This window comes from Hypanus sabinus, unplaced genomic scaffold, assembly GCF_030144855.1.
Source record: "Hypanus sabinus isolate sHypSab1 unplaced genomic scaffold, sHypSab1.hap1 scaffold_756, whole genome shotgun sequence".
Taxonomy (NCBI): Eukaryota; Metazoa; Chordata; class Chondrichthyes; order Myliobatiformes; family Dasyatidae; genus Hypanus; species Hypanus sabinus.
Window position 1 is genome coordinate 90,204 of NW_026781607.1, and position 72,089 is coordinate 162,292.

Genomic DNA, 72,089 nt, shown 5'->3' on the forward strand with positions numbered 1-72,089 from the left:
TAGCACATTTCAAAACAACACACGTTGACCAAAGTGCTGTACAGGTCAGAGCAAATATCTAATATCGTTAATACAAGAAACACAGACATATCCAACAAGGCAAACAGCTTATGGGCACAAAAGAAACAACAAAATGGCCGAGGCACAAGCCAAAAATCAGCCACATCAGAAGGAGTCAAACGCTAGTGAATAAAAGTAAGCCTTGAGCCTGGAATTAAAAGAGTCGATGAAGGGGGCAGATATGATAGGTAGGGGAATGCTGTTCCAAAGTCTAGGGGCTGCAACAAAGGCGCGTGACCCCTGATCTTAAGTTTCGATCGCGGGACAGCCAAGAGCTCCAAGTCGAGGACAACCCTTCTCACATTTAGGGTGATTCTTCGCCCAGGCGCTTCAAACGGTCATTACTACACGCGCGGAACTCTGTAGATCAGTTGGAACAACAGTGGGATTCAACATTTTTGGCATCTGGACAACTGCTGTGAGTGAAGTTACCAGGTACTCGCAATTTTACCAGATGTTTGGACGCGAGGCGATGCTGTACCGTAACCTCTGTTTCTGGACTGGCGGGTAGGGTTTTCACAATAAAAGAGGTCTGATGTTTTTCTCTGATATCTGGAAGGAACTGAAAATGACCCATGAACTAGCGGAGGTCGCGGTTACCAAGCAATATTGATGGAATCGAAAGAATTACGATCAGACGGTTAGGTTTTCCCAGCTCATGTCTGGAGACGGAGTCCTCTTGGCTAACCTGGGATGCGTCAGTTGGTTGATCGTTGCACGGGTGGGTCCTGTGGAGGGAGAGTCAGATGCTAAACCTATTAGTTTCCCGGGTGTACCACAGAATGGGAATGGGCCTGTTAAGATTCTCTATCGGAAACGCCTTCAGACTCCTTGACAAGAGGTGCGTTTTGAGCCTGAGACTGACATCGTCCCAACACTCAGTAATAGGACTCTTTGGCGACGTGGGAAATCGAAGGGCAAGCAGCGAAAAGATCTGGGCAGGACCGAACTACTGAATGTGTTACCCATTCAGAGGATGGGCAAAAGGGTATGCTGCCTTTTGCAAACTCCGTGAATACAGTTGAAGAGATTCCCAACTCCACCAACTTTAATGCCGGTGAAATGGCGGGATCTAGCAGTGGCAGATAAGTTTTCGGTTCGAAAATTACGGGAGACTGGACTTGAGAATAACTGGAGCTGAAGCTGAGATGAGCCAAACGACAAGGGGTCCTGAGTTGTCTGGAGGCGATAGTAACAGATAGAGAGACACAACCCGTGTAGACAGAAAAAAAAACTGGGATGCGACCGAAGAACTAGATGATGAGTCTGGAGTTCCCCAGATAGTTTGGACAAGGTCGCACCGGAAAGCTGTGTGTTGTGCTAATCTTCATATTGAGGTATGTAACTGCCATTTTCACCTGGATCAGAAGGACTGCCACAGCGAAATTCCTTTCAAACTCGGGCTTATTCATGAAAGGGGATCAATTATCTAAAAGTCATGGGAAAATGACTCTGTTTAGCTTGTGGGGAGTGTAACTCCCTAGTAAAGGTTTCACAGCTAACGTTGTAGGTCTTTTGTAGAAACAGTGTTTGGGTTTTCAGAGATGAACGATACTGAGGAATGTGAGCCATCCAATCAGTAGGGAAGGCTGGGGATGGATTTTTTTTATTTTTATTTTTATTTTATTTATTATTATTATTTTTGTGCCTGACACCGGTGTGAGCCTTTGGCTTTGATCATCGTGAGATGAAGAGGAAACAGCGGGTCGTAGATTCGATCCCGTGATGACCATGGATCGATGGAGCAAAGTGCGGGAGACTACTCACAATCGACGCATATGACTTATGGGCGAGCTGAGCTCCAACGTTTGCGTTTTTGTCATTTTAATTATAATTAGTCTTTTGTTTTGCTTTTATCGGATTTAGAAATATTTTATTTAAGTTGATATTTATTTTATACATCCTTTAATTATTTACAATGTGTGGTCTGTAACTTCCTAGCAATGAGCTCTAAGTGACACAGGATTCACAAAATCCAGAGCCTGGCCGGGAGAGATATCTTAATCTCGACCGGTTTGGTGGGAACGGAGTGTGCAAACCTCAGACGTACGCGCCTGGAGAACAACAGTTGTTTCGGTGCTGTGTTGGGTGCCTGGCATCGAGGACTAGCGACCAGGTTTTAGAGACGCCCGGGAAGAAAAGGGTCCTTGCGGATTCTCTAATATTTCCGTGTGGGTATTTCCGATAATCAGGCGACCCGAAGGGAACTCAAAATTCTTGGTTGGTACGACAGTAACGAAGCCCAATTTCCCTCGGGGTCAATAAAGTATGTCTGTCTGTCTGTATTCCGTGTGGTGAATCAGAGTTTTACAGATTGGTAATAATGTCACGTGGCTTGACAACTTAATGCCCGGAATAATGCAGGCCAACACATTAAAAGTTTTCATAACCGCACAATTAACATAGGAGGAAAGCTTAAGGAATTTGTGGGCTTCCAAAGCACGAAGATCAAATCCCGCCCGTTTTTCTATATTGTGACTGATTTCTGCCATCTGTACTCTGTAATCCAGCTTGACCTTTCATTCCGTAGTACCTCACATTTTCCCGGATGGAACTCCATTTCCCATTTCTTAGCCCAGTTTTGCAACGTGCCAGTGTCTGGTTATAACCTAGGAACACGTTCTACGCTATTCGTAACACCACCAACCTTCCTATTATTTATTGATTTATTATTTGTTTAATTAAGCATACTGCGGAAACAGCTCTTTCAGGCACAGTGAGTCACGGCACCCAGCAACCCCGATTTAATTCTAGCCTCGTCGCTCGGTAATCTGTAATGACCAGGTAATCTACTCTATTTAAATTTGGCCGGGGAATGGAGACCCAGAGTGCACACAGACTCCTTCCAGAGGAAGCCGTCATTGAATGAAGAATTCCAATGCCCCGAGCTGGAGCAGCTAAGCCACGTGGTTCCCCATCCTGCTACTAAGTAACCCAGCTATCCACTTCCTCTTCAAAGTCATTTACAAAAATCACAAATAGCAGGGCTCCATAACACATTTGTTGGAAATGCTCCATCTATAACCAGTAGGTGCCTCATGGGCAGAATAATTACAAATCGAATCAGCCATGCTTTGATACATCCCAGGCCTTGGGACATTCTGAATGGGTCTGTGACGGGGCTCTTGTCAGGCTCCTCAGACAATTGCATATACCCAGCATCCACAGCTGAAATTGCTTTGCCACCTCCTCAAAGAAAATCAAGTTGTCCGTAAGGCACGACTTACCCACAGAAAGCCATAGAATTGCCCTAATTTTCTTTCAGCGACAACTCAACAATTCAGTCCCGAAGAATTATCTCCAATAATTTAGGCTCCATTAATGCATGTGTCGCTGTTTCAGAATTTCGACTATCATTCCTATTGCCTATTGGTCACGTGTACGCTTAGATTTTACCCGCTTCAGATGAACTGGATTGACTCTACGGAACGACAAATCAGGAGTAAACCCTTGAATGAAGGACGTCAGTTGAGCGTCATATCGAGCAAGTAATGTCTGAATACAAATCCTTGCATGTCTCAGGCTTTATTTCAAGCAACAATATTATCGTGCGAATGGAGGGCTGACGCCAGAGAGACATTTTAGTAAGAACAGGCAGTATGCTGGAGGAGCTCAGCAGAACCTTTGAAAACAGTAATTAGTCGTTTCGGGTCGACACCCTTCATCGGGACTCTGATTTTGTGTGTGTGTTGTTTTGTATTACGAGCATCAGCAGATATTATCGAGTTTGATTTGTAACCCAGCTGATCACATTGTTTACCTTCACCAAAGTATAAACAGAAAATAGGAAGCATCGAGGCAACTGAATGGTAGCGACTTACAGGAATTATTTTTAACGTTTCATCGTTTCAAAATCGGATTCTATAGGTACTTCACCGCATTCTTTAGTTCCTCACGGAATTTGCTCTGAGTCAGGGCGTAAATGCAAGTATTGGTGCAGGAACTGAGAACCTGAAGCATTGCTGCTGTATATACTGTGATGTAACGGGGATCTGTGACAGAATAAACAAAACTCTTTGAACTCCGTTCGTAGATATAAAACACCACCTGCGTCAACCACAACGATATGAAACTACCGGTTATGCTGAAGAGCAAAACGATGGATTTCCGTCGGTTCTCCATCACCCGGTCATTTTCTTTCTCTCCACTCTTTTGTCCCCGGAGCCCCCTACGAGCTCGACTGGCCGCTAGAATCCGCCTGACAGTCAGAATATTGAACAGCAAAATCAGAAAGAATGGTACACAAGGGGTTAAAATGCGGTGAAACATCGTAAACACCGCCCATGAAAGAGATGTATAGAAGCTCGGTTTCGTAACACAGTACCAGGGAACACCATCAACTATTACAGAAGGCTCATATGTGAAGTACCAAGGGACACTCTCCAAACAGGCCAGCACACTCACTGTCCCGATAAACACAGCCGCCGATCTCTCGGTGCAATATTTTGCTTTCAGCTTCTGACAGCAAATTGCCACAAACCGATCGATTGTGAAGGCGACAGTCAGCCAGACGGAAATCGCAGTGCTCGCAAAAACCAGCCATTCACGGAGGCTGCACAAAGGAGTGATGGCCAGGAATGAATCGGGAAAATAACTCCAAGCTGTCCACCTCAGCAGCGGATCAGAGATAACGACCAGGAGATCGGCCGCGGCCATTCCCACCAGGTAGCGAGTGACACAGTTGGAGAGACCGCACTTTCCCCGCGACAGAATGACAATCGCCACCAAGTTCGCTGGAAGAGAAACAGAGAACAGCAAGTTGAGAAGATACTGAGCAGAGGCGAATATTAACGACTGAAATGTGAAGTGACAGCTCAAAGCTAAAGCTGAGTACCGAACTCCTCAGAGTCATTAATGGATGGAACGTTCTCGAACCGCGCCTTCCGCGTCTCGTGCGTATGACGTGAACAAATCTGCGTGCTGCTGGTGGGATTCTTCCATATGACAATCATCAATTACCATGGCGCTCCCCGTCCGCGACAGAACAGCCGAAGGACGGAACAAAAAACAGGAAGTGCTGGAAACATTCATCTGGACAAAACGGAACATGTGGAGAAAACAAAGTGTCTCGCCTCAGAACTGTTCTCAGGGAGGCCTACGACACGTGTGGTAACGTTTCCCTTTCTATCTAAGCAGCTTGGGGCTCAGTGCTTCCAGCATTTCTTGTGTTTATTTTCAATCCCAGCATTTACCAACTGACTGACTTTACAACAGAACATTGACTGATTCCAGCAAACACCGCGCAATGTGAGACCATCTCACAGACAGACATGAAACATCCACTCAATCCATTTGTAGGACGCTGAAATTCCACATCCAACAGTAAATTCGGTGCCGTAGTCCGATGTCTGCAACAGTGTTTGATGTCAATATGATAGAATACATTTCAGGGTGGTGATAACATTAACACGTTGGTTGTGACAATGGACTCTGCAACGACGACATGGTGTTGTTCGCCAACTGCTTCACATTCAGTCACTGCGGACACATTTATCAAAAATACACACGTTTCATGCTGCAACATGGAACTACTCACATTTACTCAATTGTCACTACCAGTTCTGGTTTGATTGTTACACCTAATTCAGACAACCGCTGACATACAAATGCAGACATTCAATTAGTAAACTCTCCACGTGCTGTAACAACGCAATATTTGCAAAGGAAATGTTGCTGTTAAAAACCAAAAGCACAGAGACCCGAACATCACATTATTGATCACAAATAGCTGGAGAACGCGGTCTGATCTATTGAATCCCACAAATGTTGGCGGATTCGCTGAATTCCTGTTTTTAGATCCAAATCCCGAAATCCACATTCCAGCTTTCCATTTCATTCCCGAAACGCGGAATACAGGGACTGGACGGATGGCAATAGAAAACAGAGAGAAAAACAAACACAATATGGAATTTAACTACATTTACCAACAACGGCAGCTGACACCTCAGCTTACCGAGAATTCCAAAGGCTGAAATGAAGGGATAGTAAACATCTTGTACCCGCCAGATGACCCGATTACCCATCTAACTGTGAATCCGTGACTGCTGTTGGTCCAGAATTCGCAGCTCTGGCGAACACTCTGAGCCGATTCATTCCAAACAAGCCTGCTTTATAGAGAGGATCGGTCCCCAGCGATACCGCTATACCTCTGATTAACTTTTTTAGTTACACTTAGTAGAACAAACACTTTAATTCGGCACCATTTTCTCCGATGTAAATTCTGGGCTGATTGAAGACAAATACATCAAACACTCTTGGGTATTATCTGAGCATTCTTTCATCCTGGGGAAATGATGCAGGAACTCGAATAACAAAGAATGAGCTTTGTCTCGGAACAACCACATTTACAGCTTTCAATGTTTTTGGTGCCTAATTATGCAAACGGAATTCTCCGAAACCGACCGAGCCCTAACTGCTGTACTTGCGGCTGACCATCCTGATCTGCCTTTCAGTCTCTCAAATCCCACGGATTTACAGATAAGCACGGAAATATAACAAACAGAACCTCTGCAGATTTTGGAAATAAAAAGGCAACACAAATTAAGTGCTGGCGGCTTTTTGCTGAGTCCCTCTCATATTTTATATACACACAAACGCACATCCGATTCTGGGAATCGGATATGAGTTCGAGCTTGCTCCAGTTTTCTCAGGTGAGGCGCCCTCTGTGGAAAGAGAAGCAGTGTTAAAATTACAGATCAAAACTCGTTAGACGCGTATCGGCAGAAATCTGGAACGGAGGTAAAAAGGCTGTCTTCTCAGGTAGGGAAGTGATGAAATAGAAGTTTATAGATAGGACTGATCCTGACACCGCTGGGTGGGAGGCGATCATGACAAATGCCACAAAACCTGAACACGGGAGGTTCAATCGTAACGGGGAACGCTGCTTTACAGATGGATGTTGGCAAGTAGAATATAAAGTCCAAAACAGAGTTCGATGATTATGGATGAAAGAGAAGATGCGACAAGATTCAGAAGAATGTAAAACATCTTCAGAAAGGCCATTCAGTTAACTTCATCTGTTTCATCATTCCATCATGGCGGATTAATCACCCCTGTAAACCACCTTCCCCTGCCGTTCTCCTTTAACTGCAGATGCTGTTATTAATAAAAACGTAACAATGTTTAACTATGTTTCCATAGTTTCAATTTAAATGGGGCCATTGACAGCACACCAGAGAGTTGCTAGCGCACTTACTTCTTTGAATATCTCAGTGTTACACCGAACCCATATTCTCTGCGCCAGGTGGGAGTCAATTCAATAACTAGAGATCAACGGGTAATGCTCCAGAAGCGAAGCCCAGAAATTATATAGAATCGCTAAGTTGTACACGAGAGCTCTGAATAACGGTGTAATAAAGGTACTGGATCGGACAGACAGAGGCAGATGCAGGACAAATTCTATTACTATTAGATGACTATTACAACTGGCGAGGCTATCACTAACATTGCGTTGCTGAAAGGACATTGGTTCAGTTCTATAAAATTGGAACTTGTGTCGTAACTCAGACATCAATCAGAGTGAATGTTTTTAACTCAGCGCTGGTCAAACATGTGTTCAGAAAAATAATTAAATAAAAAATAAAACATGATAACCATACTGAAAACCGTCTACGGGGTGGTATTTTATATTGAGGTTGTAAGTGGCCGATTGATTTCGCAGGAGACGGCACGTGGTGGAAATGTGAAGTCATCGTTATATTGGTCCATTGGAGTGAAGTTACGCAATGGTGAGCAGTGGTTAGCAAAACCACATTGCTCTTTGAATGGTGGCGGGCGGACGAACGAGACTCACTGCCAGGAACTGTAACATGTTTCATTCTACGGTTCAACCCTGACTGAGGCTCTTATAGAACAGGGACCAGATATCCTTCTATTACCCCTTTCTCTCCGCTCCCTCTGAGTTACGTGGGGCGGCGTGGGGGGAGGGTTGGGACGGTGGGGAACGGCTGTGTAGTAGCAGTAACTGAAAAGTATAGCAATTGCTGCTGCAATTGCATTGCTTCCTCAGCACTACCTTCTCCTTCACTTCTCTTCGTATCATCCGCAAACTTTGCCACAAAGCCATTAATTCCATTATCCAAATCATTGACAAACAACGTGTAAAGTTGCGGTCCTAATTCTGACCCCTGTGGAACACCACTAGTCACTGGTAGCCAACCGGAAAAAGCCCCTTTTATACCCAATCATTGCTTTCTGCCTGTCAGCCTTTCCTCTAAAAATGCCAGTGTTTTTCCTTGAATGCCATAGGATTTTATCTTGTTACGCCGCCTCATGTGTGGCGCTGTATCAAAGGCCTTCTGACAATCCAAGTAATTGTGTTTCTCCGCCTTTCCATTGTCCACCGCTTTTGCAACCCCCTCGAAGAGCTCAAACAGATTAAGCAGGCAAGGTTTTCCTTGACAGAAACCATGATGGCTGTTCTTATTTTGATCATTACTCTCCAATTACTCCGAAACGTCTTCGTTAATAATGGACTGCACCCTTCCAAACCTCTGAGGCTAACTAGCCTATAGTTTATTTACTTTCATCTTCCTCCATTCTTAAAGAGTGCCATGCCAGAATTAAGCAATTTTTGAAAGGTCACTACCAATGCATCTACTATCTCTTCATAAACCTCTCTCAATACTCTGGAGTATAGTCCATGTGGCTCTGGTGACTTATCCATCTTAAGACCTTTCACTTTGCCTGCTCGTTTTCCCTTGCAATTCCAATGACACTCAGTCCTGATATATGATAATCACGGACATGTGGCACACAGCTGGTGCTTTTCACAGTAATGTCTAATGCAAAGTAATGCAAAGCGCTACCGCCGCTCCCAATGCAGTTGCAATTCTAGTTGAAACATTTGTACGAGTCAAATCAACGGAACAGCAGTTTGTAATATATCATTACGACAGACACATGGATGTGACGTGGAAGAACGCAGTGTACACCTGTCAGTGAAATGTTCCGTGGCACAGCAGTTTATGTCTTTTTTTAATGTAAGATACAAAAGCGGATCACTAAAGGACGGAGTTTTACTTTTTTAACACATATTTTGATTTTCGAGGTACAGAACGCGAACCGACCCTTCCATCCTAAAGAGCCCGTGTCGACATATGACAGAATTTGACCAATTAACTGTTTGCAGTTATCCCGGAGGAATCCCACACTGTCACGGGTAGAACGAACACGTTCCTAACTAACGGCGAACGGCGCGGGAGTCTGAAACCGCATCCGACAGTTGCGTTCATTCGGAACGGCGGCGCGCGTTTCTCAGCTCCTGTCTCCGTTGAAAGTGCCCTACAATGCGGGTGAACGGAGTTTGCAGCACCTCCCCCATCTGCTCCCTGAACTTCCTCTGAGTCACGGCGTAAAGAGTGGTGTTTAAGCAGCAGCTCGGGAGCTGCAGCTTGTAGCCCAGCTCCCTTATGGTTTCAGGTTTGGATACAAGGACAAACATCCAATATGCCAGATATGATAGAGCAGATACCCATAATCGCATCCACACAGTGTGCACCAACAATACCGTCCAGAACACTACGGAATTGCCTAACACGGCCAATAGTAAAATGAGTGACTTCTTACAGCTCTGCCTCCTCAGGTCATTTGAACTATCGCCACTGCTGTGACCCCAGACTCTCCTCCGGGCTGCTGTTCAACACGTCGAGTAGCAAAATGACCACAAGCGTGATCACAGGCGTGAGGAGGTAGCTACCGAACTCGACTACCGTCCAGTAAACTGTAATCGGCACACCGCATCTTTCTTGGCAAATCCAGGGGATTTACTCCTGTGAGTAAAAATACCAGAAAATGTTGGTTAAACAGCTCAGCGCGGACACCGTCCCCAGAACCACAGCCGCCGTTTTGTCGGTGCAGTATTTATCTTTCAACGTCTGACAGCGAATATCCACAAATCGGTCAAAGGTGAACATGGTGGTGAACAAAACGGTCGCTGGCTGCGTAAAGTAGGGCGACGTGGACATTACGCACGGGGATGTTCCTCAGGAAATTAAACGCTTCCCGAAAAACAATCGGAATGTGCCACAGTACCAGGTCGAAGACAACGATTGCAGATCTGCCGTTGTCATTGCCGTCAGATAACGAGTGACGTCTTTAGAAAGACCGAAGTTTCCCTGGGACAGGATAATCGTCAGCACGTTCACTACCGTGAGGGAAAGAAATACAAACTTATGAATGGGCAAGGAACAAAGCCAGATTCACAGAGAAAGAAAGATAGAAAGCTGTTCCTGCATGCACACTGGAAGGTTTTCGTTGGCTCCTTCGGCAATGTCTGCTCGGCGCGGTGGGGAGGGTGGATGGTGGTAGATGATTGGTCAGTGAAGTCGACAAGTAACTGGAAAACACCATCATCACGCAACCCACACGGAGTAGAGCCAAAGTGGTCCCAGATTTCGGGAAAGCCAAATTCTGAACTGTGCTCGGAATCGGTCGTTGAAATGGAATTGCCTTATTTTTACCACATTGGTATGCCAATATACATTGAGAACCGCAGCATAGAATCTGTTCCTGAGCACGGAGGTAGTACTCTCGGACTTTCTACCGCCTGCCTGATTGAAGAGGGGAGAGGAAAGAATGGCTGGTGCAGACAGGGTCTTTGCTGAATGATTTACAGAGTCAGCGAACGGTGCGAACAGACTGCACTTGGGGAAACGGGTGGTGGCTGGTCTCGGTGATGAGCTGAAGTGTGCCTACATTTTATTACAATCCGTAAAATGAGTTTTAGATGAACTAATCGGGACTCCAAATTGGAGTGTTGTTTTTTAACTGCAATTCCACCTATAGTGCTCTAATACCTCCAAGAGCTCTTTGTTGTTCTTCAGTCAGTGACTCAAATTTAATCAATCTCTCTGAAACAATAATTGACAATTTAGCTATTTCAAGCTATCCACCTGAACTGATGAATTTAATACCCGAAACTATAAGAGATTCAGACTCTGTTGACAGAATTATACGCCAACTGAATACCAATTTGAACTTGCCTTCAACTAACACTGCTTTACTTACTTTTTATAATTCAGTTTTTGTTCGTCATTTTATTTTCATGTTTGCACTCCATCACATTGTAAAGCAATTTGAACTACATCATATGCCCACTGAATATGTTATTATTATTATCTTATTAATAAGAATGCCATTCAAAATGATGATCTTTGCATACGGTTCTGGTCTATATATTACATCTTCCGCAGTTACTAACGACGATCTTAACTGGAACACTCACTGAAATCCCCATGCATCAGACCTCTTCAACGGAGTCCGTCACCATCGCTTCTCATCTGCTCGATGCTCGAGTCGCTGGAGAGGAAGGTACCTGGAAAGGCAACCAGAGCGAGCAAGGGGTTAGTAAATGGGTTGAAATATCAGGAGTAAATATCTGATCCGTCAGTCTGCTGTGATCCAAGGATCATCCTACAAAATATAGTGAGCCGAACTGAAGACACCCTTCCCGCTCGCTGTAACATTCCAGACTCCTCTTTCTGATCCTGACACATTCCCTTTCAGTGTTCCCAGATTCTGGTCGGTGACTGACGCTTCGCACGCTGCGGATCTAACCGGTTGTACTTCGCAGCTCCCCAATAATTGTCTTACGCCGTGAGCCACTGCGCTCTGTCTGATCCGGAAGGGCTGCTTCCGCTGACACTGTGAGACTTCATCAAAAGTAGCAATTTTAAATGGAGCTGCAAATACCCCAGTGATAGCGCAGGCTCCGTGCGGGCTGACGTTAATTGCAAGCGTTCAACAAATACCTACGTTTCAGCCGTTTGAATCCGGACTGCTGGAGCAGCACAATTTAACAGGGTGATGATGACCAGGTTGGACATCCGCCCATCCTTGAAGATGCCACAAATGCCTGAAAACAGATGCCACTACTGCAATGATTTATATGAATGTTATGTAGTACAAGTTTCTTTTTTCTTAACAGAATGTCGGCAGATGTGTCACTGTTGTGTACCATCAATGTTCCAGGAGAGAGGAGGCTACGTGGCGTCCACGCCAGTACCGACAGATTCGTAAGCACTTACTTTCACCGAGTGGTGAGGCTGATCAAAACCTCCAATCCACCCCCTCCCAACTTCCACACCCCAGCACTACATTATCAATATCTGACGATTATCTAAGTAAAGTGCTTAGCTTCACTTTAAGAAATGCAATCTATTTATGTATCTAATATGTCTTCGGTATTTATATTTATTATTGTTATTTCTCTTATCGTGTTTCATGTTGTAACTGTTATTTCGTTCTCCGTTGCACTTATGAACTGGAAATGACATTAAACACTTGTAAATCTTGAATAATGACTGATTTACACATTTACCACTATCCTGTGGGATGGACCAATGACATCAGGGAGCTGCCTGCAGGGCTGATGGAATCGAGGTGTGTTAATCGGAAAATAACGCACTTCGTGCAGTATCCTCTCTCACCGTAGCGCCTTGCCTGCCCATTGGCTGATCTGGTGCCACCCGCACCTTTTTCATTCTTCCCCGGTCTTCTGTTCACTCCTATTAGATTCCAACTTCTCCAGCCCTGTATTTGTGTCACCAATAAAATCCCAACTCTTTACTTCATCCCTCCCTCATCTTAGTTTCACACTTCCACCCTGTTACTCTGACTCATATTTTTTTCTCCAGTCCTGCTGAAGTGTCTCAGCCGGAAACATCAAATGTACTGTTTGACATGATGCTGCCTGGCCTGCTGAGTTCCTCCAATATCGGTCGTGTTACCTGGATTTCCATTATCTGCTGATTTTGTCTTGTTTGTATTCGAATTCTACTTTGACATATTCGATATAGGGACGATATAAAAATACACGCTGCTTCATCAGTAAATCTGGGGCAATTAAATCAAACTGCAGAACTATCGGTCCAACATATAAAAACAAACATAGGACTAGTTAAGTGCCAAACATTGAACACAAAGAAGGGTTCAATTCAGATAGCAGAGAATAAAGCAGAGCAGCAGGATACAATAGAATCGAATGATTAATGTGAAACGTTAATAACTTTGGACATGAACAAGTAAAGAAATTGGACCATAGAACGATGAAGAGAAAACCTTCGATATAATTCACATGAGTCTTTCAGAAAATCTGCCGAACAGAGCTTTGTACTAAAAACAGAAGAAAGGCAATTAGCAGTTTTGCTAAACCCATATTAACATATTTTTGGCATAATATCTTTGTCCAAAACCGAACAAGAAATGTTACAACGAAAGATGCGAATTGAAATGAATTTTATTAGAAAACACTGTGTACACCCGAACGCACTCAGATTAATAACCCCGGGGACAGAGGGGGGAGGGAAATACCGAACAAAACCTACTCCAGAGTCCATGAAGATGTCTAACAGTACATGTTCATCATCGAAAACAGGATTCCGTCCGGCAGGCCAGCATAAGCAATTCTGATGAGTACACCCTTCAGAGTTAAACGTCCACGAAGGCAGAAATAAGAAAAATGATTTTTTAAAATGTAGAAAACATAAGAAAACCTTAACCATTGGACGATCACGAACCTCCATGCAAAACATCCACAGGAAGAGAACAGAATAGATGTCGACAAGGAAGCGTCGAAGGCCTGACTTAGATTTGGAGACTTCTTTTCAGAATCTGTGAGGCGACTTTTGGCAATACAAGATCAAGTTGCTTACACAAGAAAAAAAAATCAAATATACATAAGAAAAGACAAAACAATTTGGAATGATAATTGTAGAAAATGCTGAGAGAAACCACAAACAAACCAACGCATTACACATCCCTGAAACAGTTTTAAACACAAAGAACGTAATCACCCGGCAAATATTATCCACCAAAATCTTCCGTTAAACTACAAACTCATAAAATAAGCCCCAGACTGCTAAACATTAATCGGAAACAAGCGAAAATCTGCGGATCTGGAAATCTGAGCAAGACACACACACACAATGCTGGAGGAGCTCAGCAGTCCGGGCAGCCTCTGTGGAAAAAAAGCAGAGTCGACCTTTGGCGGAAACCCCCAGGTAAGTCTAGAGAAAAAAAAAGCTGAGTGTAGATTTGAAAAGTTGCGTGTGGGGGATAGGAAAATGCCAGGCAATAGGTGAAACTTGGAGGGACGGGGAATGAGGCATGGATCTGGGAACTTGATTGGTGGAAGAGAGAGAAGGCTGCGGGAGAAAGAAAACCACGCCAGCTATTGGAGCAACAGAGGGAGGCGATGTGAGGTTAAGGAGATAACATGAGGGAGAGAGGGACAAGGGCTATGAGGAATGTTGAAGAGGTGGGGGGGGGGCATCACTGAAAATTTGAGAAATTTATGTTCATTCTATCAGGTTGCAGGCTACACAGTATATAGGAAGGTAATTTGTCATTAAATTCTGGGGGGAGACATTCCGAACATTCCATTAGCGCACGAGCCAAACCACAAAAACTGAGGAGGACAGCAGGGCCCAGCTCCGCGTTTCACTAAACGCCGCACCCAAACTGTAAATATATCGCCGAACTATCATCCTTCCGCTTTCTGAACACGTAAACAAAACATGCCCCAGCCCCACACGCTTCAACCGAAAAAATATACTGTGTCAATTGCTTACCCTTAAGGAAGTCAGTTATAAAGGGGGAAAAGGGCGTGCTACATTTGACAAACACAATTAACACATTACGTGCAACAGCCGACTCCAAGCATTTGAAAAGAATATCCCGAATGCTGCGATGGCTTAATATGCCAAACTGTAAAGAAAACGATTTAAGCTTCGGCTGACGATGCTGCGCTTCTAACTCTTTGCCCAAACACTTATTCCGTGCAGCGAATAAGGCGCTTGCAATATTAGTTTTGGATCTGCAGGAATATATGTCTTGAATTTTACCTTCGACAAAAAGCACTATTCAATATACAACTTGGGCAACACAAGAGGTGATTATGGAAAACAGTCAGCTCCCTGAAATAAAGCCATTATACCAACTGTAACCTCTGAGCTACCACATTTACATTGCGACTTACTGAGAACTCCAGCTGCTAAAATCATGGGATAATAATTGCTTGCAACGCGCATGATTGTCCGGATTCTCATATTTGAAAGAAGTGGTGAATTTCGAAAGCGTTGTTGGCGATGGCATAGGAATGCACTCTGGCCAGATACTTTTCTAGGAGACCGGATTTATAATCGGATTAAAGAAGTGTTTTGCACCATTCCTCCGGGTGGAAAACCGGGTCGGCAATATGGTGCAATTTCCAGGTATCAGGGAGCATGAACAGTGTGATGACACAATAACGCGAGTTTCTTGGGAAACTGAAAGGTTTGAGGGTAGATAAATCACCTGGAGCAGACGGTGTACAACTCAGGGTTCAGAAAGTGGTTGCTGAAGAGATCGTGGTGGAATTGTTAGGGACCTTTTAAGAAGAACCAGATTCTAGAATATTTCAAATGTAATCCAACAAGCAGGGAGAGAGGCTATTTTCAAAGAAAAGAGAAGCTTTTACTAGCTCAGGTGCAATAGGACTTGGGGGTCCTTGTACAAATTTGACTGAAGATTACTTTTCAGGAGGAGTCTGTGGTGAGGAAGAGTCTCGGACCGAAAAGTCGACTGTATTCTTTTCCATAGAGGGTCCCTGGCCTTCTGAGCTCCACCAGCATTTTATCTGTGTTGCTTAGATTTCCAGCAGCTACAAATTTTCTTCTGATTGTAATCCTGACATCAAACAAGTCATTTCAGAGTACTGACCGTGCTGAAAATAACGTGACAACGTTGGGGTCATGCTTCAAGATGTCAACCAACATTGATGTGTCTGTTTCTACGAATTAAACAGGATGTTAACGAAGCAGTTTCTTATTAATTTGGATAAATCTGGACAACGACAATTAGGCCTAAATAAGTACCTTTCACAATTATTAGTTCCATGGCAATATTTGAAAACGTAGTAAAAGACCAAGCTAATGTTTAACTGAGTTGTAAATATGTACGTAAAAGACGTACAGAACAAATCAGAATGTACGAGTACTACTGCAAAACTAAAATACTGTTTATGAACAATATGGAATAGTAGATGATAATTCTGAATTTTGAATTTCCTTACAGTTTAGAAAATATTCAATTTTTTTTTCATCCAGCTAAGTCCATGGCCCTAGAATACCCCAATTAGTCCATCTTCCAATTCTTTGCCCATTCTCCCAATCTGTAAGCAAGCTCCCTGCACCCTGAATACCACCCCTATCTATTTCCTGTTGGCAACAGTATTATCACTTCTGTTATCCAAATCGTTGATTCTAACGCGAAAATTCCCGCCAATTTGGAATACAACATGTTCAATGTGGAATAGAACTTCTCATTCCGACCCCACCAGTCCGTTAGTTGGAACTTTAACGTTTACGTTTTCCGTTGTTAAGCTGTCAAAAGCTTTCTGGGAATCCAAGCGTTTCCAAAACCAGAGGCGCACCGGCTGCCGTGGCTGATTTCCTTAATATTAGATTCCAGCATTTTCCCAACCAAAGATCTCAAGCAAACTACCCTATCCTTTTTCTTCTGCCTCGATGTGCACTGAATTTCGAACATGGGCATGAACAGGCATGTGGGGATACACATAGATTTGTGTGAATTTGCGGCTCAGGATTTGCACACGAATGACTAATGACTGAAAGCGTTCGGAGTCGATACTGCCATGTTCTGATGTGCATGTGGGGGTGTCAGTAGTTTGGGGTTCTCACTGAAGTTGTGTGAGCGATATGGGTTGCATATGTTCTTGAATCTGGGGATGCGCTCCGATTTAAGGGTTTTACAGATGGAATTAGTGGTCGGCTCGGATATGGGGTGCGCACTTATTTGGGGATAGCATATTTAGGGGTGCGTGGAGAATATGGGAGTCGCCACGTTTTTGTGGGTGCAAATGGGGGTTCTGGCTGTGCCGGCGGATTTGGTGACGTGCGCACGGACTTTAGAATGCGTTTGTGTTTTTAATGTGAAGGCAGCCATTTTGTGCTTAGAATGATTATTCCTCAAGTATAATATAAGCTTGTGGGGTTGCCAGCGGGTTTGGGGTGCACATGCATTTTGGCGTGCGCTCTTATTTGAGAATGGCGCAGATTTGGGAGTACAGACAGATTTTAGTGATGTGAACGTATGTACTGTTGAATATGGTTTGGGGTGACACGCAGATTTTGGTATGTCGCCGATCTGCAAAAGGATTTCGGGGCGTATACGGTATTTTAATCTTTAATGTTGATGCAGATATTTTCTAAATTGTTTGAAATGATTCTTGCTTTATTTGTCAGGCTGTTATGGGTGCGGACATATTCGGGGATTGTGCAGATTTAATGTGGTTTTGGCAAACATGGGTTGCACACTGGTTTAGATGTGTGTAAGCCAATAAGGCGATGCTTACGGATTTCGGGTTCTACGGATTTGACTACGGATTTGGAGTTGTGACGTATCTGAAAATCCCTACAATTACAGATACTTTCATAATAAATACACTTTGATCTTTCAGCAGTATACTTCTTAAATTATGGTGGCGGCGGGTATTGGAGAACTTTTTAAAATGATTCCTGCTCTGAGATAATCAATTATGCAGCGGTGCTGTCAGATTGTTTGAGGAGCCCACTGCTTTGGTGATTGCGCAGATTTAGGGCAGTGTCGGTAGAACTGCGATGCACATTCATTTGCTGATGTGAATAAATTTAGAGATGAACGGGTTCAAGATGCGAATTAATTTGAGTTGTTTTGGCTTATATTCTGATGCTTACTGATTTAGCGATTCTCAGAGATCTGTGGTGTCTGCGGATATGGAGTTATGTTGCACTTGAAGGCAGTTTCATTTACAAATCCTTACATTTTAACTGCAGCTTTAACTTTAGACGGTATTCGTGTTATTTAGTGGTGGAGGCAGCCAGTTTTAGAACTGTTTGAAATGATTCATTCTCTGGAATGCTCTGCTGTACATCTGGGGGTGTCAGTGAGTTTGGAGGGCTCATCGATTTGGGGGTGCGCACTTAGGATGTGCGCCGATTTCTGAGTAAACATGGATTTGGGGTTTCACACGGATTAATGGACAAAGACAGATTTGAGTGTCTCGAAGGGTCGGGGGCTGCACGCGAATTTGGTGTGCATGGCGATTTGGTGTGTCAGGGATTTTTTTTTGCGACAATTTATCAATAAAAGCATTTTTAATGTTGTACTTTGCGTTGGTGATTGTTTAAGTTTAATTTTCTCAACTGTTCGATTTTTTTTCTTGCTCAAAGATGATCTGAAATTCATGTGGGATTGTCAGCGAGTTTGTGGGCGCACACGGATTTGTGTCTGTCGATGGATGTGAATGCATGATAATCAAATTCACAGGAACCTGAACTAATTGTACATTGAACGTTGTTCTTGCTATTATTTAAGTATCGGCCAGCTAGTTTGTGAACTGTTGGAAGTGATTCTTGCTCAGGTATAAATTAATATTCATGCGATGTGTCATTGGAACTGTGATGGTGCGCACAGATTTGGGAGAGTTTCGGCCAGTATGAGCATGTAAGGTTTTTTGGGATGCGTGTGGATTTGGGAACGCACCCGGATTTGATGGTTTTGACTTTGGGAGTTGTGCAGATTTAGTAATGTATCGGTAAATATGGGTGCACAGAGATTTCGCGTCGGTGAGGGTTTCGGCTGCACACAGACATGGGTTTGCTTGAGGATATGGGAATATGGTCAAGTTTAGGTGTGTCCCGGCGCGTATGGGTACTCATGGACTTGTGGGTGCCGGTTGGTTGGGGCTTCTGATGAATTTCGAAGTCCATTATCGAACATTTAATAGTAATTGTACCTTAAACTTAGAACTTATTCTCGCTATTTCTTGAAGGTGAATTTGTTCACGTTTTGAAATGATTGTTCGTTTGGAAATACCTAATGTGCATAATTGGGTGTCAGTAGATTTGTCGATGTACACGGTCTTCCGGTGTTCACAGATTTCGGGATGCGGTGGACGTTGGGTCGTGACTAATGTCAGGGATGTTTCATTAATAGGTGCTTTATTAATAAAGGCACTTTCTCTGGGATAAAATAATGTGTAGGTGGAGGTGTTGGCAGGTTGGGCGTGCACAGCGACGAAGTGTGCATACTGATATGTGAGTGCATGTAGAGTTGCACGATTTGCTGCGTTTGTGTTAATTACACATATCAAGGTTATTTCGTTTGCTGATACACACATAAATAATATAATTTAGCGTTAAACTTCGTTCTTGCTATTTTTACGGTGCATTAAGCCATCTTGTGAAAAGTTTGAAATGATTCTTGCTTTGGGAGAAACGCTGGTACATGTAGGGACGCAATAATATTTGGGGATACACAGAGATTTGTGGATGTGCATGGCGAGTATGGGTACACAGGGAGTTGGTGGTGTCGGTGGATTAGGGTGTGTGACGAATCACAGAGTTGTTTCGGTTATAGATAATTTGAGAATAAATGTACACCGAACTTTGAACTTTGTTCTCCTTTCTCAAGGAGAAAGTCATTTAAAATGAATCCTGATTTTGAATAATCTAGTGTTCAGGTGGGTTTGTCAACGGGTTTGGGGCGCACATGGATTTTGGGGTGCGCCCTTATTGCTGATGTGCCCAGATTTGGGGGTGCACACGGATTTGTTTATTCGCGCATATTTTGGCGTCTGTCTTCGAATATGGAGGTGCATTCGGATTTTGGGTTCCACCGGATTTGGGCGTGTCGGCCGATTTGGAGTTGTAGACGATTTTTGGGATGTGTGCGAATTTTTCATGTGGAAATAGCAATTTGTGAACTGCTTGAAATGATTGCTGCTCTGAGTAAAATCTGTTATGCATGTTGGCGTGTCAGAGTGTTGGTGCATCGATTCGGGGATTGCGCAGATTTAGTGCACTCTCAGCAAATATGGGGATGCACTCCTTTGAGGATGCGAACAGATTTAGTGATGAAACCGCCAGTATAGAGGTACATACAGATTTGGGAATACTTATTTATTTAGGACCATGTCGGCCAATGGGAGACTGTTTTACGGATTTCAGGTTTCTCCCAGAGTTTTTGTGCCTGCGGATTTAGCGTTGTGACGTATCTGAATGTTGCTTCATTTATAGATACTTTTCGAATCAATGCAAAACTTTCAACAGTATTCTTGTTACTTTAAGTTGGAGGTAGGCATTTTCTGAACGCTTTAAAATATGTTTTGTGCTGGAATATTGTACGGTGCATGTGGGGATGCTAGCTTTCTTTAGGATACACACTGAATTGGGAATTGCGTAGAGTTAAGATAACGTCGGCAACTGTGGTGTACACACTGTTTTATGGGCTGCGCATCGATTTCGGCATGCGTGAATATTTAGGGCTGTGGACTGGAATACGGGGGTGAATACAGATTTGGGGGTGTATCTGGATTTGGTGATGTGCGACGTTTTACGAAGTGTTGTCTTTTATCCGGATGCTTACGGATTTGGAAATACACTAAGATTTGGCTTTGTCAGCTCATCTGCCTTTCCAATCAAATTTTGGATTGCGTGCGTATTTTTAATGAAGCAACAGCCATGTTCTGAAATTTGTTGAAATGATTCCTCCTCTGATATAATTTATTTTGCATGAGGGATGGCAGCGGATCTGCAGTGTACACTAATTTGTGGATTGCACAGATTCAGTGCACTGTCGGCTATTATAGATGGACACACAAATTTGGGAGCGCCAATTGATTTAGGGGTGTCTAGCTCAATATAGGGAGGTTTACGGAATTCGGGGATCCCATAGATTTGTGGTGCCTGCGGACTTGCAGTTGTAAGGTATTTCAAGGTTGCATCATTTATAGATACTCCTATTATCAAAACACTTTGAATTTTCAACGGTACTCTTGTGGATTTATTGTGGAGACAGCTATTTTGGGAAGTTAGAAAAGATTCCTGCTCTGGGATACTATACTGCGAAAGTATGGTTGTCAACGTGTGTGTGCTGTACATGGATTCGTGAGAGCGCACTTACTTTGGGATATGCGCAGATTTGGGCGTATTCTTGGATTTGGGGATGCACATGGATTAGTAGATGTGCACAGCTTTGGGTGTCTCCGCAGATTTAGGGTTGCATACGAATTTGGGTGTATATGCGGATTTGTGGGGTCTTTGTATTAGGAAATGTGACGAATATCAAGGTACACACATGTTTGCGGTATCTGCAGTTCTGAATGTATGACGAATTTCGAGGTTGTTTCATTGAAGCAGACGTCCTCTGAAGAGATTCTTGCTCACGGATAATGTAATATGCATAGGGAGGTGTCAGAGGGCGGACGGATTTCTGGATGGGTGTCGATTTAGGGGAGAACACGGATTTGTGCCGTTCACAGTCTTTGGGGCGTGCTGTCAAATATTTTGTTGGGCTCCAATTGAGGTGCACACGGATTGGGGTGCGTCGCCTGGCTTAGTGATGTCGGTCGATCTGCGGGTGTGATGAATCACAGGGCAATTTGAACATTGAACATATCTCTCGCTATTATTTATAGTGGAGACAGCTAATATATGAACTATTCTTGCTCTGGGAAAATCTGATGTGCATATCGCAGTGTCAGTAGATTTTGGTGTGCGCGCGGATGTGGTGATATGTTCAGATTTTGTAGAATGACGGCGAATATGAAGTAGCACATGAATTTGGTGATGTGCTCCGATTTGCCCATGCCGGAAAATTCGGGGTGCACACAGATTTGCGGGTGTCGTTGTATTAGGAGGTGCAGAGTAATTTCTGGTTTGAATATGTACTGGTGGTACGCATGGATTAGGGGTTGCGCATATGATGTGAGGGTGGTGTGGATTCGGGGATGTGCGCACATTGAGGGCTGTTGTGGTAAAAATGTGTGAAAACGGAAAAGAGTGTGGGAGTTGATTCAGAGATGTGAAAACTCAACGATGTTTTATTTACAGATATATCCGTAATGAATACACTTTGAATATTGAAATCTGTTCTTCCAGTGCTTTTAAAAGTGGAGAACTGTTTGAAAGGATTCTCGATCTGCGATAATCAATTCTGCATGTAGAGCTGTCCGAAGATTTGATAATGCACGAAGATTTGGTGGTGAACACGGATTCGGGAGTACGCGTGGAAGTGGGAATAGGTGCAGATTTAGGGGTGTGTTGGCGCACATAGGTGCACATGGACTTGTGGATGTCAGTTGATTTGCGGTTGTGACGAATTTCAAAGTTGCTTCTGTTAACTGGGCGGAAAAGTGGCAGATGGAGTGTAACTGTAGCCGCATAAATGACAGAAAACAGTGCGTTGGGAGATCAAAGAGTACATTTCAATACGGAAATGAAGAGCGAGTTGATTTGCAATTCACTTGACATACACATTAGTGAGTGGAAACGATAGCAGTACAGCGACAATCAACAAACGGGAGCCATTCCGTCGCATAATATGAGAGTGTATGTTTCATTCTCCATCTGCCTGTCTTGGGTAGAGTGTGGAGAGGGGCGGTTTATTCTGCATCCACCGGTCTCCGGTGAAAAGTGAGAGGATGCGGTTCATTTTGTAGACATCAGCCCCTGGTATAAACTGAGAGTGTGCGGTTCTGTAGGTGTCACGCTCTGGTTCAGTGAATTTATACTGTAAATACCAGTCTCTGTTACAGTGTCAGAGTGTCAGTTTCATTCTGTATCATCAGTCTCTGTTACAGTGTGAGAGTGTGGATTTCATTCTGTATTTGTCAGTCTCTGTTACAGTGTGAGAGTGTGGGTTTCATTCTGTATCTGTCAGTCTCTGTTACAGTGTGAGAGTGTGGGTTTCATTCTGTATCTGTCAGTCTCTGTTACAGTGTGAGATTGTGGGTTCCATTCTGTATCATCAGTCTCTGTTACAGTGTGAGAGTGTGACTTCCATTCTGTATCATCAGTCTCTGTTACAGTGTGAGACTGTGGGTTTCATTCTGTATCATCAGTCTCTGTTACAGTGTGAGAGTGTGGATTTCATTCTGTATTTGTCAGTCTCTGTTACAGTGTGAGAGTGTGGATTTCATTCTGTATTTGTCAGTCTCTGTTACAGTGTGAGAGTGTGGGTTTCATTCTGTATCTGTCAGTCTCTGGTACAGTGTGAGATTGTGGGTTCCATTCTGTATCATCTGTCTCTGTTACAGTGTGAGAGTGTGGGTTTCATTCTGTATCTGTCAGTCTCTGTTACAGTGTGAGAGTGTATGTTCCATTCTGTATCATCAGTCTCTGTTACAGTGTGAGAGTGTGGGCTTCATTCTGTATCATCAGTCTCTGTTACAGTGTGAGAGTGTGGGTTTCATTCTGTATCTGTCAGTCTCTGTTACAGTGTGAGAGTGTGGGTTTCATTCTGTATCATCAGTCTCTGTTACAGTGTGAGAGTGTGGATTTCATTCTGTATTTGTCAGTCTCTGTTACAGTGTGAGAGTGTGGGTTTCATTCTGTATCTGTCAGTCTCAGTTACAGTGTGAGAGTGTGACTTCCATTCTGTATCATCAGTCTCTGTTACAGTGTGAGACTGTGGGTTTCATTCTGTATCATCAGTCTCTGTTACAGTGTGAGAGTGTGGATTTCATTCTGTCTTTGTCAGTCTCTGTTACAGTGTGAGAGTGTGGATTTCATTCTGTATTTGTCAGTCTCTGTTACAGTGTGAGAGTGTGGGTTTCATTCTGTATCTGTCAGTCTCTGGTACAGTGTGAGATTGTGGGTTCCATTCTGTATCATCAGTCTCTGTTACAGTGTGAGAGTGTTGGTTTCATTCTGTATCTGTCAGTCTCTGTTGCAGTGTGAGAGTGTATGTTCCATTCTGTATCATCAGTCTCTGTTACAGTGTGAGAGTGTGGGTTTCATTCTGTATCATCAGTCTCTGTTACACTGTGAGAGTGTGGGTTTCATTCTGTATCTGTCAGTCTCTGTTACAGTGTGAGAGTGTGGGTTTCATTCTGTATCATCAGTCTCTGTTACAGTGTGAGAGTGTGGATTTCATTCTGTATTTGTCAGTCTCTGTTACAGTGTGAGAATGTGGGTTTCATTCTGTATCTGTCAGTCTCTGTTACAGTGTGAGATTGTGGGTTCCATTCTGTATCATCAGTCTCTGTTACAGTGTGAGAGTGTGGGTTTCATTCTGGATCTGTCAGTCTCTGTTACAGTGTGAGAGTGTGGGTTCCATGCTGTATCATCAGTCTCTGTTAAAGTGTGAGAGTGTGGGTTTCATTCTGTATCTGTCAGTCTCTGTTACAGTGTGGGTTCCATTCTGTATCATCAGTCTCTGTTACAGTGTGCGAGAATGTGGGTTTCATTCTGTATCTGTCAGTCTCTGTTACAGTGTGAGAGTGTGACTTCCATTCTGTATCATCAGTCTCTGTTACAGTGTGAGAGAGTGGGTTTCATTCTGTATCTGTCAGTCTCTGTTACAGTGTGAGAGTGTGGGTTTCATTCTGTATCTGTCAGTCTCTGTTACAGTGTGAGAGTGTGGGTTTCATTCTGTATCTGTCAGTCCCTGTTACAGTGTGAGAGTGTGGGTTTCATTCTTTATCTGTCAGTCTCTGTTACAGTGTGAGAGTGTGGGTTTCATTCTGTATCTGTCAGTCTCTGTTACAGTGTGGGTTCCATTCTGTATCATCAGTCTCTGTTACAGTGGGCGAGAATGTGGGTTTCATTCTGTATCTGTCAGTCTCTGTTACAGTGTGAGAGTGTGGGTTTCATTCTGTATCATCAGTCTCTGTTACAGTGTGAGAGTGTGGATTTCATTCTGTATTTGTCAGTCTCTGTTACAGTGTGAGAGTGTGGGTTTCATTCTGTATCTGTCAGTCACTGTTACAGTGTGAGAGTGTGACTTCCATTCTGTATCATCAGTCTCTGTTACAGTGTGAGACTGTGGGTTTCATTCTGTATCATCAGTCTCTGTTACAGTGTGAGAGTGTGGATTTCATTCTGTCTTTGTCAGTCTCTGTTACAGTGTGAGAGTGTGGATTTCATTCTGTATTTGTCAGTCTCTGTTACAGTGTGAGAGTGTGGGTTTCATTCTGTATCTGTCAGTCTCTGGTACAGTGTGAGATTGTGGGTTCCATTCTGTATCATCAGTCTCTGTTACAGTGTGAGAGTGTTGGTTTCATTCTGTATCTGTCAGTCTCTGTTGCAGTGTGAGAGTGTATGTTCCATTCTGTATCATCAGTCTCTGTTACAGTGTGAGAGTGTGGGTTTCATTCTGTATCATCAGTCTCTGTTACACTGTGAGAGTGTGGGTTTCATTCTGTATCTGTCAGTCTCTGTTACAGTGTGAGAGTGTGGGTTTCATTCTGTATCATCAGTCTCTGTTACAGTGTGAGAGTGTGGATTTCATTCTGTATTTGTCAGTCTCTGTTACAGTGTGAGAATGTGGGTTTCATTCTGTATCTGTCAGTCTCTGTTACAGTGTGAGATTGTGGGTTCCATTCTGTATCATCAGTCTCTGTTACAGTGTGAGAGTGTGGGTTTCATTCTGGATCTGTCAGTCTCTGTTACAGTGTGAGAGTGTGGGTTCCATGCTGTATCATCAGTCTCTGTTAAAGTGTGAGAGTGTGGGTTTCATTCTGTATCTGTCAGTCTCTGTTACAGTGTGGGTTCCATTCTGTATCATCAGTCTCTGTTACAGTGTGCGAGAATGTGGGTTTCATTCTGTATCTGTCAGTCTCTGTTACAGTGTGAGAGTGTGACTTCCATTCTGTATCATCAGTCTCTGTTACAGTGTGAGAGAGTGGGTTTCATTCTGTATCTGTCAGTCTCTGTTACAGTGTGAGAGTGTGGGTTTCATTCTGTATCTGTCAGTCTCTGTTACAGTGTGAGAGTGTGGGTTTCATTCTGTATCTGTCAGTCCCTGTTACAGTGTGAGAGTGTGGGTTTCATTCTTTATCTGTCAGTCTCTGTTACAGTGTGAGAGTGTGGGTTTCATTCTGTATCTGTCAGTCTCTGTTACAGTGTGGGTTCCATTCTGTATCATCAGTCTCTGTTACAGTGGGCGAGAATGTGGGTTTCATTCTGTATCTGTCAGTCTCTGTTACAGTGTGAGAGTGTGACTTCCATTCTGTATCATCAGTCTCTGTTACAGTGTGAGAGTGTGGGTTTCATTCTGTATCTGTCAGTCTCTGTTACAGTGTGAGAGTGTGGGTTTCATTCTGTATCTGTCAGTCTCTGTTACAGTGTGAGAGTGTGGGTTTCATTCTGTATCATCAGTCTCTGTTACAGTGTGAGAGTGTGGATTTCATTCTGTATTTGTCAGTCTCTGTTACAGTGTGAGACTGTGTGTTTCATTCTGTATCTGTCAATCTCTGTTACACTGTGAGAGTGTGGGTTTCATTCTGTATCTGTCAGTCTCTTTTACAGTGTGAGAGTCTGGGTTTCATTCTGTATTTGTCAGTCTCTGTTACAGTGTGAGAGTGTGGGTTTCATTCTTTATCTGTCAGTCTCTGTTACAGTGTGAGAGTGTGGGTTTCATTCTGTATCTGTCAGTCTCTGTTACAGTGTGAGAGTGTGGGTTTCATTCTGTATTTGTCAGTCTCTGTTACAGTGTGAGAATGTGGGTTTCATTCTGTATCTGTCAGTCTCTGTTACAGTGTGAGATTGTGGGTTCCATTCTGTATCATCAGTCTCTGTTACAGTGTGAGAGTGTGGGTTTCATTCTGTATCTGTCAGTCTCTGTTACAGTGTGAGAGTGTGGGTTTCATTCTGTATCTGTCAGTCTCTGTTACAGTGTGGGTTCCATTCTGTATCATCAGTCTCTGTTACAGTGTGAGAGTGTGGGTTTCATTCTGTATCTGTCAGTCTCTGTTACTGTGTGAGAGTGTGGGTTTCATTCTGTATCTGTCCGTCTCTGTTACAGTGTGAGAGTGTGGGTTTCATTCTGTATTTGTCAGTCTCTGTTACAGTGTGAGAGTGTGGGTTTCATTCTTTATCTGTCAGTCTCTGTTACAGTGTGAGAGTGTGGGTTTCATTCTGTATCTGTCAGTCTCTGTTACAGTGTGAGAATGTGGGTTTCATTCTGTATCTGTCAGTCTCTGTTACAGTGTGAGATTGTGGGTTCCATTCTGTATCATCAGTCTCAGTTACAGTGTGAGAGTGTGGGTTTCATTCTGTATCTGTCATTCTCTGTTACAGTGTGAGAGTGTGGGTTCCATTCTGTATCATCAGTCTCTGTTACAGTGTGAGAGTGTGGGTTTCATTCTGTATCTGTCAGTCTCTGTTACAGTGTGAGAGTGTGGGTTCCATTCTGTATCATCAGTCTCTGTTACAGTGTGAGAGTGTGGGTTTCATTCTGTATCTGTCAGTCTCTGTTACAGTGTGGGTTCCATTCTGTATCATCAGTCTCTGTTACTGTGTGAGAGTGTGGGCTTCATTCTGTATCTGTCAGCCACTGTTACAGTGTGAGAGTGTGGGCTTTATTCTGGATCTGTCAGTCTCTGCTACAGTGTGAGACTGTGTTTTTCATTCTGTATCTGCCAGTTTCTGCTACGGTGCTGAATGTGGGTTTCATTTTGTGTTTTTCTGTCTCTGTTCGAGCAGAAAGCGTGTCCTCTCCGTCCAGATACAGTGTGATACAGTTGCTACCGTGTGAGCGGGCGTATAATTTTCTCCATCTTTCCCGCTCTTCCCCAAATCAATTAAATATACTCAATCTAGTAAACAAAGAAGTAAAACAGATTCTGTATTCCCAGAACTGTTTGTTAGGACAAGCGTCTTCTGAAAGCGTTTATGTTAAACCTGTGAGATGGACAGTACATTTCTGAATGATGACGTGTTACGCCCTGTGTAATAGAGTCATATGGCAAAAATGGAGCGTTGGTGTTCGACGAAATGAAGTTCGGCCCAACTTCGTTGCTCAACCCCAGAGGCCCAAGTGAACAGCGCCTGATCTGAAACCTTCTATGGCTTGGCAACACAACTGCTTATATGTTGAATGAAAATAAACAGAGTATTAAAATTTATTATTTTAGTAAATAAGTGTGTAAGTACGTTCAGAATTTGATAGGAACAGACCTCTGGCGAGTAAGCGGGGAGATACCAGATTAAATGGCGTGTGGAGGAAAAAGAAGTAGCGAAATGCGTATAAAAGATAAATCGTTGGAGCGGTAGCAATCTGGAAAGAGAGGACAGAGGAGCACAGGGAAAACAGGGCAGGACGGGGACGACGTGTGAGGTGATAGGCCGATGGGAATAAACATGAGGACATAACGGTGAATAGAAGTAGAGGGGTGGAGGGATGTTTTTAACCGACTTAAAGACATCAGGTTGTTGCTCCTACGTCAGGAGTTTATCCTCACCGTAGCACAAGAATAAGCCATGGACAGAAAATATCGGGTCGGGATTGGGAAGCAGAATTTAAATGTTTGGACACCAGAAAGTTCCGCCTTTCGCGGCTGGAGCGTTGGTGTTCGACGAAATGAAGTCCAGTTCATCACGGGCCTCGTTAACGTGGAGAAGGCTGCAACAGATCAGGAGAAGTGTTACCTCACCTTGAAATCCTGTCCGGGGGAGCTGAATAAGAGGTGAATGGCAGGTGTTGTCGGCTGGCCGCTTGCAGGGAAAAGTACCGTGAGTGAGATCAGTCGTGAGGGAGAGATGACAGAGGGAAATCACTCCCGAGCGATCCCTCCCGACAACGGAGTGGTGGGGTTGGGTGGTAGTGATTTGTTTCTTTAAGCTACCGCTTTTAAATTATGGTCGGCCTATCCGCGCTCACCTACTCTCCCGACGCCTTAACAGCGACAGTGTTCCCCTTGTCCATATCTACCACACAATGTCACCCAGAATTCAACATATTCTACACTGCAAATTCCACCATCATACAAAGAAACTTATGTTTATCTCTCCCCACCCTCGACTCTCTGTTATCCGCACGGTTCAGGCGCCTTTTAATTCTGTCTGGGAAGCCTCCAACCTAAAGGCAGCTACAACAATTTGGAACTAGTTACTGTCATGAACACCAGGTTGTCATTGTTCTCACTATGTGATTTTGAGATGGTCATGTGTCTAATATTACATTAGTTTTACGGCTCCGAGTTGTGACACGGACAGGAAAGGCTGCACCTGCTTGAAACAATTCGGCTGCTTAAGGTATTGAAACCGAATGAACAGAGTGGCAGATGACAACAGATGAGAGTATATCAGGGCAGCGTGAGTGTCAGGAAGTGTTGAAACAAGAGAGTCGTGTCCGTCCATGCAGAGAGAACCTGGAGCAACACGGATAATCAAAGGACAATATTCTGACCTCCTTCTTCAAAGTAGAGAGAAGGACGCTGGTCAGATGGACCGTCAGTATCGGATCCGTTTCCAAATGAGAGTGAGAGGGGAAGTCAGCACCTCCTTCAGCTGCTGCCTGAACTTAGTCTGGCTGACGGCGTAAAGAGCGGTGTTCGTGCAGCAGCTCAGGAGTTGCAGCATGTAGCTCAGTTCGTTGAAAAATGAAGGTATCCTCAACCAATATGGGATGCGCACTACATAAAGCATTCTGTTCCATATTGCCATCACCCCGTACAACGCCCATAACAGGATGAAATTTCCAGAGACGACTAGCAGTAAAACGAGGGATTTTCTGCGGCTCTGCATCTCCGGGTCTCCGCAACTCTGACCGCGGCTGGAAGCCCGGAGTCTGCCGCGGGCTCTACTGGCCAGTACAACGTTCGTGATGGTGAAAGCATTGAGCAGGATAACAACGAGGAATGGGATCACAGTCGAAAAGGCAATGCGACCGACATCAATTACTGACCAGAAGAATGACCCTAGTACTCCCCATCTCTGCATGCAAGGCCACTTTAGGTTAGAGGAAGCATATATATCTTGGACCATGAAGAACCAGAAAACAGCTCAGTGCAGTCACTGTACTCAGAACCACAGCGACCGTTCTCCCAGGGCAATAGTTAGCGTTTAGATCCTGGAAGCAAATGGCCACAAATTGATCAAAGGTGAAGGCAACGGTGAACCAAACAGAACAATCTGTGGCGGCCTGCATTAAGAAGACGTGGGTTTTACACACGCGGACGTAAAACAGGAAGGAGAACTCATCCGGAAAAGCCTTCGGTATTTTCATCAATATAACGTCCAGGAAAACGACCGCTAGGTCAGCCGCCGACATGGCCATCAAATAGCGGGTGACTGTTTTAGAGAGTCCGCACTTTCCCCGTGATAGTATGACAATCGTCAGCACGTTCACTGTGAAAAGCAGATGTACAGAAATTATACATCAGATTGAGAGCATCATTATAAAATTTGCTAAGGACAAAATCAAATTCACAAAAAGGCACTGATCTGATCAGTAAGTGACCATTCACGGTCCCTTTGTGTTTCGGGAAGTGTTTCGGGTGCATCGAGAAGGTGAAAACAGAAGAGTACTGCGGTCTGATGTTTTAGTTGGGAGTAATGCTGAGAAACACCCTGATACAGATGCTGTGGAAACTGTCGGACGCTCATTGAGCGCATCCGCCATTAGACCACAGGTGGAGAATATTTGGAGATGGGTAGAAAGCATTGATACCCAATGAACAGACGGGTGCACAGTGAGAGTGTGAGAAGGCTGCATGGACTCGAAACTGGCGGCATAAACAAAAGCAAAAGTGTTTAGGTCACCCCGAAGTGTAAAATAAAATAATCAGGTGGAGGTACAGTGGAGAGAGGAGAGCAATGTGACCAATAGTAAGTCAGGTGCAGTTAGATTCAACGTGCAGTGAACGCATTGTAAATGGCTGGGGTGGTCAATTTCAATTTCCTCAAAGCCACCGGGTCAAGGCAAGAAGCTGTCTTGACAACATTAGTGAACCAACAAGAACGAACTTTAATGGGGATGGATACAGATTACGTAGAAACTTCACACACTGAATAGATGGTCTTCAAGTTTTTAGTAATTCTAAAGCCACTGATTTTCAGTCTCGCCCATTGTCCTCTTGCATTCAGTTGCAGAACAGCCCCTAATGTCCCAAACTCTCTAAAGCCCCACACCACCCACCTCGGGACGGATAGAGCTGTTATTTCTCTGTCATATTATTTCTTTCGTTAAGTTCATTAATCTGTGTACACTAGTCTTTCTGATTTGTTCCATATTTACTCTTTCTGCGTATAGAAAATGTTCGACTGTCTGTCAGAGGTGCAGATGCCATATACTGTGTGTTGGTTAACCCTAACATAGTTTGCAAACTGCGTTTTGGACTAAACAACCATAGAAATGCAGAAGGTACTATTTTTTTTCTTCTTCAAGAATCACTATTTGGCCGCGCTGAATACATTGTGTGCCAGACCGGCCTTTAGCTAGAGAGTCAGACATGGTCCACGTCTTCGTGAGGGGCAGAGCCTGAGGTGCAGCACAGTTAATGATTAGAGATTCAGTAGGGAGACAGAGTGCAGATGAGACTTCTCTCCCTCTACTAAGCCAGGAATTGAATAGGTAATTATGGGTTCATCATGCCCGGTGACAGAGAGAATCAAAGTCTTTATCAGCCGAAGAACTTTGATTCTACAGAGGAGGCGCTGATCTGTGGTGTTTACTGTGAATGTTGAGTAATGGAGAGGACAAAGGCTTTCACTGTGCTCAGAGTCAAAAACAAACAGGCGAATGAAAATGTCCATTGCAGCCGCCGTATGATATTTATGGAAGGTTGGTGCAGCGGGCAGGGACAGATTTTGGAATCGGCGCAAATTTAAGTTTACATTCCCGATAGGTAAACAGCAACACAAGGAAAGAGATCGGCGCGTATCTTTGAAAATCCGCGGTGATTGGTGCAGTCTACACGATGCACTGGAACAACTCAACAAGGCTCATGGACAACTTCCTAACCTACGACTGCAACCATCTAGAAGTTCAGGAGCAGCAAAGCATGGCGATTCCGCTGCCTGGACATTTCCCTCTAAAATACGCCATTGTAACGCAGAAAGGAATATCGCAATTCCATTACAGTCTCTGAGTCAAGACCCTGGTTCTGTCCCCCCAACAGCCATGTGGGATACTCAATCCTCAAGTACATCAGCTGTTCCACAAGACAACTAAAACATCCGTTCGCAAAGACAGGCGGAGATGGACAAAACAATGCTAGGTCAGCTTGAGAAATTCACGGCTCTTGAGCAAGTAAAACAGAAATTGAATATCGGGATTTGACAGCATCCCTAACTATCGGAAAATAGAATAAGTCGTCAGTCTGACCGGGCGTTTTCAACCTTTACCGAATATAAACGTGGAGTTACGAATATATATCAAGCAAACAAAAAGGACAGACTGTATTTGTGGGTAACATAGGGAGCAGTGGACGTGACATGCGTGTTGTGTGTGATAACAAAACTATGGTATAGCTACCTCCAGAAATAGTTTCAGCATCAGAACTCGACTTACCAGAGATGGCAACAACAGCAAGAATTGGGTAGTAAATCGGAGCAAAGTTCCAGAGCGCGATTTGGATCCGCTGTGATAATGTCAGTTCATCTGAATGAGTTTTGAAGTGAGCATCCCCATTGAAACGTTCTGATCCATTGGAGTAACTTTCCACTGAACTGATCCCAGATTCAGACCCAGTCCTGAACTGTCCCACTCCACTCTCCAGAGCTTGTGCGTCGGAACTCCAATTCCCGGGTCTGTTGAACAATGTCATTACCGGAGGCGATGCTCGTACTGACAATCATTGGAGGCAAACCCTATTTGTTATACAGAAGCATGCTCCAATGACTTAATCAGACCTCATGGGTGTTCCCTTAATTAAACCCAGTGGATGAACAGGTGCAGTTAACCCCTGCATTGACAGTGAAATAAAGTGGCAAAGATAGAGTGGAGGGAACAATATGAAAGGATCGGGGTTTAAACTTATTTGTCATGAGCTTGCAGTAGAGAAACTATCACCGAACATTTCGTCCAGACGGCTGGCACATTAGACAGCTGATTGTTTGTTTGTTTGTTTATTTTTTAAGTACACGGTCTGTTGTTCACTTGAATGAGCGAACGGTGATAAACTTTCTAAGGCTCAAAGATAGGATTAAAACCTCAACTATCCAAACGTGGAAACAGATAAAAAAAGACAAGTTATAAAACAAGAAAGCTTAGAAACCACAAGGACCCTGTGAAATTTCGATGTCGAAAAATGATAGAGCGTATGGCGGATAGTGATGCTCCGCCAAGAATATTGCATTCTCCGGTTATACTTAATCCTGTACACTCCGATCTATACTCAGCATCATCCCCCATCACACTACGCTCGCTTTCCATAAATTAGGATTCCATGTAATGACTCCTTTAATCACTGAGCGAGGGACAAGTAACCATTTCTTCTCAATTACTTTGCACCGACAGAAGCTTCTGATGATATTTCTCCCCCCCCCCCCACCGAATCCGCATTATTTGCAATGACGAGAAAATCTGCAGATGCTGGATATCCAAGCAATACACGGAAAATCTGGCGGAACAGCAGGACAGGCAGCATCTATGGAAAAGTGTGTATAGGGGATGGTTCACGTTGAGGCCATTCATTAGTACTAGCAATAGAAAATTGAAGGCCTACAACCGCCGGCTCAAGAACAACTACTTCACTTTAGACCAGCAGTGTGAAGCTCCGCACGACATTCCTCCAGTTTCCGACAGTCGGCAGTGTAAATCGACGTTGATTGGATGAGCAAAAGTCGAGTTCACCAAGGGGATAACAGTTATGATCATCTAAATCCGAAGAAGAACAAAGATGGGCAAATAAAAGACTCAAATTTAACGGGGAGAGAAACCCTGTCCGCCACGGAATTAACCCCAGTGAACTGTACACCCGGATGTCTTCTACTCCATATTCTTTTCGCGGACAATTATAAGATTCATCTCGAAAACTCGGCTCCCTATCTCTGCAGTGCCTTGAATGTCTCCTGGTAAAATGAAATATCTTTATTGTCATTGCATAGTACAATTTGTCACGCACCGATACAGCGGAAATGAATTTGCAGCCCTCGTACTCAATGCTATAAAACAACAAATAAAATGAATAAACAATAAATTTTAAAAAGTAAACAGCCAGTACAATCAATGTCCAGCAGTACAAAAACACAACTCAGATGATAAATACTGATTGTTTTCTCTCAACTTTTTCGGTTCGCTTACTATCCAGATATAAAACTGTTTGCATAAATACTCCGCTTTCGCATAATTCTGCTTCGAGTTTCCATGCCTCTCCTCGCTTGCTCGCTTGCCTCTACTTGCTTTAATGTAGTTGCGGGGCAATGTGCTGTCGTGCTCGCTTATCTGCCTCGTATTTCATAATCCGAATTCTCACCACCAATGTCTACCGGGTAAAAATGCAGGAATAAGGGGTTTCGCAGTTCAAAGTATCTCAGTGCTATAAAAGATGAGGCAGTAGTTGACATATATCCGCTAAAAAGTTGCAAGTAAATATATTTAATTTCAGCAACTTGGTCCGAGATCGTGCTGAGTAGAGATGCCTGCCTGTTTGCTGGAATAATAGAGACATAAAACGCTGCGCTAAAAATCGACCCTACGGCTCAACTAATGGTGCTGAAGCATTATTCTGCCGTGTCCCGTTGACCCGTAACCGGACCATTCCTGTCCATAACCTTCCCATCCATGTATTGGTACACGTTGAAGTAGAATCTCAGCCTTCCTGTAACTCATTGCACACTCCCACCACCATCGAGTGAATAACTTCCCCTTGATGTCCCCTTAAACATTACAGCTTTCACATTCAGCCTCACGTAAATTCAGTGCAAAGAAAGCCTGCTTGCGTTGACCCCATCTATATCCTTCATAAATGTACAGTATATATCTTACTCAAATCTCCCCTCATTCTCCTACGCTATGGGGAATATATTCACAACTTATTAAACTTATCCCTTAAGCGGCAGACTCAAGTTCCAGCACATTCCGGCAATGTTTTTTTCTGCACACCATTGTATGCCTGTGTCTTCTGTGGGTAGTAATACCATCTTGTTCCCATGGTGTCACGTGGCTCGGCGCCGTGTCCACGGGGGCATTAGACGAGGACTGGACGCTCGGGGCCTTATGACAACATGTCGTATGAGAGCAGTTGCTGTGTATCAGAAATCCTGGTTATGTGAACACTAACGTCCGGTAGAACAACTCTGAAAAGTATTGACTGCGGCCGGGATTACCCATCTTCTAAAAACACTGCACAGAAGAAGGTGATGGCAAACGATTACAGCACAAAAAATGCCGCAAATTATTATGGTCATGGAAAGGGTATGACCGCTTAAGTCTGATAGGCACCAATGGCATCCAGCAGCACGTGGTCGCGGAACACTTATTAAAATGCACTCGCATTCTCTGAGGTTCACACTCCCTAATACTGGCCAAACTGGTGTGGTCTTCGCCATTCCCAGTCTCCAACTTCGCTCTATTTCGTAGTAATGTGCTTTGTGTGTGTGTATGATCCTGAACTGCTCGCCGCTCCAATAATTTCATCTGTGGTGCCGAGGACTGTGGCCACAAATGACTTAGGATTTTATTTTTTATCTCAATAATATCCTGCTGTCTGTCGAGAATGATGTTAATTTGAGCCGTTTTCATTCGTGAAACCACTGAAATAATTTAATATAATTTACATAGAGATACTACGCAGAATAGACCCTTCCAAACCTCTGAGCCGCGCCTCCAGCAATCCATTGATTAAACACGGTATAGTTTAAAACGAAAAATTATCCTCATAAAAGGCACATCTTTGGACTGTGGTAGGAAACTGGATCAATCGGAGTAAACCCACGCATTCACAGAAGATTCCGACGAACCGAGTTGTAACGGAATGGCGGTAGTCGCTACCCTGAAACATTTAACCATTCACACAGCCTCTCCCACGATCAGTGGAATGCAGATTGCTTGCATTTACCACATCTCTACCCTCTTTGAATTTCTATATCTCCACCAAATCTTCTGCCATTCTCCTGCGTTTTCAAGAATGAACCCATTCCCTGTAAGTCAGGTACTCAGGTCCGGTAACAATCCTGTAACTATTTTCGTTACTCTTTCAATCCTATTGCAATGTCGTTTGTAGGTAGGTGGCCAGAACTGCACACAATACTCCAAATTAAGTGTGTGTGTGTGTGTGTGTGTTTGTGTGTGTGTCTGTGTGTGTGTGTGTGTGTGTGTGTGTGTGTGTGTGTGTGTGTGTGTGTGTGTGTGTGTGTGTGTGTGTGTGTGTGTGTGTGTGTGTGTGTGTGTGTGTGCGCGCGCGCGCGCCCGCGCATTAACGAAAGTATTCAATGTAATTACAAATGGAGCCGGGGTGTGCCGCGGCATGTAAAATGCAACTACGTAGTTTCAGAGATCATATTAGATGTTAATCACGGTCTTTCCCCGAGAGAAGGAGATGGAGACTGAGATAAATAGAGAGAGAGACAGAGACAGATAGATGGGGGAGAGCTTCTGTCTGCTTCTTACTGTGTTGCATGTCGAATGATGGGTGGTTGTTGATTATAGAGGGTGGTAAAAGAGAGAGAGGGGATAGGAAGAGAGAGAGAGAGCGGATGAATACATGAATTCGAGATAAAGTCGGAATGACGTCGAGAAATATAACAGAAGTCCTACATTGAGTAAAATGCGGGACGCTTGGAAGAAGTGGCTCACTGTGAAACATGACGAATTTAGTTTGTGATGTACAGTAGGATATATAAATATGTGGTATATCATAAAATACCTCCGAAGTCAGTTTAAACATAGTAACTCTATGGAAAATACTTCATACGTTATACTTTACTGTCACCAAACAATTGATGTTAGAGCGTACAATCATCACAGTGATATTTATTTCTTTGCTTCGCGCTCCCTGGAGTACAAGTCGAAGTAAATACAATAAAAATTTAAATTATCAATCTTAATTAGAAAATAGAAAATGGAAAGTAAGTTAGTGCATGTCCGGTACGGATATTTTGAAGGTACGGCCCAGATCCCGGTCAGGATCCGTTCAGCAGTCTTATCACAGTTGGAAAGAAGCTGATCCCATATCTGGTCGAACGAATCTTCATGCTCCTGCACCTTCTCCCGGAGGGAAGTGGGACAGAAAGTATGTTGGCTGGGTGGGTCATGTCCTTGATAATCCTGGCAGCACTGCTCCGGCAGCGTGTGGTGTTAAGTGTGGTGTGGTGTAAATGACAGCAGCATCGAATATCATGTAAATTTAGACTGATCTTAACTGTGTTTAAAAATGTATCTGACATTTACGGTATACATTTCAGACAGACAAACTTTAAACACACCCGCCCAGCATTGCAGTAGAAGCATTTCACACTTCACACCAACAAGTGGCCAACTGCATTAACGATTTGTTCAGTTTAATATCCGCACGAAATAATCAGAATCATTGAGAATTTGATGTAACCACCGGCTGCAACTCTCCAGTTCACCACTTCTCTCAGCATTATGAAGGGATCATTTTCTCCGTAAATGCCAGGGAAGTCTCTAACCATACGCTGCATTTTCCTCGTGAGCCCGCACTGTTTACATATCTACACACTGCCATTTGTTACCCAAACAAGGAACAAATTCCGCATGAATTGAGCTGGGAAATTGTCAGTTCAGGTGGACTGCATGCCCAAGCTTCAATAAAAAAAAAGAAAGAAAGAAAAAAAGATGCGAGAAGAATTTATGTGATCAAATGGCTTCTTCCGGAGTTCGGACACTCCCGGAACATAGGACAGTCCATCACATGAACTTCCGGCCCATGATATCGGTGCCTTCCATGATGCCAAATACAACCAATCCGTGCAGTCCATCTGCTTCGTTTCATGTACCTCCCGAAAAGCAACCGAATGTCGCTGTCACATTCGGTCTCGTGCATTTGTCCAACTTGATTCTTTTAAACCTATCCCCTCTCATCAATGTCCGTGTCCTCGACAATTTGTCATTTCGAACACAAGAAATTTATTCTGGTGGCCGACAGTAATTTGCGTTCCTGATTTTGTAACCTTCAGTCAGGTCCAAGGGAAAATAATTAGTTAATCTAAACCTTCATTTTCCGGCACAGTGGTAGTCTCCACTGCTTCTAAACGTTTGCCAGATTCTACCCTTCCCGAACTACAGTAATTCCGAATGGCAGTCACCGACGGTGTGAATAAACTTTCTTTCTCCTGTGCTTCACAATAAACCAAAGCCCACTGCGCGTTGACACACCTGTTGTTGGAACAGATTGCTCCCACTTGAACCCATTTATGCTTCTCATCATTTGAATTACACTGTTACGTCTGATCAGATTGTTCTACGTCCCAGAAATGAAACACTGTCTTTTCAAAGGCTCCTCTTTGGTGAAATATTAGATCCCACGTAACATTCACCCATGTCCCACTTCTGCACATTCATGTAGTGCAATCACATCTGTATCGAACTGTGACCATCAGAACTACACATTTTATAGCATCCGTGAAACAACTTACTGTATGCTTCATAACGCAGGCAACACATCTTCGCTACTTTAATAAAGTAGGTAATAATGCTAAGTAACATTTTTGAATTATTCACCTTTAATTGAAACTACAGACGTGCAGAAATATTCAATAGGTTCGCCTTTATCCTAGGTGGAAGAAGATCGAATGGTAACATGATCGAGACTTATTAATTCACAAGAGGTGCAGTCGGGTTAGACAGCTAAAGTGATTTTCCTGTAATAAAGGGAGCAGAGAAAGAGTTTAAAATATATGACAGAAGAAAAATCGCAGACTATTCTATTTGGGTTCACTGATATACGGTCGGACAGATGTATTAAAAACGGAATGCAATAGACGAGTCTGTCAGAAATGGAGGTGTGATGCTTCTGCAGTCAGATAGCAATAGGAAATATACAACATATGAATGAGGCCTAGCAAAGTGTCATACACAGTCGAAAGCACCGGTCTTTATATCACAGATTGTAAGGGCAAGTTTATAATTCTCGCTCCCTCTCTCCTGCACTCTCTCCCAGTTTCTCATTCCCTCTACTGATTTTTCTCTCATAGTCTTCTCCTCATTCTCTGTCTCCCCGGCTTTTCTCTCCCCCTTCTTTCTCTCTTCAGACTCCCGGACACCTCTGTCTCTCCATATCCCCCGATCTCTTTCTCTTCCCTCCTGTCTTTTACAGTCTCTGCCCCCCCCCCCCCCCCGCCTCCAGTTTCTCTCCAACTCCGGTTCCTTAGCCTAACCCCGAACTCTATCCCACATTCACGCTCCCTTCCCAACCCCATACGTCTGCGCTCCTCCGAGCTCTCTATCGGCCATTTTCTTTCTCCTACATTCACTTTCTAGAACCTGAGGCTCTCTTTCTCAGATCAAACTCTCCCCTCCCTTCTCTTGCTCCCTGATCCGGTTTAACTCTTTTCCGCAGTGTCTTTCTTCCTCCGGGCCATCCCACTCGCGGTTTCTCCCCACTCCAAATCTCTCTACTGCAGATCGTTCTCCTCACCGCGGTCTCACTTCTCATCCAAGAATACATCACACTACTGGGCTCTCTATATCCAACCACCCCGCGGAATCTCTACAGAGGGCTCCCTCCCTGTCTCATTCTCCACACCAATTGCCAAGTCTCATTCTCTCAAGTCTTCCACACTCTGTTACAGATTGTTTCTCTCCCGTCTCTTTCTGTCCAGTTCCTTCCCCTCTCCACGCACACTCTCTCTATGCCGTCTCCTGTCTGGTCCCATACTCTCTTCACTTCCAGACCTACCTGTCCCCGATCGTCTCTCTTTGACCAATCTCTCTCGCCCTCTCTCTCCCCTCGTCCCCGTCTCTTTCTTTCGCTGTATCTCTCCCCTCGTCTACATTCTCTCCCATGTCTCTCTCCCTCCACCTCTCTCCCACCGTTTCTCTTACTTCTATTCTCTCCCCACCATCTGTCAACGCATCACTTTTATCTCCGTTCCCTCCCCCCCCCCCCCCCCCGCTGTCTCTGAAATTTTACCACCTTTCACATAAAAACTAAAATTATAATGAACATGCGATTGTACTGGAGTGAATGCAGTGGATGCAGTTTGCTCGGATGGAAATTTATTACAAATCACCAAACGACGTTCCTTCCTTGAAGCAGACTAGGAAATGGGAATTTCCATAGAAACCTGTGCAATTATGAATAGCATGCACGAGTTCTGTAGTGCTAACACATCTCATTAACAGGTTTATATAATATCAAGGACATGTAAGGGTTACTGTAAGGTCCTGTAGATTATTTGACTTTCCTTTTCATTTCATCGTTCTGAAAAAGTCAAAGGAAACGAATGGAATTGATTTCTACTGTTCAGGTGTTGAATATGTTGATGCAGAATTAAAAACAAATACAAAAGCGGGAATGTTTAATAATTGGTGGACTGTTGAGGTGTGGGTGGCCGAAGAATCTGTTCCTGTGCGGTGTCTCTCTCGGGCTCTGAGCCTGTTTTATTCTAGCCGCTTTCACGTTCTCATAAAACGGCCGGTTCTGTTGTGTGAAGATAGAATATACTAATACCTCGTCTGGCTGGAATTAGATATTGTGTTTATTAATTAGTAGAATTATTGACGACAGCGGATATTTCGCTGCGCTGATGAACTGCTCTCTGAACCTGGACTGAGTTACCCCTTAAATAAACGTGTTTGTGCAGCAACTTTATATCATCCGGTGTGTTGAAATATGTATTCCGAGTCGTTGTAATTATTTTGATCTAGCCCGGCAATGGTGTAATAAAGGAATTCATCAACAATCACCGACCACAGGATGATAAAACTTCCGGAGATGGTGCGAAGTAAGGTCACAGACCTGCTCCTGCTCTCCATTTCCGGATCACTGCGTTTCTCTGTCTTGCTCTGACCCTTCAACATCTTACGGCCGCGACTATTCACTGTAATGTGTCTGACCGTCAGAGCGTTAAACAGTAGTATTAAAACAAATGCCAGCATAACAGCGGAAAACGGCGGTGTCAGTATAGGAGCCCGGTTTTGGAATACAGTCCCAGGGCATATTGTCTATCACTTACTTACAAAGAAGCAGAGCACATTTTTACAAAAAAGCAGAACACCGGTAGTTGTCAGAACTACAGCCGCAGTTTTCCCGGTGCAATATTTTGCCTTCAGCTTCTGGCAACAAATGGCGACAAAACAATCAAACGTGAAAGTGACAGTGAACCAGACAGACATTTCTGCGGCTGTCTTTTTCAGGAGAAAAATCACACTTCATACTAGAGTAATGTCCAGGAAAGTCCCTGGAAAGTAGTAATAATTGACCCGCCACAGAATGATCTCAAAGACGATAGATGCAGATCCGCCGTCGCCATGGCAACCAGGTAGCGAGTGGTACAGATGCAGAGGCCGCGGGACAAGATCACAATCGCCACGAAACTCACTGCGAGAAGAAAAAAATAATGCGTGAATTGCTGTCTCGCCACTATCTGTGTCTCAAGGCTGAGCTTAAGTGGAAATTCATAACAATCGAACTTTAAGTATACAGTAGCTAATTTCTGGAAGTTTAAACAGTTTACATTGGGTGTGGTAGATGCCTCAAACGAGTTCATACTTGGTGAAGGGGTACTGTACTCGGTACCGGAAGAGGAGTAACGTTTGGGAAGGAACATTTTCAATGGATCATCGAGGGCTCTTTGGAGAATTCAATTTAAATCTCCCAGCATTAGTTTGTTTGTTCCTCCCTCCCACCCACACACCGATGAGTAGTCTGAGCACTTTGACATCTTTCTTAACGATGTTGACTGCCTCGTTCAGTTACCTTTCTTCTGGGACTATCCGTACGGCGAAGCTCTGCTCCCTCCAGCTCTGCCCGTTCACAGAATTGAAAGTTGAAGTCAAATTATTTTCCCCCATTCGCATGTCTTTGTCTCCGCCTCGATTCCCCGTTTGTCACGCGCCCACAGAAGCCCCTTTTGCCTCTCTTATTTTATATTCTGCAACTACTGTTGATCGGGGTTATTTCACAAAATGTCAAAGTGTCCGATCAGACGTTTCCAATTTTCACTTTTAATCGTTTAGCCTGACCCGCTGAATGTTTCAGGGATCTTGCACGTTCTTGCTTATCCCACCCAACGACCAAAGAAAAGACAATACCGGTACTTGAAAACATCTGACTTTTTTAGGGTTTGCTGCAAATTACTGCATCATTATTCCAAATGCTTCGACGTTCGTGGTCCGAGAGCGGGCGTATTTCATGAGCCTTACTCCGTCTGACTTTTAATGGACACCGCCGGGTTGCCTCCTAACCCTTGGACACATGGAGCAAACTAGCTAACTGAGTAGTTCAGAGCATTATCTGAGAGACTTTCAGATCTAAACGATATAGTTATTTCGATACACTATAAAGAAGACTTTGGTGAACTCTACTAGGCCGAAATGCCTGTTAATGTCAAAAACGTTCTAATATTCTGTTGAATATCACGGACGAGTCCATTCGGGTCATGCGTTCCCTTCAAATTTGCAGCGATATCTTGAAATCTGAATGTAAAGCCTGTCAAGGTGTTGGTGCAACTCCAAGTAGCCCGTAAAAGTGACGAGTGCAATGGATTATTGGTGTTTACTTCGACAAGCGACCGGGCATTGATAAATCTCAACTGCCTTCCATGAGTCCATCTCCCCGATCTTCTACTCTTCATCACTTTCACCTGCCGGGATATTTTCAGCTAACTCGGTTTTGTCACGACAAACAGGTGGTATCTGCAAATGCGGAAAATTCAAGCAAGACATTCAAAATGCTGGTGGAGCGCAGAAGGCCAGGCAGCATTTATCGGAAGAAGCACTGCCGACGTTTCGGGCCGAGACCCTTCGTCAGTTATAGACGCTGCCCGCTGCATTCCACCGGCATTTTGTGTGTGTTGCTCCGTTTTATCACAATGTCGGCTCCACTCTCACTGATACAACCCCATCATAACACTGTCGGTAACTGAATGTGATCTCACAGAAAAACAGTTGTTAGTTCGTCTCTGTTCTTACCAGGAACACCAATAATGGCAATGGTCAAGTAATATATCTTTCCCACAAGGTACAATGCTTCAAACTTTCTGTGTGAGATCCTGCCTGTCTTCCAACTGCATATAATCCTGACGAAGAAACTCTGAGCAGCTGAATTTCCACGGTCATTCATTTATACTTGACCCAGCACGCTGAATATCCAATACTGCACAAGCCTGACGTGCCTTCCAACAGCTGGGGTAAAAAAAAACCATGATGTCACTGAAATATAATCCCAGTTTTGATGCGGAAGCTTGACAAAAAGTTGCAAAATCTCAAATAAGAAGAAATGATGATTTGAGAATTCTGTGAATGATGTTACTAAATATTCTTAGGCTCACCCCCAGGTTTCAGGATTATTATTCATGGTCTTGTCAATTCCGAGAATCCATAGACTTTGTAATGATAGACCAATAAGACAACGCCATTCGGCTGCTCTGTTTCATTCTAGGAATTGCCTCTGTTATAGATCTTACAACAGAAATATCAAGACGAATATGTTATTATCACGCTCCTGTAATTCAGTGAAGAGCCTTAAACTAATATCGCAGCCAGGGTTACGCAGATACTGAACGCATGCAAACCGATAATCAGCTTAACTGCAACAACCACAAATTTCTGGACGAACTCAACAGTTCAGGCAACATCTTTGGACGTGATTAATCTGTCGACCACTCCGGACCAGACCCTTCATCAAATTAATTAATTCTGTGTCGAGCATGTCAGTTCTATCGATTGAAGCGTCATTTCTCAGTAGCCAATCATCTTAGTTCCTAGTCCCATTCCCTGCCGGACTTGTCGGTCAAAGTTCATCCCGTGTGCCACGACGAGGCTACTCTCAGACTGGATGAGCTACTCCTCAAATTCCGTCCAGGTGCCCTTCAATCTGATGGCGGGAACATTGATTTCTCCGACTTCCGATAATTTCCACTTATTCTTTTCCCTCCGCTGGAAATCTATCACTTTTCCTGACCAGTACTGCACTTCCTCCTTCCCATTCTTCCAGGATCCACAATCCTCTTCTATCAGATTCCTTCTTTTGTGTACCCTTGATTTTATCTCACTTACCTCCACCCAGCCTGTTATTTAACCCCCTTCCCCACTCATGAGACTTCACCTATCCACTTCTAGCTTGTGCTGCTCCCCTCCCCCAAGGTACTTCTTTTAATATCTTCCTCCTTCCTTTTCACCCCCGACGAAGGGTCCTGGCCTGAAACGTCTTCTATTTATTCATTTCTGTAGATGCTGCCAGACCTGCGGAGAACCACAATGGTATTTGTATGTGCATTCAAATGATACACATGCATTCTTTCACGTACTAGACCAGTAGCCGTCAATGTTCACACGGGTATGAAGCAATGTACTTCAATCACCGTGTACAGGACCCTCGGATTGGTGCAAATGCTTAATCCGACAGAGCATCTGCGTTCATTACACTAGTACCAATAATGACTATAGTTCGGCAGATGAACAAAATTGTTCGTCTTGTTGTCAGAGAGTCGTAATAACTTATTTGACAATCTGAGCTGCAGTTTCAAGGTATATATAACACAACGTTATATTTTCTGTCTTTTCTTTTGCGCTGACGTGTTAGCTCGATGTGTTTATGTATTTAAATTGTCATAAATAGAGTCATTCATTGTGTCTAGAGACTCCTTGCCGTCGTAACTCAATGAATTATTGGTTATGGGATTCAACTGGTCATTTAGTCAGATAGTTACCGAAGGATAGACAGGGGTCAGTATTGAGGTACGAGATGATTACCTTCCATGCGTGAGCTGGGCTGGGATATTCACAGAGGGACGGAATTCTCGAGAGTGCTGATGTAGAGACGGACAAGGAAATGGAATTTCAAACATCAATGATGGTGGCGATGCGGATTAATAATATGGTGTACAATACAGTCCGAATACCTGCCTCCACTGATGGGAAAGGTCATGATGGACTCATCGATAATAATGGTCTGATTAGAGTTTGGTAATGATTCTGATCCACATAGGTAATGCGTGTGATTACAGTGGAGCTGATGCTTTCACCATGAAGTTGCCGAACATGGAACTTTTCAGATAGCAGCGGATAATTCGTCATTCTCTCATTGAACTGAAGGAGGGAAAGGTGATTCGTACATTAGTTTAAAAGTTATCAGTGGCATTCATTTGTTCGGTATTGAAGCAAATTCTCCATGTCAGGCGCATCAAGTGCGAAGGAAATACGCTTCATGGATGTGTAACGGTTAGAGAAAATTACCGTAAGGTGCTGACGATCTTCGTTTTTTTTGATATAACGATTTGATGCAACGATTTAGTTGCAAACCTGTCGATCCCAGCCACCGCACCTCAGTGTGCAGAAAAATGTCTGCATTCACAAGAGTGAACAAGGTAACACACGCGAGTTCTCATGGATAAACATACACTCTTGTACCATTCCTGGTTTCTCCGCCCCGACGACTTAGCCAAGTTGATGCTTTCCAAAAGCCCCAGCATATCCTCTTGGCTAATATTTGCATTCTCAAGCTTTTCAGTCTGCTGCACGTCATCAGTACAATCACCAAGATGCTCTTCCACAGTGAATATTGAAGTAAATTATTCATTAAGTACCTCTGTTATTTCTTCAGGTTCCAAACACACTTTCCCATTGTCACATTTGATGAGTCCTATACTTTCACATCTAATCCTCTTGATATTCACATACTTGTAAAATGCCTTAGTGGTTTCCCTAATCCTGCCCGCCTAGGCCTTCTCATGGACCCTTCTGCCTCTCCTAATTTCCTACTTAAGCTCCTTCCTTTTAGCCTTATAATCTTCTAGATCTCTATGATTACGAAGCTCTCTGAACTTTTCTTAAGCTTTTCTTTTCTTCTTGACTAGATTTACTACGGCTTTTCTACACCACGGTTCCAGTACCCTACCATTACTACGCTGTCTCATTGGAACGTACCTATGCAGAATTCCACTCAAATATCCCCTGAACATTTGACACACTTCTTCCGTACCTTTCCCTGAAAATATCTATTCCTAATTTCAGCTTCCACGTTCCTGCCTGTGCCTCATAATTCCCCTTACTCCAATAAAATGCTTTACTAACTTGTCAATTACTATCTCTTCCTACCAAGCTATTGTAAGGGAGATAGTATAGCTCACGACCAGAATTTGTAACAGTTTCTTCTCCCAAGCCATCAGACTCCTCAATACCCAGAGTCTGGACTGACACCAACTTACTGCCCGCTACTGTCCCTATTGTCTTGTTTATTATTCATCGTAGTACCTGTACAGTTTTGAGCACTTCATGCAGTCCTGGGTAGGTCTGTAGTCTACTGTAGTATTTCTGTGTTGTTTTACGTAGCTCAGAGTAGTTTTTGTATTGTTTCATCTAGCACCATGGTCCTGAAAACTTTGTCCCGTTTTTAACTATGTAGTGTACCAGCAGTTATGGTCGAAATGACAATAAAAACAGACTTGACTTGAGTTATGATCACTGTATCCAAAACGCTCTCCTAATGAGAGATCTGACAGCTGACCAGATTGATTTCTCAATACCAAATCAAGTACATTCTCACCTCTTATAGGTTGACATACATATTGAGTCAAAAGATCTTCCTGAACACACCTTACAAACTCCATCCCACCTACTCTCCTTGCTCTGGGGATAAGCCAATCGATATTTGGGAAATTAAAATCTCCCACCACGACAACTCTTACAAATTTCCAGGATCTATTTCCCTATCTGCTTCTCGATATCCCTGTTACTATTTGGCGCCTATACAAGGGCACCTAGCAGAGTTATTGACCCCTTCCTGTTAATAACTTCCATCCACAGAAACTCAGTAGACAATTCCTTCATGAAATCCACCTTGTCTACAGCCGTGACACTATTTCTTATCAGCAGTGCCACGCCTCCACCTTTACTGCCTTACTCCCTGTCCTTTGTCAAACATCTAAAACCCGGCACTTGAAATCATCAATCCTGCCACTGAACCATCTAAATCTCTATTATCTCCACAACATCTTAGCTTCAAGTACTGATACACGCTCTAAGCTCATCTGCTTTGTTCATAATACTCGTTGCGTTTAAACAGACACATCTCAAACCGTCGATCTGAGCGCGTCCCTTTTCTATCACCTATCCTCCCTCACACACTTTCTCCAAGTTTTCTCTACTTGTGAGCCATCTGCCTCTTCCGCAGTCTCTTCAGTTCCGTTCCCACCGACCAACAATTCTAGTTTAAACTCTCGCCGGTAGCCTTATCAAACCGCCTTGCCAGGACACAGGTCCTCCTGGGATTCAAGTGCAACACGTCCTTTTTATAAAGGTCAACCTGCCGGAAAAGAGGTCCTAATGATCCTGAAATGTGAATCCCTGACCCCTGCTCCAATCAGTGAAACATGCATTTATCTTCCACCTCATTCTATTCCTATTATCACTGTCGCGTAGTACAGGCAGTAATCCCGAGATTACTACCTTTGGGGTCTTGCTTCTCAATTTCCTTCCCAGCTCCCTATCGTCTGTTTTTAGGAGCTCTTTCCTTTACTTTTATGCCATTGGTACCAATATGTACCACGACCTCTGGCTATATTCCCTCCCAATGCTGGATATCTTGGACCCTGGCACCTGTGAGTCGATCTACCACTCAGAGAAACCACGCAGTTTCTCTCCTGCGTCCACAGAATCGTCTGTCTAACCCGCTAACTATAGTCCCCTATTACAACTTCCTTTCACTTCCTTTCCCTACCCTTCTAAGCAACAGGGCCAAACTCTGGTCTAGAGACACTACCACTGTTACTTCCCCTCGGTAGTCTGTCCCCTCCAGAAGTACTTAGACAGGAGTACTTATTGTAAAGCGGGACAGCCACAGGGGTACTCCCTAGTAGCTGACACTTCCCCTTCCCTCTCATGACTATTACCCATCCTGTGGCCCGGTGAGACTAACTGCCAATAACTCCTTTTTGTCACCTACACGGTCTCCGTAACCACGCGAAGTTCATTGAGCTGCATCGGCTTCTTAAGGATCTGCAGCTCGACACATCGGGTGCAGCTCTGGCCGTCCGGGAGGATGGGAGACTCCAGGACTTTCCACATCTGACACCGAGCATAGAACACCGGCTTCACACACATATTTCGTTTCCGCAATTAACACAGGTAAAAGTACCTCACCTCGTCCCGTTACCGGGTAAGCCTTTTTGACCCAAAGCCCTATCACTCTTCTCTCTATCTCCGCTGCCCGCTGGATATGATGGTCTTCTTTTTAAACCTGACGTCAGGGAGATTCTTTTTCACGCAGAGAATGATGTGTGCGTGGAATGCTCTGCCGGCCGCAGTGGTGGAAGCGGGTGCAATAGAGTCTTTTAAGAGCCTCTTAGATAGGGACAAAGAGCTGAGAATTATAGAGGGCTATGCACTACGGAAATTCCAGACAATTTCTAGCGTAGTCTACTTGGTCGGCACAACGTTGTGGCCGTATAGAAACATTATAGAAATTATAATTTCTATCTTCTAAATTCTATGTTCTGGTAAAGTGTAATCCAAGACAAAGCCAAGATTTGTCATTGTATTTCCTAAATATTATTGCACTTACTGGCTTTTAGCGTTATTGCTAACACTACTGACTTAACGTCTTTATCACTGAGACAGTTTGACCAGTGAATCTCCTGAAATGAGTTGTTTGCGAATTGTAACTATTACCGTTACTTGACTGTGGAGATGTGGCTAATGAATACATACGGTTGGCATCTCGGGCTTCTGGAATATGAATACGTTGTAAAAGATTATATTAGGTGAAGAGAAAACATTCACTCCTGATTGTGGAGAAATTTACAGTAGTTCATAGTGAGGATATACAAAAGCTATTGAGAATATAACAAGCTAATTTTCCCGGATGAATTTAAGCAGAGCTGACCATACACCCAATTGACTTTCAAAGTCAATTTATGATCAAAGTACCTATTAGTTAGAATATCTGTAGAACGCTTTCCGGCTGACATATTCCGTAAATATGGTAACCATTGTAGAATCAATGAAAGACGATACAAACTGCGGTACACATCCAGTGTGCAGAAGAAAATTAACTGCAATTACAAAAGTAAATAAAAAAATAAATAAACAAAGAAACAAAGAAACAAATAGACAATAAAATGCAAAGAGAAACTGGAAACTATCCAACACTTTCCATCAGCCTGCAACAGATTAATTCCATGTGTATTACACAGGCAAAATAAAGTGGTACAGGACAGTCAACAAAATCCACTCAGAATGACATGTTACATTGCGAAAAGACAATCCTGCTCCAGTATTATCATCACAGCCTTACAAGTATATTGCAACTGATCCATTATTACATATAGGGTAATACATGATAAACGTCTGGATATAATATTACAGGATATTGAAGCAAAAGAAAAACAATATATTTAATGAATATATCGATTTGAATACAGAAGTACAGAAATGAAAAAGGAGAAAAACTAGAAAAATGCGGAAATAAAACAGGAAATTTAAAGTCTATGGTACACGGACAGTGTATACATTTTCCCGATTTTAATATCTACAACTGGTTCCATCCGAATGTCACTACACAATAACAGTGCACAATTCGTTCTGCGGCAACGTCTGTGCAGATTTCCTGAAAGCCACAATACTAAACACCACTGGAATAGTCCGCAAGTTCCTGGCGATTGAGTAAGAGTGTGCTTGTCAATCTCGACAGCTCAGGCTTTACTGATTTAAATACATAATAATAAATATGCGATTGTACCGGAGTGAATGCAGAGGATATTCCACATGCAGTTTCCTCGGATGGAAATTTATTAGAAATCAGGAGGCGAGATGACATTCTTTCCCAGAAGGAGATAACGCACTGAGGTTCTCCATAGAAATTCGCAAAGACGATTATCAGAATTCCCGAGGTCTGCAGTGTTAAATGCTTCTCCAAGGCGAAGGACTTGCGCAAGGTTTACTGCAGGTTTCGGTAGACTTCATTTCCGTCTTCTGCAAAATGACTGAAGTGACGAGTGAGTTGCATTTCTGCTGATTTGGTCTCTAATGTCCTCAGATCCTGAGCCGCTGAGTTGTTATCCAAAGGGATGTGGCGGTGACGAGAACGGGAACTTGGTGTAAATAAAAGTAGGAGATGGATGTTTCGGACCGCGGGAGGCCATTTGGTCCGCTGCCCTCTCAGTATACATACGTTAGGGAAACCAAAGGCAGCTTCTGTGATTGGGATGAGGAACACTTGTGCTGAGTCCACGCCGGTAGGAGAGTACCCGTAACGAATGACTAAGTAAACGCTACTTTGATCTGTCTGAATCAATACCCAAGCCGCGTTTGCCTTCAACACATCCTCATTCTCTGCATTTGAATGTGGCACCGTTATCTCTTGTCCCAGTTCCGACGGTGAGTATTGAGATAGTCAGGCAAGTAACTGGTTGGTAGTTAAATCATTGTGGCTGGAGATAAGAATCACGGAAATAATAGTATAATTGTAGAGTGCATTTGGATACGAAAAGCGGCAGGTAATTAATGCCTTACATTTACGATACCGTAAGCTCTGCTCAATTCATAAATCCTCTGAGAAAAGCATCATATTGTTGGACCAGACTTATGAAGATTGTTAATCTGGTGCAATGTTAATCAAATGTTTCTTTAACAAACACACTTCTCGGATGACAAGAACACTTTTCGAGGCGGGAACCTTTGCAAATGAACTAGGAAAGAAGTGGGCTTGTTTTGCAAAGTTACGTGTTCCTATTAATCCTGAGCATAAAGAAAATAAATGGAGTTGTATGGATATTCCAAGGTGCGAATCGATAGTTTTGGAAAGGAGGAAATTCATTGCAATCCGAAATTGATGCGGAAACGGCAAAATGTCGACCAATGCGCACCTAGGCGTGAAAACGAACAACAATGAATTTTGCACCGTCCTGCACATTTATATACTGCATCTGGGAAGTAAATGGGTAAATACATGTTTGGGTGTAGGGTGTGGGTGTGAAATAGACACCGCTAGCCTCAGAAGTGATCTATGTCAAAAGAATGATGGTAGTGTTAAATGAATATATCTCATCTACATTTATTCGTGGGACTGACATAGGTTTGTGAGTCACCGCAGGGGACTGTTCTATCGGTGGCAAATCAACATTATAATGGATGAAGTGTTGAAGTTCTTCACGGATATCCTCGGATAGTATCTGTATCCCGGGATATTATAGGAAACAAGATCAGAGATCATTGCGGCCTCTGCAGAAAACTTTGTGCCCTCCTTATCAAACGTTAATGTTTCGAAAGTCCGATAGATATCTAAAGATGTGCCATTACATGAAGGAGGCAGAGATACGCAAGGGTAGACGAGTTTTTCAACGGTGGGGAGTCAGCTATTGGATGGGATTCAGCTGGGCGGGATTCGCCCGCAGATACAATTAATGTCGCCGGCAGAGCAGTCACTTTGAAATCGTGGGGAAATAAGTGACATGTGGAATACAGCGTAGGAAGGTGTGGATGAAGCATTTTGGAACGAAAGACTTATGTGTAGCAAGTTTTAACCGAGGAGAAAAGTCGGAAATAAGAGATGCATATGGAGTTATGTCTTTGCTCCTGATTTCCTGATGGCTACCTCGCAAGTTATTTTGGCATTAACGAGGACAAATGCAGTGCTGGAATTTATTTGAAGCAGATTCTAATTTGATGACAAAGACATTGTAGAGGCTTTGGATGCAGTGAAGACACGGAGTTTGTATAGTTCTAAGTGTTTCTGGGCGATGGAAAGAGATTGGGTTGAGGATGATTCACCCATGAAAGAAACGTGGAAGAGCTCGACAGAAAATATAGCCCAATTCTGCTTCTACACACAGTGGTGCAATGGTCTTTACCGTGCAATTTGACCGTCTGAATTAACCATTCACCCTTCTCTAAAATCCTTTCTCAAGTGTCTGTTGACAGATTCTACATTGAAATTCTAAGCTACTTCCTAAAAGCGCTCAAAGAAATGAGTAATAAATGCTGCTTCATCAAAGTTTCATGCAAGAAAACTTCAGAAGTAAACTTTTTGCAGATGATAGTTGTGGCATGTTGAGCTATTCCCTGTGCAGATGAATACATCACAAAGTTGATACAAAGTCACTCGAAGCAGGTATGCTCACAGTCGAAGTTAAGGTGTATGTACACGAGGATGCTGACTGCTCATAGCGAGTTGGAGGACGTGCCGAAGATGTACACAATAATCTGAATCACTTTGCAGCGCTGTTTTCTCACTATGAGTATGGACCAGGTCCGATCTGATCTGTGGCACGTTCCGTGTAAATTCCGCCTCGGTCTCCTTGTGACGCCAATATTTCTGTCAGGTGCTCTGCTTCCTCTCCGTCGCCGCGAAGCAACGGCTTTGTAGGTCATTTGACCGATGAGCATTAGGATGGGGTTCAGGTTTCATCGTCAAAAGGGGTGTGGCGGCGACAGAAGCGGAAAATTAGTGTAAACAAGTAAAAGGTAGCGGGGGTTTAATATTTGCTAGGAGGGGGACGTCGCGGGCTGCAGATGCCGAAGGGTCTGCATGTGCTCTGTCCCGCTAGGGCTCTAAACCGGCTTGATTCTCCGAGGACCGCCAGTTCTGTGGTGTCAAGGTGGAAAACACTGCGATCGCCTCTAAAAACAACATAAATATTTTATTTATGAATTAGTTGAACAGTTGACGTGAGCAGATATTTCGCTGCGCTGATGAACTGCTCTCTGAACTTGGACTGAGTTACCCCATAAATAAATGTGTTTGTACAGCAACTTAATATCACAAGCATGTACCCGGATTGTTGAAATATGTACTCCGAAACGTTGAAATAATTCTGATCCAACCCAGCAATTGTGTTATAAAGTAACTCGGCAACTTTCACCGACCACAGGGTGATGAAGCTTCCGGAGATGGTGAGAAGTAAGATCACAGACCTCCTCCTGCTCTCCATCTCCGGGTCATTGCGGTTCTCCGTCTTGCTCTGACCCCTCAGCCCCTTACTGACGCGACTAGTAACTATAATATGTCTGACTGTCAGAACATTTAACAGTAGTATTAACACGAATGGGAGTAACGGGGTTAGAACGGTAGAGACCCATCTATATCCCACCCGTCCGGGACACGTGTAGTAGCCCGGCTTTGGAATGCAGTCCCAGGGTATATTGCCAGTCAGTTTCACAGGACTATACGCAAAGAATTTGGGCACATTTTTAAAATAGAGCAGAACGCCAGTGGTTTTCAGAAGCACAGCCGCTGTTTTCCCGGTGCAATACTTTGCTTTCAGATTCAGACAACAGATGGTGACAAACCGATCAAACGTGAAAGCGACAGTGAACCAGACAGAACAGTCTGTGGCTGTTTCTCCCAGGGAGGAGATGACACTACACACCGGGGTGATGTCCAGGGAAGATCCGGGGAAGTAATAATAACTGACCCGCCACAGTAGGACCTCAAAGATGATGGTTTGTAGATCCGCTGCTGCCATGGCCACCACGTAGCGAGTGGTGCAGGTGGAGAGGCCACATTTTCCCCCGGACAGGATCACAATCGCCACTAAATTCACTGGGGCAACGACGAAAAGAATGAGTGAATTATTGTCTCGCCTCTCCTTTGGTCGCGGGGCGGAGATAAGTCTGAAATTGTGAGCGACAAAACTTTTCTCAACGTTCAATTATTGGATGATTAAAAGCGTAAAGTGGGAGTCACAGATTGCTTCAAGCGAGTGCATGCTGGTTGAAAGGGTACGGTACTCGTTACCGGCGGAGGGGCACTGTTTGTGGGAGGAGGCGTTGTAAATGTATAAACTAGGGCGCTCTGGGAAAATAAATCTAACTCCACCACCAGCAAGCTTGCGACTGATGTGCAAAGCCAGGATGCCCCGGCAACTTCCGCCGTATGTCAATAAATCCTACCTGAAAGTTTCATTTTTTGCTTTTAAATATATTGGCTCGCCCGTGGAATTTTCCGAATTTTTGCAGGTTAGTGTATAATCCATTCAATTTGCAAAAGAAAGACAACATAAGTGGTTCAAATATCGGCCTCTTTCAGGAATACTTCCAAATTATTACAGCACTATTGCCAAAGCCTGAATGCTCATTGTTCCAGAGCGGAATATCGCATGATCCTTACCCTGTCTGACATCTAACTGAGCTGGGTTGGCGCTTAACTGTCTTTTCATTTGACAGACAATAGGGCGTGGAAGCAACATTGGTGCACTAAAACGCACACAGACCAGTTTCCAATTTTCGAAAATCCCAATGGTTTGGTGTTTGACTCAGATGTGATGTGTACCGCGATACCCTGACATTCAACTTGTATTCGTTTCCGCATTTCCTTCAAAGTTGCAGCAGTTTCTTAAAATACAGAGCAACATCTTTAAGTTTATATCAAAACATACTGCGCCATTGATTCGGATAAAGAGGCCAGTAAAGGTGTGGAGCGCAGGGAATGACGGGAGTTTACTTTGAAAGTAGCTTTGCATTATTAAATTAAATCGGACTGCTAGGAATTTACAGAATGAAACCACCTCTCTGATCATCTGCAACTTTGACAACGGCCAGTTTACTTTCAGCCGAGGCCACGGTTTAAACTGCAAGGGAACGTTCGAACGAAGGCAGAATTTCTTCCCAGAGCATGTACCGCACTCGCTGATGCAGGGGCATCACAACGCTGTCGGTCATCAAAGACCATGTACACAGAACCGCAAAAGTTAGCTCGCTTCTGATCTTACCAAGAACACCGAAGACGGCAATAGACAATAGGTGCAGAAGTAGACCATTCGGCCCCTCGAGTCTGCACCGCCATTCTGAGATCATGGCTGATCATTCACTATCAATACCCAGTCCCTGCCTTGTCCGCATATCTCTTGATTCCCCTATCCATCAGATATCTATCCAGCTCCTTCTTGAAAACATCCAGAGGATTGGCATCCACCGTCTTCCGAGGCAGTGCATTCCACACCTCCACAACTCTCTGGGAGAAGAAGCTCTTCCTCAACTCTGTTTTAAATAAATGACCTCTTATTCTCAATCCATGCCCTCTGGCACTGGACTCTCTCAACATCTGGAACATATTTCCTGCCTCAATCCTATCAAATCCTTTAATTATCTTAAACGTTTCAATCAGATCCCCTTTTAATCTCCTCAATTCCAGCGTGTACAAGACCAATCTCTCCAATCTCATTGCGTAAGACAGCCCTGCCATCCCAGGAATCAACCTAGTGAATCTACGCTGCACTTCCTCAATTGCCAGAATGCCCTTCCTTAAACCTGGAGACCAAAACTGTACACAATATTCCAGGTGTGGTCTCACCAGGGCCCTGTACAAATGCAAAAGGACATCCTTGCTCTTGTACTCAATTCCCCTTGTAACAAAGGCCAACATTCCATTTGCCCTCTTCACTGCCTGTTGCACTTGCTCATTCACCTTCATTGATGGGTGAACTAGGACTCCTAGGTCTCTTTGCATTTCTCCCTTACCTAACTCTACACCGTTCAGACAATACTCTGCCCTCTTGTTCCTGCTTCCAAAGTGGATAACTTCACACTTATTCACATTGAATGACATCTGCCAAGTATCTGCCCACTCACCCAGCCTATCCAAGTCTCCCTGTATTCTCCTAACGTTCTCTTCGCATGTCACACTGCCACCCAGTTTAGTATCGTCAGCAAACTTGCTGATATAGTTTTCAATGCCCTCATCTAAATCATTGACATAAATCGTAAAGAGCTGTGGTCCCAATACAGAGCCCCGTGGTACCCCACTAGTCACCTCCAGCCAGCCCGAGAAACACCCATTCACTGCTAACCTTTGCTTTCTATGATCAAGTAATGTTCAACGTTCAATGATTCAATGATTCAACAATGATCAAGTAATATATCTTTCTCACACGGAAAATAGTTTCAAACATGCTGAGTGAGATTCAGCCTGTCTTCCAGCTGCCCACGATCTCGCTGAAGAAACTCTGTGCTGATCAATCTCCACGGTCGTTGATTGATACTCGCTCCAGCACGGTGAATATTTAATATTACACAAGGCTGACTTGTCTTCCAACAGCTGGGATGAATAAACATGATGTAGTTCAAGTCAAATCCCAAGGGTGATGAGTATGGTTAGCCTAAGACGAAATTGCAAAATTACAAAGACGAAAGAATGACGATTTACGAATTCAGTGAATACCGCTGTAAACCATTCCCCGGCTCACACCGGGTTTCATGATTGTTATAGTAGATCTTGTTCAGATGCACAGATTTAGTAATCATTGATCAATCTTCTACTCTCATTGGAATGCTCTGTTGCATTGAGGTACTGAACGCACGGAAACTGCGAATGTAATTAACTGCAACACACATAAAATGCTGAAGTAACACCATTGGTCAGGCAGCATCGATGGAATTGAACGAACAGTTGGCGTTTATGGCCGAGACCCTCCTTCAAATGAATTATCACTTCATCGAGTACCTCAGTTCCGTCAACAAAAAGCGGGAGTTCTCAGTGGCCAACCACTTCAGTGTGTATCCCCATTCCCGATCCGGCATTTCGGAACACTTCCTCCTATTCTGCCATGATGATGCCCTCTCAGGCTGGAGGTCTAACACCTTATATTCCGTTCGGGTTACCTCCATTCTCACTGCATGAAGATGGATATCTCCGTCTTCCAGTATTTCCACTCCACTTTCGCTCTTCTTCATTTCCCGTTCTGGCTTCCTATGCTTCTCTCCTGCTGCCTATCACCTCCCGCGGCTGCACAATTTCCTTCCCTTTCTCTCACGATACACTCTCCACCCCGATTAGATTCCTCCTCCAGGCCTTTGCCTTTTCCATATCACATTCCAGCACTTACCTCGTGCCCCACCCTGCACAATCGAGTTTCACCTTCTAGAAACACCTACCACCTTCAAGGCTGTCGTCCTCCCCCATCCGCAAACCTCCTTATACAGGCAGCGTCTACCTTTTTCCAGGGCTGTTGAAGGGTCCCGGCACGTAACATCAACAGTTTATTTATTTCAACACATGCCTCCTGAGCGACCGTGTTCTGCCTGCATTTTGTATGTGCGGCAGATTGAGGTTGTACCTCACAGCAAACCGGGCCCCATGAAAGTTCGCACTGGTATGAAGCAAAGTAATACAATAGTCCTAGGCATGACCCGCGAATTGGTTTAATTGCATAAACCGACAGAACATCTGTCTTTATTATCTTTCTACCAGCCATGACCATAGGTAGAATTGTTGATAGTGAGGTTGCCTTTACACATTTGACAATCTGAACTGCATTTCCACTGTAAATAAGACACAACATTTAGATTCCGGGTTTATTTTCCCCTGACATGCACAGAGATGTACGCATGCGCTGAACCGAAGCGCTCACAGGAAGACCCTATCGTGATGTCGAGATACTCAGTGCAGAAATACGACAGTGGGACGTCAGTTATGGGGTGAAATTGCTCAGTTTGTCAGATGATCAGTGAAGGGCAAATCGGAGTCAATACTGAGGCACGTGGTGAATACCTTCCATGGATGTAGCAGAGAGAAGGAGAACCGATGTAAAAGAAAGAAAGAGGGTGAAGAAATGGACGGGTTATAAAAGGAGCAGACGGAGTAGCTATTATCATGTAAACTGCAAGAACTTCCAAAAAAGCACAGGGCCTCTGTAGTTTTAGTCCCGTGCAGTCCCTGGAGATTTCTCAAGTATGTGTAGTGCCAGACGAATTTCACATCTATTGCCTGATGCAGATGGGAATGCAGGGCGTCTTCGCCTTCCTCATCTTCAACACCAACTCTTTCGTGCTCATGATGTTGAGCAACAGGTGATTCAGCACACAGTACCACTCTTCCGTACTCACCCTCTTACCACGTCTGATACAGCCCACAGCGGACGAATCTGTGGGTGGCAGGACTCCGGGTTGCATTAGGAAGTCCGAGGTATTTGGTGAACAGGAATGGGGAATGGACTGTCCACTGAGCTGCCTGTGCGTTTGAAAAACAGCTCTGTAACCTCATTTTCTGTGTCCATCAGAACATGTGGTCAGTAATAGGGGACAATAGTGGAGTATCTACCTGAATTTCCGTGAGGTTACACCTAGTAAAACCGGCTTTATGGTGTAAAAGCACGGATAAATAAAATAACATGACTCACATTGCTGCCTTTATCGTTCAGATGGGTGAAAATCCATCCGAAAAAAAATAGACAATAGGAGCAGGAGAAGACCATTTGGGCATTCTAGATTCTAGCCAGCACCGCCATTCACTGTGATCATGGCTGATCGTTTACAATCAGTACCCCGTTCCTGCCCTCTCCCCATATGCATTGACCCCACTATCTTTACGAGTTCTATTTAATTCTCTCGAGAATACATCCAGAGACTCAGCCTCCACTACCTTCTGGGGCAAAGCATTCCACATATCCACCACTCTTTGGGTGAAAATGTTTTTCCGCATCTCTGTTCCAAATGGCCTACCCCTTATTTTTAAACTGTGAGCTTTAGTTCTGTACTCACCCATCAGCGGGAACATGCTTCCTGCCGCCAGCATGTCCAATCCCTTAATAATCGTATATGTTTCAATCAGATGCCCTCCCATTCTTCTAAATTCCAATGTATACAAGCCCAGTCGCTCCAATCTTTCAACATATGACAGTCCCGCCATTCCAGGAAGTAACCTTGTGAACCTACGCTGCACTCCCTCAATAGCAAGAATGTCCTTCCTCAAATTTGGAGTCCAAAACTGCATACAATACTCCAGGTGGGGTCTAACGATGGCCCTGTACAGCTGTAGAAAGACCTTTTTACTCTATACTCAACTCCCCTTGTTTTGAAGGCCAACAAGCCATTATCTTTCTTCCCGGCCTGCTGTACCTGTATGCTTTCCTTCATTGACTGATGCACAAGAACACCTAGAACTTTTTGTACTTCCCCATTTCGTAAATAGACTCCATTTAGATAGTAATCTGCCTTCCTGTTCTTTCCACCAAAGTGAATAACCTCACACTTATCCACATTAAACTGCATCTGGCATACATTTACCCACTCACCTAGCGTGTCCAAGTCACCCTGCATTCTCATAACATCCTCCTGACATTTCACACTGCCACCCAGCTTTGTGTCATCGGCAAATTTGCTAATGTTACTTTTAATCCCTTCATCTAAATCATTAATATATATTGATAACAGCTGCGGTCCCAGCACCGAACTTTGCAGTAGCCCACTGGTTACAGCCTGCCTTTCCGAAAGGGACCGATTAATCGCTTCCCTTTGTTTCCTGTCAGCCAGCCAATTTTCAATCCATGCCAGGACTCTGCCCCCAATACCATGTGCCCTAATTTTGCCCACTAACTCCTATGTGGGACTTTATCAAAGGCTTTCTGAAAGTCCAGGTACACTACATCCACTGGCTCCCCCTTGTCAATTTACATACATCCTCAAAAAACTCCAGAAGATTAGTCAAGCATGATTTTCCCTTCGTAAATCCATGCTGACTTGGACTGATCCTTCTACTGCTATCCAAATGTGTTGTAATTTCCTCTTTTATAATTGACTCCAGCATCTTTACCACCACTGACGTCAGGCTAAGCGGTCCATAATTCTCTGTTTTCTCTCTCCATCCTTTCTTGAAAAGTGGGACACCATTAGCCACTCTCCAGTCAGCAGGAACTGTTCCTGATTCTATAGAACATTGGGAAATGATTACCAATGGGTCCACAATTTCTAGAAACCCCTCGTTAAGTGCCTTGGGATGCAGACCACCAGGTCCCGGGGACTTAACAGCCTTCAGACTCAAGAGTCTATCCAACATGGCTTCTTGCCTAATATAAATTTCCTTCAGTACAAATACTATCCTAGTCCCTTTGACCACCATTACATCTGCAAGATTGTTTGTCTCTCCCCTAGTGAAGACAGATCCAAAGAACCTGTTCAACTCATCTGCCATTTCCCTGTTCCCCATAATAAATTCGACCGTTTCAGTCATCAATGGCCCAATTTTGGTCTTAACTATTTTATTTGCTATTCACATTCCTAAAGAAGCTTTTACTATCATCTTTTCTATTCTTGGCTAGTTTACATTCGTATCTGTTTTTTTAAGCGTATTACCTTATTTGCCATCTTCCATCGCTCTTTAAAAGCTTCCCACTCACCCGGTTCCCCGCTCATCTTTGCTATATTGTACTTCTTCTCTCATATTTTTAATACTGTCCTTTAATTACCTCGTCAGCCACGGGGGCCTTTTACTCCATTTAGGATCTTTCTTCCTCTTTGGAATGAACTGATCCTGCACCCTTTGCATTATTTCCAGAAATACCTGACATTGTTGTTCCACTGTCTTCCCTGCTAGAGTATTGTTCCATTATTTTTTTGCCAGCTCCACCATCATAGCTCCACAGTTCCCTTTGTTCAACTGTAATACTGACAAATCCGATTTTCCCTTCTCTTTCTCAAATTGTAGGTTAAAACATATTACGGTCACTACCTCCCAGTGGCTCCTTTACCTCGAGGTCTCTGATAAAATCCGGTTCATTGCACAACACTAAATCTAGAATTGCCTCTTCCCTGGTAGTCTTCAGTACAAGCTGTTCGAAGAATCCATCTCGGAGGCTCTCCACAAACTCCCTTTCTTGGGGTCCAGTACCATCCTCTATCTCCCAGTCTACCTGCATTTTGAAATCCCCCATGACAACTGTATCATGACCATTGCGACATGCCAATTTTAACTCTTCATTCAACTTACACCCTACATCCAGACTACTGCTTGGGGGCCTGTAGATAACACCCATTAGGGTCCTGAAAACCTTAGAATTTCTCAGTTCTATCCATACTGACTCTACATCGGCTGATTCTATGTGCCCCCTCCTCCAAGGGACTAAATATCATTCCTCACCAACAGAGCCACCCCACCCCATCTGCCTGGCAGTAAGTCCTTCAGATAAGACGTATATTCTTGAATATTCATTTCCCAGACCTTGTCTGCTTAAAGCCATGTCTCTGTTATTCGCACAACAGCGTACTTGCCAATTTCCAACTGAGACTCATGCTCATCTATTTTATTCCTTATATTTCGTGAATTCATATATAATAATTTTAATTCGTTAGTCCCCTCACCTTTCATATCAATTCTCATTTCACTTGCCCACACTGTATGATCTCTTCTTGAGCTTTCTGCTCCATTGATTCTGTTGTCCTTTTTAGCTTTTTCTATTTTGAATTTCCCTTTAATTCCCTCTTTATATTTCCAGTTCATCCAGTCCCCCACCCCCACACACTACTTAGTTGAAACACATCTGTGTTGCAGTGGCAAACCTGCCTGCCAGAATACAGTCCCCCAGATTATTGAGGTGCATACCTTCCGTTTTGTACAATTCATCCTTACCCCAAAACATAGCCCATGAATGGTCCAAGAACATGGTCCAAGAATGTAAATCCTTGCTTCCTGCACCAGTTCCTCAGCCGCACATTCAGATCCATTATCTCTCTGTTCCTGCCCTCTCCAGCACGAGGAAATGGAAGCAAACCGGAGGTAACCACCCTGGAAGTCCAGCTTTTCAGCCTTCTTCCCAGTTCTCTGAAGTCCCGCTGCAGAATGTCCTTCCTCTTCTTCCCGATGTCATTTGTACCGACATGCACTACCACTTCCGGCTGTTCACCTTCACCCTTGAGGATTCCCTGCAATCGGTCCGTGATATCATGGATCCTAGCACCAGGGAGGCAACACACCATCCTTAAATCTCGCCAATTGCCGCAGAATCCTCTTTCAGTACCTCTCACTATGGAGTCCCCCTACTACCACGGCTCGGCCTGATGTCTGAGTCCCCGGCTCTGCTTCTGCACCAATTTTCGGCTCGCAGACCTGTCCGCCTCTTAGACTGCCGTATCTCCTGTCCTAACAACTTCCAAAAGGGTGAACCAGTTTGCGAGAGGTATATACCCCGGGGTCTCCTGTACTTCAAGCAAATTTTCCTTCCTCATCGTCGACCACTTCTCTCTTCCGGTATCCTCTGTGCACCAACCTCACTGTAGGTCCTGTCCAGAAATCTCCCGTTTTCCCGGATGAACCTGAGGTCATCTACTTCACTCTTCAGTGCAGCAACATGCTCCTTCAGAAGCTGAATCTGGACACACGTTCCATAATGGTAGGAGCCGGGGGCACCATCTGTGTCCCTGACCTTCCAAATCATGCACGTAGAACACTGAATCAGCTTAGCGGTCATGTCTTCACCCTCTCTAATTGTGGCGCAGTCTCCTCCATCAACGCCCTGGCCAAAGACCAGGCACTTCCCTCGACCAGACCGCTTCCCGAATGGCCGCTCCTCTTTTTATTTGCTTGAGTTTTGCAAGCTTCTTGGTCAGCTGACCTCCATTGCCCAATCAGCTGTTTTCTGCTGAGCTATTCAAGTCTTGATTGCCATTCAACTGCTAATCAATTCTTGATTGCACATTCCAACTGCCAAAACTGCCAGTTTTTGCTTGAAAATATACTTGAATCTCTCGAGCCAAGGACGAGCACTTTTCACACCAGGCACCTCCCTCGTCCAGGCCGCTTCCCGACAGAAAACATACTCCAATATTAGGCAGTTCTATCAGAACCGAGAAGCAGGGTTAACGGTTTAATCGTGATGGCAATTCAACTGCAAAAGGGATTTCCCTGTAATGCTGAGTCTAATTATTCCGTCATGATCAACTGGAAACACCAATTTTGTAATTTTCAAGCAATGCGCAAAAAGCGCAGGAGGAACTCCGCAGAACATCATCCACGGAAAATGTATTCGGGCAGAAAAACTTCGGTAGTGTGTGTGTGTGTGTGTGTGTGTGTGTGTGTGTGTGTGTGTGTGTGTGTGTGTGTGTGTGTGTGTGTGTGTGTGTGTGTGTGTCCTTATTATTTCTCTTGACATTGCACTGTTTGTTGTGTTATACACATTGCATGTTTTGACCGTCCTATTAGTGCGGTCCTTCATTGATTTTCTTGTGTATCTTGGATGCGCGCCGTAATTGCATTTCATTGTACATTGTGATATATGTATATAGATATGTTTTGATGCAAAATTTACTTTCTGCACTGATCTTTCAACCGGTTGGGCGTGTTGTACCACTTAAACATCTACTTTGCAAAAGAAGGAAAAATACCCATTAAACCACAGAAAGTGAATATAATCCAGTCCGGAATGATCTCTCCGATATTCCCAGATGCAGACAGGTGTTAAATGCACATTACTGAGCTCCGCTGCAGGTGTGTGCTTACGAACGACGACGTAAAATGCTGTTTCAATATGGCGACCAACAAGGTGCCTGAAAGGCCCCGATATCATTCTGTCCAACGAACAGCCACGGCTGAGAAAGTGACATAGACACTCTTCACGAAGGCTCTTTCTCATCGAACTCTGCAGCCTGAATCCGATGCAATGTGACCCGTTGCACTGCTTTCTGTTGTGACTGAAACAAAATATTTATCTTTCTTGCGTCTTTCTCATCCTCCCCAGCAGACCATGCTTTGATTGAGATAGTAAAATTACAGTGATTGCATTCTAAAGCAGCACGTATAAAACACAGTATTTACAGTATCTACTCTGTCCAGGAATTTCCAAAATTCCAAACTTTCAATGAGATGTCCCTCTTATCCGACTAAATTCCTGCGATTTAACACCCAGAGCGCACAAATATTCCTTGCACGATAACACTTTCATTCTTGTAATCATCCTTGTGAATCTTCTTTGACGCTCTCCAATTCCAGCACATCTTCACTAAGACGAGGAGAACAAAGCGGTTCACAATGCTTAAGGAGAACCCTCACCAGTGTCTTACAAAGCCACAACATCTCACACTTGCTCTTATATTTCTAACCTCTTGAAATGGAAACTAACATGGCATTTCTCTTCCTTATCACCGATTCAATCTGCAAGTTTTCATTCAGGATGTTCAGCACAAGTACTCTCAACTCCCTCTGCATCTCAGATCATAGATTTTATTCCTGTTTAGAAAATAGTCCGCGCATTTATTTCTAATTCGCAAATTCCCAACATTGTATTTCATTTGCAACTTTCTTGTCCATTCCCCTAATCTGTATGTCCTTCTGCAGCCTATCCGTTTCCGTAACGTTACGAACCCCTCTACAATTCTTCGTATAATCTGTAAACGTGGCAACAAAGCCATCTATTCCATCATCAAAAATATTTAAATACAGCATTAGAAGAACTGGTCCCAACATCGACCACTGCGGAATAGCACTAGTCACTGGCGGGCAACCACGTTATTAACTTTCCTGTAATACCAAGTGTTCTTAACTTAGTAAGCAGCCTCTTGTTTGGTGCCTTGTCAAAGGCCTTCTAAAAGTCGAAAGATAGAACATTCAATGCATCCCCTTTATCTATCCTACTTGTCAACTCCTCAAAGAATTCCAACAGCTTTTTCAGGCCGGATTTACCCTGAAGGAAACCTTGCTGACTTCGTGCTACATGGCCTATGTGTAACCAAGTACTCCATCACCTTATTCTTAAAAACATGACTCCAGCATCTTTCTAACCTCCGAGGTCAGGCTAACCGGCCTATAATTTCCTTCCTGCTGCCTTCCTCCTTTTTTAAAGAGTGCAGTAATGTTTTTTTAATATTCCAGCACTCTGGCAGCATGCGAGAATCCAATAGATTTTGAAAAGAAAAAACATTTCTGAGCCACCACAATCTCTAATGCTACCTCTTTCAGAACCGTAGATTGAAGTTCCTCTGGTACAGGTGACCTATGTGCTTTTAGGGCTTTTTACTGCTTTTTGAACACCTTCTCTCTTGTAGAACTAACTGCACCCATTTCTCTCCCTTCACACAGTACAACGTCAGGCAAACTGCTAGTGCCTTCCACTCTGAAGACTCAGGTAAAATATTTATCAGTTCATGAGCCATCTCCTTGCCCCGTTATTATGTCTTAGTCACTCATTTCTCAGTGTCTCATTTTTCTTTTATTTTTAACATACTGTACGAAAAAAAATACTATCCTCTTTGATATTCATATTTCATCTTACCCCTTTTAATGATTTTATAGTTGCTCTCTGTATGGTTTCATAAACTTTCTGATCCTCTATCTTCCCACTAATGTTTTCATTGTTGTATGCCCTTTCTTTAGCTTTTACAATAGCTTTGACTTCCTTTGTCCGTCTTGGTTGTACTATTTTACAATTTCGGCATTTATTCATTTTTGGAATACACATGCCTGGCACCTTCTCATTTTTGGCAGAAACATTTCGCATTATTCGATCGAGTTCTCTAATTTTTCTTTTCAGGACCTCATTGTTTTCCGGAATGGCCACTGGTGTATTCTGCCGTAACTGCCTATTTCCATTTTTCCTGACGGCCACCCGACTCATGCTATTTCGGAGTGACTACTGCCCTGTATCTTTGATCAGTTATATACTCGCTCTCGATACAAGCCGAAGGTCCAACACGAAGAAATCTGCAGATGCAGGAAATTCAAACAACAACACACACAAAATGCTGGTAGATCACAGCAGGCTAGGCAGCATCTATAGTGAGAAGCGATGTCGACGTTTCGGGCCGAGACCCTTCGTCAGGACTAACCGAAGGGAAAGATAGTAAGAGATTTGAAAGCCATTGAAAGCCGAAGGTAATCCAATTTTTGCTCCAGATCGCTAATAGATCTTTAGGGAGCTGCTGCCAAATGCACTTCACGCAGATGAATTTCCCCGGGAGACACAGGGACTCTCAGCTCACCAACTTGCGGCATGAACAGCACCCCATAGCACTTTAAATGGTATAGTAAGAGAGATAGGAAACAAAAATGAAACCTTAACAGACGCTTTACACAGAGCCGACGCGTCCTCAGAGACGAATGCCCCTTTGAGACAAAGGCTAACTCTTGTACTCTCGCCAACGGCCTACTCCTATAGAATGGGAATTTGACGTGTCGGTTGATGTTTTGCGATAATTTATTAATAAACGCACGTTCAATCTTGTACTTTGTTCTTTCTTGATTATTTAAAGTCGATTTTGGGAACTGCTGGAAATGGTTCTTGCTCTGCGATAATCTAATGTTCATGTGGTTGTGTCAGCAGATTTAAGGATGCATACGGATTTGGTGATGCGCGCTGATTGATGAGAGTGTCGCCTGGTATGTGCGCGAAAGGGATTTGGTGCCGCACACGGAATTGGTAGTGTGTTCGGATTTGAGCATGTGCGTAGGTTGTGTAGTGTGTTCGGATTTGAGCACGTGCGCAGGTTGGATAGTGTGTTCAGATTTGAGCATGTGTGCAGGTTTGGTAGTGTGTACGGATTTGAGCATGTGCGCAGGTTGGATAGTGTGTTCAGATTTGAGCATGTGCGCAGGTTTGGTAGTGTGTACGGATTTGAGCATGTGCGCAGGTTGGATAGTGTGTTCAGATTTGAGCATGTGCGTAGGTTGTATAGTGTGTTCGGATTTGAGCATGGGCGCAGGTTGGGTAGTGTGTTCAGATTTGAGCATGTGCGCAGGTTTGGTAGTGTGTACGGATTTGAGCATGTGCGCAGGTTGGATAGTGTGTTCAGATTTGAGCATGTGCGTAGGTTGTATAGTGTGTTCGGATTTGAGCATGGGCGCAGGTTGGGTAGTGTGTTCGCATCTGAGCATGTGCACAGGTTTGGTAGTGTGTTCGGATTTCATCATGTGCGCAGGTTGGGTAGTGTGTTCGGATTTGAGCGTGTGCGCAGGTTGGGGAGTGTGTTCGGATTTGAGCATGTGCGCAGGTTTGGTTGTGCGTTCGGATGTGAGCATGTGCGCATTTGGGGTAGTATGATCGGATTTGATAGTGTGCGCCGGTTTGGTGGTGTGTTCGGATTTCAGCATGTGCACAGGTTGGGTAGTGTGTTCGGATTTGAGCATGGGCGCAGGTTGGGTAGTGTGTTCGGATTTGAGCATGGGCGCAGGTAGGGTAGTGTGATCGGATTTGAGAGTGTGCGCTGGTTTGATAGTGTGTTTAGATTTGAGCGTGTGTGCAGGTTTGGTTGTACGTTCGGATGTGAGCATGTGTGCAGGTTTGGTAGTGTGTTCGGATTTGAGCGTGTGTGCAGGTTTGGTTGTACTTTCGGATGTGAGCATGTGCGCAGGTTTGGTAGTGTGTTCGGATGTGTGCTTGTGCGCAGGTTGGGTAGTGTGTTCGGATTTGAGAGTGTGCGCCGGTTTGGTAGTGTGTTCGGATTTGAGCGTGTGCGCAGGTTTAGGCTTGTGTCGGTGCTTTTGCGTGTCCATGGATTTCTGCGTGGCGGTCGATTTCGGGTTGTGTCACATCTCAAAGTAGTTCAATTTTTAAGGTCTTTAATAAACGCACTTTAAGCATTGAACTTTGTTCTCACTAATTGTGTCAGGCGAATGCTGTTATTTTGTGAACTTTTAAAAAGGATTCATCTTTGAAAATCAAATGTGCATACATGGGTGCCAGCTGGATTGGTGGTCTGAGGGTGCTCACGGATTTGGACGTGTCAGCGGTGAGGAATGTCAAGGTTGTATCATGATAAGCACTTCATTAATGAATACTGATTTAATTTTCTACTCTTCTTTTACTCTGATTTTTAATTTGGTGATTGCTACTTCGTGAATTATCTGAAATTATTCCTCCTCTCGGATAGGTTATTGTTTATCTGGAGGGTGTTAGCGGATTCAAAGTGCGCTGCGATATGGGTGCCCACAAGTACTTGTTGGTGTTGCTGGATTTGGGGTAATGACAAATATCAAGGTTGCTTCGTTTACAGATACTTTAATAATTTAACAGTGAACTTTGCTCTTGCTATTTTCAATGCGGATTCAGCCGTCTCGTGAAAGAAATAGGATTAAAATGATTCTCGCTCTGGGATCAGCAATTGTACTGTCAGGTCCGCACTCGGTTTTCAAGGTGCACAAAGATTTGGAGATTTGCAAGGCAAGTTTCAGTACTCACGGATTTGGGGATTTCCCAAGGTCGGGGCGGAGTGGTATCAGCACCGGACTTGGGAGCGATGGCTCTCCAGTTCGAATCCACCCGGCTCCCATCCGTGCTGGGTTCAGCATCGAGCTCGCAACGCGGCCTCGTAAAAACAAGAAAGCCTGCTAAAAGAAAACCCCGTCATGACGGCGTCGTGATGACTGCACTCGGAGTTAAGGGCTTTCTTCTTCTTCTTCAAGGTCGTTTAAAAGCGGACACAGCTATTTTGTGAACTGTTTCTCACCGAGATGTGGTGCCTGCGGATTTGTAGTGTGACGTATATGAATTTTGTTTAATTTATAGATACTTTCAGAATCCATACACATTGACGTTTCAACAGTATTCCTGTTACGTTATGGTGGAGCAGACAGTTTGTGAACGGTTTCAAATGATTCTTCCTCCCGGATACCGTTCAGATCATGTTCGGAGGTGGCAGCGTGTTTGGGATCCGCACTCAACTGGGGATTGCACAGTGTTAAGGTAAAGTCGGCATATATGGGATGCACAGAGTTTTGGAGGCTGCACATGGATTTCATCCTGCGTGCAGATTTAGGCGTGCGCTCTGCCAAGGGGGTACTCGCGGATTTGGTGATGTGCGCAGATTTAAAGTCTGTTATCAAATAACTGGCTGTGCACAGATTTGGAGTTACCTGCAGATTTGGGGTGCGTACGGATCATTAATCTCGAAATGCCCCCATTTTGGGAATATTTTGAAATGATTCCTGCTCTGGAATGATCTATTATGGGGTGTCAGCGTGTTTGTGATGTGCACCTATTTCAGCTTTGCGCAGATTTAGTGCCGTGCCTACCAATGTAGAGATGCACGCCGATTTGGGAACGCTCTTTGATTTAGGGGCGTGTAGCCCAATAAAGGGATAGTTATAGAATTAGGAATTCTAATAGATCTATGGTGTGGGGTCAGAGAGACAATAGTGGTGCCAGAATGGGACCAAGTTGATCTGAGGGCGGTGTGGCAATCTGTAGATAAAATTGACGGGCTCAGCGTGGGTGCAGGAAGCAGCACAATTCAGTCGTCAGTGGACAGGCAGCACCAATTCAGTCGTGAATGTAGGTGCTGTACGCGTAGAGATGAGAAGATAAGCCGGCGAATGAGGGACGAGCACTGCAGCTGTATAATGGACACTTTCATGTAATTACCGTTTGGGAGGTGTGAGTGGAACAAGGTTATCGCAGGGCCCAAATGGGCAAAATTTGACCGTAGTGGATAAAACTTCAGTGGTTTCAGGTCGGGTGACGCCGCAATGTCACGAGTTCTTCAGAAACATCGGACCGACTGGAGATTTCACCACATTTTTCAACTGTTCCCTGAACTTGGTCTGTGTAATGGCGTAAAGGGCAGTGTTTGTACAACAGCTCAGGAGCTGTAGAATGACTCCCAGCTCTCGCAGCGAATCAGGTGGACGCACATATGTGCCAAAAGCATATAGCCGATGCCACACAGAGTACACAGTGAAAGGTGCCCACAGCACGATGAAATTGCCCGAGACGATCAGTAATAAAACCAGGGATTTCCTGCGTTTCTCCATCTCCGGGTCTCCGGAACTCGGTCTGTTGCCGGTAACCCTGAGTCTCCTGCGAGCTCTGCTGATGACTAAGATATGCCTGACGGTGAGGCCGTTCGTCAGCAGAACCAGCACAAATGGGAATACAGGGGTAAGGAAGTAATAAAATAGTTCAATTGGTGTCGCGATATTCAAATAATGCCCTCTTACCCTACAAATAAATGGAACAGGTATCCACGCGTAGTACCCCGAGAGCCTAAAATACCAGTAAATATTCTTTAAAAAACCAATGGCACTCACTGTCCCAAAAACCACGGCCGCGGTTTTCTCTCTGCAATATTTTGATTTCAGCTTCTGGCAACAAATGGCGATAAACCGATCAAAGGTGAACGTGACGGTGAACCAGACCGAGCAGTCGGTTGCAGTGTAAAGGAGAACAGAGTGGATATTACACCCCTTATTCATTGATCGGATGAAAACGTCGAATGGCATGTACATAAGTGGAATTTTGCTCAATATCAGGTCCATGATAAGAACCAGAAGATCCGCCGCTGCCATGGCAACCAGGTAGCAAGTGACAACTCTGGAGAGGCCGCACTTTCCCCGAGACAGGATGAATATGGTCACCGTGTTTACTGTGAAGAAAGGAATCAATCAGGGTAAACACATCAGGAAGCGTTTTCTTCAAACAAGCATATAAAGTAATCCACTTTTCAGTAATTGTCAAAGCCAGAACAGTACGTATCCGACAGAATAATACAATCGTCGCGACTACCATTCAAGTAAAATTAAACAGTTTTGCAAATCTGTATGCACTCAATGCCGTCTGTTGGACCGACTATCAGTAAGGAAACAGAGAGCGGAGATTTCAGATAACAATGTCTGGCGATTGGTGGATTTCGTACTTCTTGAGGCAAAAGCACTGAATGGCGCATTAAATCTGCGGCATCTCAACTGTCGTGAACTAAGTGTCCCATTAGATAAAAGGCAGCTTCCCGTCACTGCGCGTCACCCAGGGCACCGGCATTGGCAAATGGAGTAGCAACCCAAAACCCAATTAATGCACCTAACTTCCAGTGTCCTGCCTACCCTTTTGGAACTGAACATTTCCTTCAAATTATACCGCGAGCCTCCCCGTCTCTCTTGTATGTTTGCCCTTACATTCGTGTGGTATTTGTTACAGTCTCAGTTAGGCTTTACTTTCTCCGCAACAATGAAGTCGATTTGTCACCATAACAATACGTCATCATCAATATTTCAAGAAATTCCAGTGGTCTATCATCTGTTACTTGGACTTTAAAAACCGTCAAATGCAACTGGTGTGAAAGTATACAGTAATGATCTTCGCATTTTATAATTTTTAGGATCCCAAATAGAAAATGTAGTTTTAAGAACACAGTGGGGAGGAAGATGGTCAGATGTAGAAGAGGGAACTCGTGATTACATTCGCGGAGAGAATGCTTCCTTTGCTTCAGTGGAAACGCAGGCTGACATGAAAGCTGGAAAGTTATAAACGATTTTATTCAGTTAGTATTCCGACCGATGTTGGTTCAAACGACCAGGGAGAAATGTAGGAGGAGTGTTCACGATGAGGTTTCATTCCTACGAGGAGACAGATAATAAGATATACTGTTGTGGTAAACCCGCTCTGGATCATCGCAACTGTCAGCACGTATTTCCTTAGACAGGAGTCCTGGATTCAGTAAGTTATCAAAGCGCATGCAGCAAAGATTTGCTTAATTATCAAATGGGATGCGTGACAGCAGCATTAATTATTATTATGAGAGATACACGTCAGAAGGAAAATGTGTGGTTAACTGTTGTTTTATAAATTATCTTTAGAAGGGACTCACCGGGAAGAGCAATGATAGCGAGGACTGGGTAGAAAATCACCTGAATGGCGATTAATGCATTCATGACTCGAACATCTGCCGTTATCCGTTCATCATCTGCAAAAACATATGGAACCATCCAGAAGATATTTTTCCCATTTCCTGTTATATTCCAAGCTGTCCTTCCAGAATTCTGATCCATGACAGAACTAGCTAGTCTGTCGTTACTTTCCCTCTTTGTGCAGCTCCGGATCTCTGTCCCTGGCAGGAGAGGCTGCTCCCACGGAATGTGGGGAACTGAGAGAAAGGGACTCTTATTAATAAGAGAGAGAAACCCTCCGGTGACGTCAACCGCATAACTTGAAAAGATGTTATTTATTTTCCATGAAATGACAGAAAGAGTTAACCCTTGGTTTACCGAGTAGCTGCTATACGTCTATTACATATACAGGAATTACCAAATTAATTAAAAAATAACTAAAAAGATTTCGGTCGACTTAACTGAATATAAAGTAGAAAAATGGTCCTTAAATAATAAACAAATGTATGTATTTACTTTTAAAATCCCGTGAAAGGAATGAGGTAAATTAGTCAAAAATCACATTTGATTCTTTCGTGATGTGTGTAAAATGAGAAATGCAAACAGCGGTTCTGAAACAGCGGCATTAGCTCAGGATATGTCAATTTTATAAGAGAGAAAGACTATCAGCCTTTCTCGAAAAAGGAGTTATCTTGGTAGCCGGGAGTAGCGACGAGGCAAGAACGTCAGACATGCGGAGGAGAGGAAGGCAGGAGGTGTGAGAGAGAAAGGCAGAATGAGAGACAAAGAATGATGGAATTAACTGTCGGCAGCAGGGTTCCGTCCGGCACAATGTAGATCATATCACTGAGTGGTCGATAAGTACTCTTCGCACGCAGTCCTTGCACTTGTGCCTTCACAAGTGGCT